Below are 72089 nucleotides of genomic sequence, written 5' to 3' on the forward strand. Positions count from 1 at the left end.
AAAATTCTGCTGATGTGGCCGTGCTCACTGATGCATCTGAGCTAAGCAGCAGCTGATTGATCAGGCTCACTCTGAGCCTGGATGAGGGGCTATATTCATGCTCCCTGAATCTTTTGCTCCAGCAGGTTTGACCTGACCTGCAGGAGGGGATCAAGCCTACAGACACTATTAAAACTTCTGACTATGTTGAACTTGTTAACATCCCATTTGTGCTGGCTAGTTTTGTGTGTGTGTGTGTGTGCTCACACACACAAAGTAAGGACATCTGGGAAGATGGAATCTTTTATTTTTATTTTTACTTTATTTTATTTTTATTTATTTGAATTAGAAACAAGATTGTTTTACATGTCAATCCCAGTTCCCTCTCCTCCTCCCCTACCACCCACCCAACTAAAACCCGACCTATCACATACCTGATGGCTAAGGATGTTAGATACTTTCTTATGTGTCTTTCAGCAATTTTAGATTCCTCTATTGAGAATCCTCTATTTATTTATGAACCCCACTTTTTAATTGGATTATTTGGTGTTTTGGAGGCTAGCTTCTTGAGTCCTTTGTATATTTTGGAGATCAGCCCTCTGTCAGATATGGGGTTGGTGAATATCTTTTCCCAGTCTGTGGGCTGCCATTTTGTCTTGCTGACTGTGTCCTTTGCCTTACAGAAGCTTCTCAGTTTCAGGAGGTCCCATTCATCAATTGTTGATCTCAAGGTCTGTGCTGCTAGTGTAGTTTTCAGGATGCGGTCTCCTGTACCAATTAATTCAAGGGTATTTCCTACTTTGTCTTCTAATTGGTTCAGTGTGGCTGGATTTATTTTGAGGTCTTTGATCCATTTGGACTTATGTTTTGTGCATAGCGATAGATATGGATCTATCTGCAGTCTTCTACATGCCAGCATCCAGTTATGCCAGCACCATTTGTTGAAGATGCTTTCTTTATTCCATCATATAAATTTAGCTCCTTTGTCAAAAATCAGGTGTTTGTAGGTGTGTGGGTTAATATCAGGGTTTTCAACTCTATTCCATTGCTCTACCTTTCTATTTTTCTGCCAATATCAAGCTGTTTTCAGGACTATAGCTCTGTTATAGAGCTTGAAGTCAGGGATGGTGATGCCTCCAGAAGTTCCTTTATTGCACAGGGTTGTTTTGGCTATCCTGGGTCTTTTGTTTTTCCATTTAAAGTTGAGAATTGTTCTTTCAAGGTCTGTGAAGAATTGTGCTGGGATTTTGATGGGGATTGCATTGAATCTGTAGATTGCTTTTGACAAGATTGCCATTTTCACTATGTTGATCCTACCTATCCAAGAACATGGGAGATCCTTCCATTTTCTGGTATCTTCTTTAATTTCTTTCTTTAGAGACTCAAAATTCTTACGGTACAGGTCTTTCACTTTTTTGGTTAGTGTTACCCCAAGGTATTTTATGTTGTTTGTAGCAATTGTAAAGTGTGATATTTCTCTGATTTCTTTCTCCACAAATGTATCATCTGTATACGGTAGGGCTACTGATTTTTTGAGTTAATCTTGTATCCTGCCACTTTGCTGAAGGTGTTTATCAGCTGTAGAAGTTCCCTGGTAGAGTTTTGGGGTCACTTATGTAGACTATCATATCGTCTGCAAATAGTGAAAGCTTAACTTCTTCCTTTCTGATTTGTATCCCCTTGATCTCCTTTTGTTGTCTCATTGCTCTAGCTAGAACTTCAAGGACAATATTGAAGAGGTATGGAGAGAGTGGACAGCCTTATCTTGTCCACATTTTAGAGGAATTGCATTGAGTTTCCTCTCCATTTATCTTGATGTTGGCTGTTGGTTTGCTGTATATTGCTTTTATTATGTTAAGGTATGTTCCTGTTATCCCTGATCTCTCCAAGACCTTTATTATGAAGGGGTGTTGGATTTTGTCAAAGGCTTTTTCAACATCTAGTGAGATGATCATATGATTTTTTTCTCAGTCTGTTTATATGGTGGGTTACATTGATGGATTTTCAAAAGTTGAACCATCCTTGCATCCCTGGAATGAAGCCTACTTGATCATGGTGGATGATTGTTCTGATGTGTTCTTAGATTCGATTTGCTAGTATTTTATTGAGTATTTTTGCATCAGTGTTCATGAGGGATATTGGTCTGTAGTTCTCTTTCTTAGTTGTGTCTTTGTGTGGCTTGGGTACCAAGGTTATTGAAGCCTCGTAAAAAGATTTTGGCAATGACCCTTCTGCTTCTATTGTGTGGAATACTTTGAGAAGAATTGGTATTAGCTGTTCCTTGAATTTCTGGTAGAATTCTGCACTGAAACCATCTGGCCCTGGGTTTTTTTCTTTTTTTTTTTTTGGTTGGGAGACTTGATGACTGCTTCTATTTTATTAGGGGTTATAGGTCTATTTAAGTTGCTTATCTGTTCTTGACTTAATTTTGGTAAGTGAAATTTATCCAGAAAATTGTCCATTTCCTTTAGATTTTCGAATTTTGAGGAATGCAGGTTTTTGAAGTATGACCTGATGATTCTCTTGATTTCCTCTGTGTCTGTTGTTATGTCCCCCTCAAGAAAATGCCTCCGTATTGTTGTCCTGTAGGCAAGTCTGTAGGGAATTTTCTTGATTGATGATTGAGGTGGGATGGCCTAGTACATTGTGAGCAGTGCTGTCCTAGGGCAGGTAGTTCTCTAAGGGGTATATAAGAAAACAAACTGAGCAAGCTAGGAGGAGCAAGCTAGGAGAAGCAAGCCAGTCTACAGCACTCCTCTATGGTCTCTGCTCCAGTTCTTGCCTCCAGATTTCTGCCTTGAGTTCCTGCTCTGACTTCCTTAGGTGATGTGGAAGTATATGCAGAATAAGCCTTTTCCTCTCCAAGTTGCTTTTGGTCATGTGTTTCATCACAGCTTTAGAAACCTCACCAAGACACTATTGAGCAAAGGATGTTATTTGTCTGAGTGAGAGTTGAGGGGTGGGGCAGAGTACAATGTGAGGCATGCTGAAAACTGGGCTCTTCATTACAATCACTCTAGTTGCTGTTGTCACAGCCCTGAGCTTCACGGTTTAGCTTTGGAGATGAGACAGCTCAGCAGAGACATGTTCACTTCCAATTGTTAGGATTCTGGAGGTTGTGCAGAAAAATCCCACTGTGCTTGGATTCTAATTAGAAACAAGCTGACCAGGGTCTGTGTTCTACTTATGATTTTGAATTTATGATCCCAATATTTACTGCGGAAAGGAAGTACAAATAAGTTATTTCGGTCTTGTTTCAATCTATCATCTGAATTCTTTAGGAATTTGCTTGTGTCTTTGAACCTTTTTATTCATGGGTTAGTAGCAGCAACTAGAAAATAGGTTATATAATTTGTCTATAGGGTTGCTGCTAACTTTAAGTATTTATCTAATTGTTTTGCTTATTTATTGTTATTATTATTATAGCATCACCTAGGTGTGTTTTGAATGGCTGGTTCACAATGGTGATTAAGATAGGCATGGTCCACATGTATTCCAATTTTATATTACAGTGAGTGAGATTCAAAAACAGCCATGAGTAATTGGAATGGAATGCCCTGTCTCATCCAGGGCAAACCCCAGCTTAGTGGAAGCAATATAGCATGAACACAAAGAAATAAACTAAATATTCCAAGTGCTCTGAAGAAACAGAGTTGAGAGCTAAAAGGGCTAGCTTGTATGTTTGAGGCTATCTAGGCACTTAACTGCACTATCTCGTCTATTAAATTTCAAGTGCTCTTCAAGCAGCCTCCAAGACTGTCATTTCCTATGTATCTCCATGTGACACCTTGAAATGTTGCTAAGCATTTGACAGGCTTTGAACAAATGCAGCTGTGACTGGCTGACAGGATGTCCCTAGTGTTTAGTCACCCATTTCCAAATGTCCTTGTTGGCCACAGTCACAATACACTTCCCAGTTGTAACCCTTTTGTTGCCCTTCTTTGTCCTCTTTATTTCTCCTTATTTTCCTAGTGTGTGGCTGATAAGGGTCGGAAAGGAAATGTCAGGGCCAATGGCGTTTCATGAATCAAGGAACAGAGATTTACATAAAAATGCCAACTCCACAAATGCAGCGTGGGGAGGGGGGAGTAGTTAGTTTTCATCAATGGTCAGCCTAGAAAAGAAGAAAGCTGGTGTGACCTACTCAATGACACATGCAAGAAGCAGGCAGACAGCCATGCTCATAATCTCAGGTCATTGTTGTTCACGCAGCCCTTGTGTTAGTTCCCAGGGTTGTTTTATTTTGTTTTAAATAAAATGATTTGCATGCCTGCATACTATAGGATCCCTCACATAGAAAATTGATGCGATACCTAAGAGGGAAGCTTGGGGGCCATGGCCTGCATCTTTCCACCTGTGAAAGGATCCTAAAGGATAAGGTTGGAAAGATGATGGAAGGTTTTTCTTAAGCGTGTTTTCAGACTCCTGGTTCTAAAATGATTATTGAGAAGTCGAGATTGCTACAATAGCTCAATGCCTCTAATCTATAACCTCGAGAATAGCCTGTGCGATGTTATTTTTTGAGGCTTGGATTTGATTTTGACCCTTCTCTAAAGCTAATCATTCTGTTATTTTCATGGGCATCAGAGACCATGAAATTCTGGGTCAAAGACAAGGCCATTTTTGTTTCTCATAGCACATTAATGAACACAAACACGGGCATATTTACATCCATGTCCTGCACTCTAGTCTTGAAAGGATGACACAGTGAAGCTCAATGCCATATACAGACAAATTTGCTATGGGAGGGACACACCCAGCTTGGGTCCAAGCAGCCAGAGCATCGCATCTCCATCTCACAGATACTTCCTAACAACTAACGCTGGGATGCTTGCTTCCTGCAGACAGACAACTGACCTGGTGAGGAATGGTCTTCCCAGCATTCTTAGCATCATCAACAGGATGTCAGAGAAAAAGAGGTCAGTAAAGGACTGTCTCCCAACAGGCTTCATGCATCAGATGGAATCACAGGAAATTGCTGCTTTCAAAGGTTTTAAAACCTTGAGCATTGGTAATTTAATACAGTTCAACTTAATATCATGTCCATGCTATTAAAACAATTTCCTTAATGCCTTTTCTTCTCCTTTTTTAAGGACATTTGAATGTACTGCATTTCCTGTCTCCATTTCTTCCCACCAAACTGTCAGGAAGAAAGATTCACATTTATGAATTAGTGAATTTTTGAAGTAATTGATATTGTGTGAAAATAATAACCACACATCCAATTTTCTGCTTCCCTGTAAGTGAAAGTGTGTGGTATTTTCTTACTATTCTGAAAAGGGAATTTTATTTCTAAGGAGTAATTCATTTAAAATAATGCAAATAAAGAAATCTTTAGTTATAGATGTGTTCATACATGTCAACATGGTTCTTTCCCAGAGAAACCCCTCCTCCTAACAAGGATTTCTTTTTGCTCCTTTTCTTTCTTTCTTTCTTTCTTTCTTTCTTTCTTTCTTTCTTTCTTTCTTTCTTTGTTCCTTCCTTCCTTCCTTCCTTCCTTTCTTTCTTGACCCCCTAGTTATCCTCTTCATCCTTCTTCTTCTCCCTCTCAAATTATCCTTCTCAACAAGTTTCCTCCTACTTCCTTGTTTTTTCTCTTTAAACTTTATTTTTCATGGTCCACTGAGTTTAATTAGGGTTGCTTGCACAAGCATGGGTAGGGTAGTTACTGAAGCATGGGTAACTTGTCAGCAGTTACACTACTGAAGAAAAATGACATCTTCTCCTTCCAGTAACTGGTAACCATTAATAGTTCCCCAAAGGACATCACAAGCCCTTCCTCTATTCATGATTAAATGTTGATAAGCCCAGTCTTGTGAAGGTAACTACAGTTCTGGGCAGTTCATGAGTGCAAGAGCCATTGTTTATAGTGTCTGGTAGCCATTGTTTGTAGCACTCTTCTCTGTCCTCTACCTCTTACATTCTTTCTGTTTCCTCTTCCACAATGTTCAACTGAGCCTTGGAAGGAGTGATACAGATGTAACATTTAGGACTGAACACTAGTAGTGACTTATTCTCAGCACAATGACCAATTATTAGTGTTTGCTTTAACCAATAACCACTGTGAAATAGAAGCTTCTTTTACCAAGTGCCAAGCAATGGATACAAACACATTGCCATTTAGCAAATGAACAACTCAACACACTATAAGCTAAAACCAATACTATTAATCAATACTATTAACGTATTAATTAATACTATTAATGGGCCTTAGGGTATATGACTAAGTTTATAATAGCAGGCATAAGTTCCTTCCCCTGGAGTGAGACTCAAAATCAATCATATAATGGTTAGTTTGAAGCATTAATCTAATTAATCTTTATCAATAAAAATCGGGAGTCAAATATATGGGGTAAGAACCCGAAAGATCAGAAAAGCAGGGACCAGCTACTAGTCGCCTCCCACCTCTATCATTCTTCATCCAAAAGGGCTGGGATCCTCTCTCTGTCCTACCTTACTACTTCCTGTCTCCTCTCTGTCTACAGTCCTCCAAACCTCTATGGTTAATTTAGGTCAGCTAGTGGCTAGCTCTGCCCTCTGACTCCAAGCAAGCTTTATTTGTCAGAACACCATCAAAGTATCATGAAACATTGGTTAACCCCATGGTAGTCATACCACTATTACACCCATGAATATGTTTGCTTGGAAGGTTGGTATTGTATTTGCAGGGATTTGAGCTGTGTAAGACTATTGATGAGTTCTTCCCCAGCATCTGATATAGCTCTGGCACCACAGATGGTAGCCTACAGAAATAGCCTTCCAGCTCAGTTCCAGCAGACCTCTCTATTCCTCAAATCAAGTGTGTGATGGCTTGAGCAGATGGTTCTTACCATCTACTTGCAGTGGACAACCAAGAACAATGGCACTCATCTTCATGCAAGGGAACTCCGTGGTCTCTGGGACCTCCATGACCAACAACTCATAGTAAGGTATCTCCTATCCATCACTGGGAGTTTTGTTCAGCAATCTATGATTTCAGGCAGGGCATCACTAACCCATTTATGGCACCTTTGTTGAAATGTGTTTAAAAATTATAATTTAAAATAAGTCCACTTTCATACAGCATTTTTCAAGTATCCTTAGTTTTGACTAACCATTCCTCCTCTCCTCCCCTCCCCTCCCCTCTCCTCCCCTCCCCTCTCCTCTCCTCTCCTCTCTCCTCCCTCCTCCCCTCCCCTCCCCTCCCCTCTCCTCTCCTCTCCTCTCCTAATCTCCTCTTAAACCTTTCCATCTGTAATATTTTCCCACGACTTTCATATCCATATATTCTATTATGTCCTCCAACATAAAGCCACTTTCCCCCCTTCTTCCTCTAGTAGTCCCTTCCTGAGCTTTCTAGCTACAGGAACTCCAAGTTCCTATAGGAACATACTGATCTAAGAATTTGATGCTAGGATCTGCATATGAAAGAGAACATGTTGTGTTTGGATTTCTGGGCTATTTATGAATGGGATTGTGTCCCTGATTTCTTACTCAGTATGTTTGCCACTGGTATACAGGAAAGCTACTGATTTTTTCTATGTTAATTTTGTATCCTGCTAGTGTTCAAAAATGTGTTACTCAGCTCTAGGCATTTTTCTGGTGCAGTCTTTAGGGTCTCTTATGTATCGAATCATGCCTTCTGCAAATAGGGCTATATTGACTACTCCCATTTCTGTTTGTGTTCATTTCTATCCTTTTCTTGTCTCATTGCTCTGGCTACAACTTCCTTGTCAATCTTTTCAAAGAGCCAACTCTCTGTTCAATTGATTCTATATATTATTCTTTTAGTCTTTATTTCATTAACTTCTGCCCTGAGTTTTATGATTCTTTTGCCAAGTATTGCATTTGGATTTGGCTTTTTCTTGTTTTCCAAGAGCCTGGCGGTGCATCCTAAGACACTTCTTTGTGATCTCTTTGGTTTTGAAGCAGACAGCTATAAGTCCTCTTCTTTGAACTGCATTAGGTGTCTTCCAGAGGCTCTTGTAAGTTGGACTGTCATTTTCATTTGATACTAAGAATTTTTTAAATTTCCTCCCTGATAACCTTAAATGCCTCACTACTCACACAGAAATATACTGTTGAGCCTATGAGTATTTGAGCAGTTTCTGTCACCTCTCATGCTGATTCCCAGTTTTATTCTGCTATGGTCTGACAAGGTGCAACTATTTCAATTATTTTGTGGCCTAGTCATCAAGTTGACAGAAGGTTCCATGAGCCACTGAAGAGAGTGAGAAGTCCAACCTTCCATACTCATCTGTTAAATCTAATTGAACTCTGGTTTCTTTGCTGAATTCTAATTTAGGAGACCTACCTAAGGATGCCAATGGGGACCTGGGAAAATGGCTCAGTCAATAAAGTGTTTGCCATGCAAAGGCAAAGATGTGAGTTTGGATCCCCAGCACCCCAGTAAAAAGAATTTGCTGTGGCCATACATGTCTGTAACACCAACACTAGAGGAGCAGAGACAAGTGGAGTCTTGGAACTCACTGGTTCAGCTAGGCTGTATTCAGTGAGAGATCATATTTCAAAAAATAAGGTGGAAAGCAATTGAGGAAGATACCTGACCTTGCTTCCACAAACATCTGCACATATGTGGCTGTGTGTACTTACACACACATTTGCATACACTCTCATGAACATATCCATACAGCACACATGCATACCCTATATAAATAAATGAATAAACAAGTAAATAAATAGAGATGAGTGAGGGACATTCAACTCTCCCATCATCATTCTATAAGGAACTCTCTGACCATCTATATCTTCTATTGTTTGTTTTATAAAATTGAAAGCACCCACATCAGGCAGGAATCTACACATCTCTACAGGCTCCCCAGATCACCAACACACTTGACAAGTGGCAGGAGTGTGGCACATGTTGCAGAGAGATTAGCCTGGAAAAATGAACTAAAGTCGAAGAGTGGTAAGGGAAACTGGGGTGCAAAATGTTAAATGTTATGCCATGCACACATGAACCGAGTTAGATATGAGCTGATCTGATGGCCTTAAAAAGAAAGAGAGAGAAGCCAGAGGTATGAATGTGGCACCCATCCGAAAATGGAAGAAAGAGTTGATGCTACTAGGAAAGCTGTGCTGTTATAAGATCAAGAGAGCTTTCTTCCATCCCTGCCTGGACAATATGAAACTGCTTAAACATGACTTCTAAATGAACAGAAGCCAGAGGAAAGCAATATGTAAGCACGAGGAGCCATTCAGCTTGAAACAGCAAGTAGGAAGCGCAGAATTGTCCAGTTGTTGTGCCAATTGAGAGAACCAGTGTTGGTTTTCCCTTAGAAATCAGGTGATTTCTAAATCAAAGTCATAAGTGACCTTCATTTCAACCCCATATTCCAAATTTTATTCAATATGGAGACTTGGCAAAAAAAAAAATGTAACAACTACAGTCACCACCCGCTTCCTCTTGCACACACGCTAATTTACCCTATGACATTTATTTTATATTTAGGTTTGCAAGTCTATCACTTTAAAGGTTGACTATTTTCTCTAAGGCTGTTACTTAAAAGATTTGTTTAGTAGAGAATTCTCATTTGAAATAAATTTCTACCTTGAAGCATAGCATATAAGTAAGTCAGAGAGCATAGCTCTCCCGTCTGTTTGGGGTGAAGGCTTGATTGTGAGTCTGGAGTGACTCCCCCTTCCCTAATTTTTCTGCAGTCCTGGAGAATTTACATTCACTCATAGTGTGGTGAATAAACGGATAGCACCAGTATAGTGTGCTGGATTCTTAACCATTAGTTTTCTAAAAAAGAAAAAAAGAACAAGATTCCTAGATAATTTGATGCTCTTGACAATTTAGATAGCCCCAGTGGTTTTCAGAGTACATAAGTAACCTGGAAAACTTGTTAAAGCACCAATTATTGGCTACATCAATAGGTCAGTGGTGAAGTCTGAGCTCCTAAAGGATGCTGATACTTGTGCTCCTTAGACTCCTATACATCAAGTAGCAATAAGTTAGAGCAAAGAATGTCCAACATTAACAGGCATCAGAATCATCTGAAAGTTTTGTTCAAATGTACTACACTCCATCTCAAAAATTTGATCCAGTGGCTGGGACCTGAGAATCTGTATTGCTAACAAGTTCCAAAGTAAGGCCAATACAACTTCCCCAGAGAATGTGGTGTTAGAACTGGAGAAACTGGCTTATAATTAGGATAAAGCTGCCACTAGGTGTGTAGGGAAACATTTATTTTATTATTATTATTAGTAGTAGTAGTAGTAGTAGTAGTAGTAGTAGTAGTAATTTTTTGGTTTTTCGAGACAGGGTTTATCTGTGTACTCATCATGTAAAAATATAAGAAGAATAGTCTCTTACCTTAGAATCTAGCCCAAAGTAGAGAAAAACAAACAGCATAATGATAAATGCTAAAATGGAGGCCACATTCGAGGACCTGAGAGGAGTCACTGCCTTACCTCAGGTGGGCTGGGTGAAGGAAAGAGGCAGAGAGGGAATTTCCTAGTTGTGTTAAAACTGCAGTAGAATTTAAAGGTGCTCTGATTGCCAAAATGGCCTATTGTCCAGGCAAGAATCCATAGTTTGTGGTTCTGTTAATAGCCATGGGCTCTCAATGTAATCACAGTTATTTTGTAATTTCAAATAATCTGAGGTAGGTAGGATAGGGAGAGTTGGGAGTTTAGGGGCTTGACAGTAGAGAATGGGAAAAGAAGATGAGCTCTGGAATAACTATTCTACGCAGAGATCTGGACCTCAATCCAGAAATCCATGGCTGTCTTCAGCTCTTTGCTTCTGATGCAGTCCGGCAGCTGCTGTCCCATTAGAGGAAGAAATCTCCACATTCCTGGTCTTAGAGGACTGAGTTCTTAGCCCATCGTTGAGAGATGTGCCTTTTTTCTATGGACCCACAGATGTAAATGGACAGATGGTTTTTTGATATAATGAGTTGGGACCCAAAACACCTTGGTTTAAACAGAAAAAGAAGAATGGGCTCAATCCAATTAACTAAAATAAACTTAGAGGAAATTCCATAACAGAAGCATCCCAGAGGTTCTAGAGGTCTTATAAGGTTTAGCAGATTCCTGCATTTAATTTTGTAATAGCTTTCTCCTCTGAAGGTTTTATCTAAGTGTGTTCCTTTTTTGTGGAAACAAGGTAGCAACCCCTTCAGCAACTCTGGGCCTTGATCTCATCCTAAGTATGACCCATGGAAGAAGTTGATTGTCTGTTACACTGTTCCAACACAGTCCACAAAGATGAACTGCATTGTCTTCCTGGGTTTAAGTACAATTTTGGAATATGCAACTGTCCAGATCTAGGTCACATGCTCACTCATAGACTGACTCCCCAACCCACAGACTGAGATAGGAAATGACATCATGGTGTTCTTGTTAGAAAAAGAGTGAGAATATACTGGCCAATCAAAATGCAACAGGAACAGAACAGGGCTTTTCCAAGCCCCAGAATCCACAGTTCCAGCTTCGGAGTATCATATTTTCTCAAAGAAAAAGAGCTAATTTGCCTTTCAATGTGGGCTAGGCATACATCCAAAATCAGAATCAGGGTCGCCTGAAGGAAAGACAGAGAGAGTCCTCTGCTCTTAGTGTACTCTGACACAGATTCTTTAAGTAACTGTTTCATGGACCATGCTTGGGTTTCATGTATATGGAAGATGCTTTCAAGAAGTGTAAAGAGCAAAATTCTGAGGAGAATTTTTTCCTTAAACAGCATTGAAGGAGATTAAACCAACAAGTGTTTGTAAAGTGTGTGTGTGTGTGTGTGTGTGTGTGTGTGTGTGTGTGTGTGTGTGTGTGTGTGTGTGCGCGCTACTAAAGCACTCTGGTCCACTACGATTCTTATTCTCCCCTCCCCAGCTTTTGTAGGGAAGGTGCAATACAGGAAGGAAATTCTGGCAGTTATTTAAGAATAAAAAAGAAAAGCATCTTGAGACACCGAGCCGCTTACCATCCTCTCTTATGGTGACATGCTTTATTGTATGTGATACGATTCTCAGTCACCAGATATTCCCAATATTCCCTCCTCTACCTTCTAGTCTCGGCACATTGTTGTTCTGGAATTCATAAGGTATCACTAAAAAGGACTGTACCCCTCAAGGAAGACACGAGGAATGGAAGGCTTGATGGTATAAAAATGACCGAGTACAGATGAAGGAATCTCCTCCAAATATCGAAGTGGTCTTCCACATCCCTGCCCAAATATCGCAGTGGTCCTCCACATCCCTGCCCAAATATCACAGTGGTCCTCCCCATCCCTGCCCAAATATCACAGTGGTCCTCCCCATCCCTTCCCAAATATCACAGTGGTCCTCCACATCCCCGCCCAAATATTGCAGTGGCCCTCCCCATCCCTGCTGCCTTCTTGGCCTCTGCACTCACATTAACATTCATTCTTTTTTGGAGAGGGGGAATTGAGACAGGGTTTCTCTGTGGCTTTGGAGGCTGTCCTAGAACTATCTCTTGTAGACCAGGCTGGTCTCAAACTCACAGAGATCCACCTGCCTCTGCCTCCCAAGTGCTGGGATTAAAGGCATGCACCACCACCTCCTGGTTTAGCATTCATTCTTCACCAATGTCGCCAGCGAGAGACAATTTGTCTCTCTCGTCCCATAAGAATCTCTGTTGGCCTTGTCCCCATTGTTGCCTCTACTGGGATTTTCCCACAGTTATCTCCGGTGTTCAGCAAGCTAGTTCTCCATATCTCTCTGTGAGCCAGGTTTCTGTATCACACATGCATGTCTAGTATAAATCAAGAATGAGTTATCAGTGGCTTCTTAAATGTTATTTCAGATAAGGAGAAAAAAGACTTAGTTGGTAGGATCATTGTTTGAAGTTATCCTAATAAGTCACAGCCAAAGAAAGGACAGAAGTCCAAAGTCACAATCTAGCCAGAAGGCACTAGTTGGCCTGGAGTTAGTCATCTGTTTGGGAAGGATGCTTTCAAGTCTTCACCAGCTTCTTGCTGGAGTATGACCTTTGGAGGCTAATCTTGACACAGGCCACTATCCAGTGAAATTATGGCTGGCAGACACCAGCAATCTTGCTCCAGGTTGAAATCCAAAGTTACAGGTGCAAAATGCTACACCAATCACTAACTAAACTGTCTTTTAGTTTCCTAAAATAGAAAATGGATTATCTGTCCCCTGGCAGGCGAATGTTTCTAATGTGTTCAGTTACCCACTGTTTCTCCATTTGCCTTTGTTATTGCCTGCAAATCCATTTATCCTCAAAGGTCACTTTGAAATGTCATTGCATTCCCTTTGGTGTGTCTTCCCCTACCTAATGGGGCTGACTGTTTCCTGGGGCTGGCTCCTCTTGAGCATGGTGTTGGGGTGTCTTCAGACAGCCTCATCCCTTACACCCAAAGTCAAACATAACATTATAACAACACCCATCTCCCCATGTATCACTTAGAAGTGATGGTGGATCTTAAATCATTTGCTGTGTGTCAATATCAATGTCTCAGAAGATGAAATGGAGGCATTTTGTTCATTTGGGCTGAAATGGATAAGTAAAGTATGAGCAGCTACTCTAAAAGTGGACACCAGGCAACTGGAGTTCCAGCCTTAACTTAGCTCCCACTTCTTATTTTTCTGCACATCCCTGCCCACTCTCACTTGCTTGCCTTTGTTGATCAAGCAGCCTTGTAAAGTCTCCCTAGATGTAACTGCAGCTAAAAACTTGGATTTTAAAGCCAGGTGACCTTGTTACAAAGTCAGATCCTAACTTTAGCTAGCTTGGATTCTAGTTACCATTGTCTATACATACCTTTGTCATACTCTATCTTAAGCACCCTCATTCCTTAATTTTCAGATGCCACATGACTTGGCTGACTGATTTTTACATGGGTGAACATGTTCCTATGCTAGTTCTAAGTGTAAGTGGCCTCCTGTGCCACACTTGTGGGTGTCCTCTCTGCCATCATGGGAGAACATGCCTCAGCTAGACTACCAGTCCAATGAGGATTAAAAAGGCATGGAATGGAGCTACCCACATGTGAAACTAACTTAGTGTAGCCAACCTCCCGGAAATTCATAGACCTCTGTGACCAGTTGTATGCCTTTAAGACTCTGTGGTCATTTGGCAATATTAAAATATCCCTGGTTTTCTAACTTGAAAGTAAGGATCCCAAATTGTAGCCATTTAGAAATTGTATTACTACATTATTTATCCTGATTGTGTATGTGGGGGCGCGTGCCCATATATCCTGGCACAAGTGTGGTATTCGGAGAACAGCTTTCAAGAGTCAGTTCTGTTCTTCTACTGTATGGGCTCTTGTGATCAAAGCAAGGTCATCAGCTTGGAAGGAAATGCCCTTAGCTGCTTCACTGTCTCACCAATCCATATTGCATCCTTTTTGGAGGGGTTTGGGAGAGAAATAAGATACTGGTTGTGAAGTGCTGAGCCCAAGACCAAATCACTACTTATCATTTCTGTGTGCTGGAAGTTTGGGTCACTACCATCATCATGTGTGTTTTAGCTTTCCCATCTGCTATGCAGAGAGATGAGGTTGAACAGGGTGTGGTGTGTGTGTGTGTGTGTGTGTGTGTGTGTGAAGTACCATGTGAATTTGAGGCTGTCGTTTCCTCGTTTCCACCATTTTCAGGCAAAGCAACAAGAATGAGTTAGTCTGAAGGACATTCTGCAGTGGCTGATGAAGAAGAGAAGCTGGGGGGGGGGGGGGCTGCTGTTTCTTCAGAAGCTCAAACAAGGCGCCTCTCTCAACAGATTAGCTGGGGAAGACAAAAGGCTTCCTTCCAGGAATTGATGATAAAGATGCTAGGAACCAAAAGCAAGAAAAGACATTTGTTAGGATCCTGGGTCCAAGAGAAACCGGTTCAGTCCTGGAATAAATCCCCTGTGCCCACATTTTACTGCCATTTTAATGTAGTCCTTGTGATTCATCTCATACTTTTTATCATTCCTAGAGTTCCCTGGGAGGGCTGTGGGCTATCGCCACGACATTGTCAGAATACGCTGTGTGCGATCCTCCTGCCACGAGGGAAGAAGGCTGTGTTCCCAAAAAGCTTTCATTAAGGTTTCTCTCCAGGAGTGAAGACAAAGGACACATCCAAACAGGTGCCAAGGCAGGGCTCTGATTCAGCTTTGTTTGTCCGGAGCCAGGCGGAAGCCAGGTGTTATCAGAGCTTTACAGATGCTCACCTATGAGAAAGTCCAGGCTTTTTAAAGGGCAGAAATGGAACTGCTTTAATATGAGGCCAGGGGAGAATTGTAGAAATACCCTAGCCACTCTTGGGTGCTGCCAAAAGCAGAGCTCTACTCATGTGCAAATATTCCCCTGGCATCTTCCTCCCCGAACCATACAACCAAGAGACCCCAAAGTTAAGCCCAGGCTTGCAAAGGACACTGACTGCAAAGGGCATCTTTAATTAAATGTCATTCCAGTCACTTTGGTGTGAGTGAGGTTGCACAGAACTTTTGTACTTATTTATTTACTTGGGATGAGCATGTGAGTGACACACATGTCACAGCACATATGTTGAAGTCAGAGAGAGCTGGTTCTCTCCCACGCCATGGATTCCAAGGATTTCGACTTTCAGAGCATCAGATTTGGCAGCAAACACATTCACCTGCTGAGTCATCTCGCCAGCCCACCTTTATAAACAACAGGGAAAATGGAAACCTATTTCTCTAGAGAAAGAAGAATTTTCAGGTTTTTATCTTTTTTTCAATGGATCTATAACCTTCTTTTCAAAAGGCAGGAACTAATGACTCAGAGGGACCCTAGCTGAATTTAAGCAATTTGCTTAATTAGCTGAGTTTAATTCATTTAATGAGAATATTTTGTCTTTATGTAAGCAATCTTTTTTTTTTCTGTTGTTATTTCTAAGGAAAGCTGTTGATAGGGAAATCTGTCACCCCATTGTTTTTCACACCAACCAGCCAAATTTCAAACCTTCTCAAATGTGTTCATTCTTCTGGGCCAATCCCAGCCTCTAACCCTCTACAATCCTTAAAGATTCTCTTCAGGGACAGAAACCGGCCTTTCGATGCTGTGAGTTTAAATGGAAATGTTTGTCACTCATCTATCCTTCAGTGCTTTCTGGAAATAGATACAAGCCCATAAGGTTGACTCCCAACACAAATTGCTCCAAGGACCAATGGGCTCAGGGCCGTCTCCACTCTGCCTGTGCACGCAGCTTCTGCCCTCTGTCCTCTGTCCAGTCCTTCCCGGTGTAAATAAGGTTGGCGCCGCTTCCAGAGATCCCAAGGGTAGAATCCTACTGGTGCCAGGTACTCATTACAGAAAGCAGCGTCTGTTACCCACCTCGGGAGCAGAAGGCAAGCATAATGATAGCAGCTCTCCAAGCCAGTGGCCTCCCAGACCTAGTTACTTATTTTTAATTAAGATGGCAATGCGACACCTTTTCATCTCCTTCAGGAATCGCCGTATTCCAATTTGAAAGGGACTGGAGAACATGGCTGTGTGAACCCAGATCTTTGCTTCTAAAGATAGGAGGCCATGTCTGAGTTCCTGTTTTCCGGGTGGTGGTATCTGAGGAGACACGAAGCAGGTGTTTTCCAGGAGGTGGCAGTGCTCTCTAAGGCAGGCTGTGCCTGCCTTCTCTATCACCCTAAGAATATTGTAATTGAGACATAGCATTATAATGCATTCCAGACCACACAGCTGTGAGTGTCACCTCCCAATGTTTCTTACTAGTCTCAAAGTCACTGCAACCAGGGTAGGGAGATTGAAGCCTGGGGGACACAAGGCAAATGTGGGAGGGGACTCAAGGAGACTAATCAGGGGCACTTAGCTTTATTGTGAATGGAGTTTCAATACTGAAAAGCCAGGGACTCCCCCCTCCCCCCCCCCCCCCGCCCATTTCTGTTTACAGTTCTTCACAGGTTCACCTCTGAAGACCAATAAAAGGAAACTGAAGGACTCTTATATTGTCTGCATCTTAATTCTGGGTTTACAAGAAATATTTCATTACTTTAATTCAGACCAGGCGTCCTTCCTTTTTAAATGAAACGTCTCCTTGTCCAGGGTGAAGAGATGGTGAGCATGTCTCTCCCTGAGATGGTGGAAGGAGAAGGATGGGAGGAGAAAGAGCTTTGCCTGTGAGGCAACCCACCCTGTGGTTACCGATGCCTGCTGGGGACATCCCAGGACCAATCCAGACAGAAAATGAGGAAGAGTGGAGAGGACTCTTCCCAGCTTTGGTCTATTGGTGGAGGTCCTCTTTTTCACGGCACAATGATAAGAATGAATGAGCCTGATAAGACCAGAGCAAGGGGCATTGAGATGACTGTTCAGTGTCTCCACGTGGCTTCTCCTGGAAGGGGTAGGCATGGGGGAGTGTTCACAGCTAGGGAGGTTGAATTCCTCTTTTCAAATTTCTTGTGTTTGTTTGCTTATAGCTCTTTGAACCCTGTCAGAGCCCCGATAGGACACTGAGAACGATGAGGCCAGCCAGATGAACTGCTTGGTAAATCCGTACGGGACATTGATATTTAAAGAAAAAGAGCTCAGCCTTAACTGGACCTTGTCCAGAGACTGCATTCTTCTAGTTGCTTTCTGTCTTCCCTGACCGTCCCCCCCACACACACTGGAACCTTGTTCTGTGTTCTCTGTAGAGATCTCCTACTGGAAAACTTTCCCTACAGCATACCCATACCTAGTTCTAAGAATAATTCAACTGACAATGCAGAGAGTACCATTTGTATGCCATGCCCATAGCCCTTGAAATGCACCTACATTTTCATGGCCATCTATTATTTTATTTTACATGCACTCTTTTACTCGTGTATGCACACACATATATGTATATATATGTGGGTCCATGTGAAAGGCCAAGGTTGATGCTGGGAGTTTTCCTTGAGTGCCCACCACCTTATTCACTGAGGCAGGGTCTCTCAACTGAGCTCAGTGCTGACCTCTATGGCTAGTCTGGCTAGCCATCTGGCTCCAGAGGGCACATCTCAAGATTTCAAGGCCTACAAGTAGGCTACTACACCCTCCAGGCAAGTGTTTTTTAAAGTCAGGAAACAACACAAATTAACATGTAATTAAAAGGAGAAATTTGTTTTGAGGGCTGGGTGATGGCTCTTTCAACAGTCTTCCATTGAGAGGCCCATCTTCCTTTGCAGGAATCAGACTGCATCCTGGGTAAGCAGGAAGGAGCACTCAGTTCAAGGGGCATGAGTTTGCCAATTATAGACATGACTGTTGAATGCAGTTAGTGATTGCTCAAAGAAGACCATCAACAATCAAGTAAGGGAGATGGGAGCAGTTACCCAGACAGGCAGACATTCAGTGTGGAGCTGCCAGGGAAAACAGGGGGACCATGAAGACTCGTTTGGGTAGCACATAAAACAGAATGTTCAGACCACTTAAAAGAATGATGACCAGCTTCTGGTGACGTGCTTGGAGCCTCCTGAGGCTTGGGTCCTGGAAACGGGCAACCCATCCTGGCAGAACAGCCTATCCAGGGTCTGCCGATGTCCCAGTATTAGTCCTGCCTCCACCCACCAGAAGTGGAGAGCCATCAGAGTATTGGACCTGCTTGCACCCACCCTGGACCTGCACCCACCAGGAGAGGAAGAAACTCCACCTGCACCCACTGGAAGAAGGGATGGGAAGAAGACAATATAAAAACACATTCAATATCAGAAAATCCAACATGACACCACCAGAGTCTAGGGATTCTACACCAGCAAGATCTAAACAAGACAAACTTACCAAAAGGCAGAGAGTGAACATGCAAATTAAAATCAGAAGTGAAAGGGGGGACATAATAATGGACACTGAGGAAATCCAGAGAATCATCAAGTCATACTTTGAAAACCTGGACTCCACAAAATTCAAAAATCTAAAGGAAATGGACAATTTTCTGGATAGATCTCACTTACCAAAATTAAATCAAGAACAGATAAGCAATTGAAATAGACCTATAACCCCTAATGAGATAGAAGCCATCATCAAAAGTCTCCCAACCAAAAAAAAGTCCAGGGCCAGATGGTTTCAGTGAAGAATTCTACCAGAAATTCAAGGAACAGCTAATACCAATTCTTCTCAATGTATTCCACACAATAGAAGCATAAGGGTCATTACCAAAATCTTTTTATGAGGCTTCAATAACCTTGGTCCCAAAGACACAACTAATAAAGAGAACTACAGACCAATATCCCTCATGAACATTAATGCAAAAATACTTAGTAAAATACTGGCGAATCAAATGCAAGAACACATCAGAAAAATCACCCACCATGATCAAGTAGGCTTCATCCCAGGGATGCAGGAATGGTTCAATGTATGAAAATCCATTAATGTAATCCACCATATAAACAAACTGAAAAAGAAAAACTCACATGGTCATCTCACTAGATATTGAAAAAGCCTTTGACAAAATCCAACACCCCTTCATGATAAAGGTCTTGGAGAGATCAGGGATAACAGGAACATACCTAGACATAATAAAAGCAATATACAGCAAACCAACAGACAACATCAAACTAGCTGGAGAGAAACTCAATGTGATTCCTCTAAAATCAGAAAGAATACAAGGCTGCCAACTCTCTCCATACCTATTCAATATTGTACTTGAAGTTCTAGCTAGAGCAATAATACTACAAAAAGGAGATCAAGGGGATACAAATTGGAAAAGAAAAAGTCAGACTTTCACTATTTGCAGATGATATGATAGTTTACAAAAGTGACCTGGAAAAATTCTACCAGGGAACTCCTACAGCTGATAAACACCTTCAGCAAAGTGGCAGGATACAAGATTAACTCAAAAAATCAGTAGCCCTACTATATACAGAAAATAAGTGGGCTGAGAAAGAAATCAGAGAATCATCACCCTTTACAATTGCTACAAACAACATAAAATACTTTGGGGCAATGCTAACAAAAAAGTGAAACACCTGTACCATAAGAATCTTGAGTCTCTAAAGAAAGAAATTAAAGAAGATACCAGAAAATGGAAGGATCTCCCATGTTCTTGGATAGGTAGGATCAACATAGTAAAAATGGCAATCTTGTCAAAAGCAATCTACAGATTTAATGCAATCCTCATCAAAATACTAGCACAATTCTTCACAGACCTTGAAAGAACAATACTCAACTTTCTATGGAAAAACAAAAGGTCCAGGATAGCCAAAACAACCCTATGTGCATAAAGGAACTTCTGGAGGCATCACCATCCCTGACTTCAAGCTCAATTATAGAGCTATAGTCCTGAAAACAGTTTGGTATTGGCACAAAAATAGACAGGTAGAACAATGGAATCAAATTGAAAACCCTGATATAGACTCACACACCTACAAACATCTGATTTTTGACAAAGAAGCTAAAGTTATACAATGGGAAAAAGAAAGCATCTTCAACAAATGGTGCTGGCATTACTGGATGCTGGCATGTAGAAGACTGCAGATAGATCCATGTCTATTGCCATGCACAAAACTTAAGTCCAAATAGATCAAAGACCTCAACATAAATCCAGCCACACTGAACCTCTTAGAATAGAAAGAAGGAGGTACCCTTGAATGAAATGGTACAGGAGACTGCTTCCTGAACACAACACCAGTAGCACAGACACTGAGATCGACAATTAATAAATGGGACCTCCTGAAACTGAGAAGCTTCTGTAAGGCAAAGGACACAGTCAACAAGACAAAACACCAGCCCACAGAATGGGAAAAGATATTCACCAACCCCACATCTGACAGAGGGCTGATCTCCAAAATAAACAATGAACTCAAGAAGCTAGTCATCAAAGCACCAAATAATCCAATTAAAAAGTGGGGTTCATAAATAAATAGAGGAGTCTCAAAAGAGGAATCTAAAATGGCTGAAAGACACATAAGAAAGTGTCCAACATCCTTAGCCATCAGGGAAATGCAAATCAAAACAACTCTGAGATACCATCTTACTCCTGTCAGAATGGCTAAAATGAAAAACACTATGACAGTTTATCCTGGAGAGGATGTGGAGAAAAGGTTATCAGTATGTTGGTTCCTCAGGAAAATGGGAATCAGTCTACCACAAGAGCCAGAAATTCTACTCTTAGGCATATACCCAAATGATGCACATTCATACATCAAGGACATCTGTTCAACTATGTTCATAGCAGCATTATTTGTAATAGCCAGAACCTGGAAGAAACCTAGAAAGATGTCCCTCAACTGAAGAATGGATAAAGAAAATGTGGTACATTTACACAATGGAGTACTACTCACCCCCCAAAAAAACATGGAATCTTGAAATTCGTAGGCAAATGGATGGAACTAGAAGAAACCATCCTGAGTGAGGTAACCAGTCACAAAAAGACAAGCATGGTATGTACTCACTCATATAAGGATATTAGACATAGAGGAAAGGATTACCAGCCTACAATCCACATCGCCAGAGAAGCTAGTAAACAAGGAGGACCCTAAGAGAGACATACATGGTCCCCTGGAGAAGGGGAAAGGGACAAGATCTCCTGAGCTAATTGGGAGCATGGGGGAGGGGAGAGGGAGTTAGGAGGAGGGGAAGGGGACAGGAAGACATGAGGGAGCAGGAAGATTGAATCAGGGGGAGAATAGAGGAGAGCAAGAAAAGAGATACCATAATAGAGAAAGACATTATAGTTTTAAAGAGAAATCTGACACTAGTGAAATGTCCAGAGTTCTACAAGGATGACACCAACTAAGAATCTAAGCAATAGTGGAGAGGCTACTTTACATGCCTTCCCCCTATAATAAGATTGATGACTACATTATATGCCATTCTAGAGCCTTCATCCAGTAGCTGATGGAAGCAGAAGCAGACACCCACGGCCAAACACTGAGCTGAACTCCTGGAATCCAGTTGCAGAGAGGGGGAGTGATGAGAAAAGGGGTCAAGATCATACTGGAGAGACCCACAGAAATAGCTGACCTGAACAAGGGAGAGTTCATGGCCACATAGGACTGTTCCAGACCCCCTCAACAAGGATGTCAGTTTGGAGGTCTGGGCAATCAATGGGGTCTCTGGTAGTGGGTCAGTATTTATCCCTAGTACACGAATGGACTTTGGGAGCCCACTCCACACAGAGGAATACTCTCTCAGCCTAGACACACAGGGAAGGGTCTAGGCCCTGCTCCAAATGATATGACAGACTTTGAAGATCCCCCATGGAAGGCCTCATCCACCTAGGGAGCAGAAATGGGATAAGATGGGGAGTTGGTGTGGACCAGGGGAGTAGGGGTGGAAGGGAACTGGTATTGACATGTAAAACAAACTTGTTTCTAATTTAAATTTTAAAAAGAAAAGGAAAAGAAAAGAATGATGACCAGAAGGAATGCAATACAAAGTATGGAAGAAAATGATGGGGAAATCCATGTACATTGTGGAGAGGTAACAAGGCCCTGTGAGCAAGGTAAATTGATGGATGATAGATCACAGGGAAAGCATGCTTGCTCTCAGCCTATATGGTACCAGGAGTCCTGAAACAACACACAAGCAAAGAAGTAGGACAAGGAACTGCATTAATGTGACACAGCTATGTATCCCAGTATGAAGGACGCACGGTCCATCTTCAGAAACTTCTTGTTTTATTCATCTGCATTGGGCACTTCTGTTTACCTCTTAGAAAGTTTATAAATCCCCCTGCAATTAAATTAGCCTCCAAAAATGGCTTCATAGTTGAGTCCTAAATCAAGAAATCAAACATGTGCCTGATGCTCAAATATCCCAGGTAGTTCCTATTTGACCATCTGGCAGCCATGTGATATCATTAGCTATATTTAAACTCATAAATATCAGCCAGGAAGATTGAGGAGGTGCCAGGATAGTACAAATTATTCATGGAAAATGGTGTCCCCATTGTCCAGAAAGAGCACAAACCTAAAGAGCATCTCACTCAAAGTCAATTAGTGAGTGTGACAATGTCCCTCCTCTCCATCACAGACAGAAGTCTCAAGTTTGGGAATCCCAGATAATAGATCTTTAACACATGCAAGCCTGAAGCTTTTAAATGCTTGGATATTGAGAGAGTTCTGTTTTCAGAACAGCACAGGATGATTGCTGGAGGGATACTGAATACTTTTAGATCAAGTGTACCACTCATCCTGGTCTCTATGCTTCCTGATGGAAATCTGCGTACTGTATTAACTTCCAGATCTGTAGAGAGTTTCCCTGTTGCTTTCTAAGCTTAGAAGCACAGGACTATGGGCAGCACCTGAATTTATCTAGACCCAAAATGTAGTACTTCAGCAATGGGGCAAAGTGCAATGAATCATCATAAACTTGGGTTATTATGTTACAGGTAAAAGAAGCTAACAAGATAGGACAGGAGGATTTTCTACACACACATAATGTACACATAGAAACACACAGAGTGCTCAGATACACAAGCTGCTCAGACACAGATACAAGTATACATGAATACACACACACACACACACACACACACACACACACACACACACACACACACAACCACCACATAAATCATATAGAATAAGTAGAGGACAAAAGAATGAGGTAACCCAGAGCTCCCTCTGTTCTTCTAACAGCATTGGAGGGAGTCTCACAGCAGAAGACCCACTAACATGGTTCATCAAATTTATTGACCTCCTAAAGTTAGGACAATGAATGCCACAATACCCTTTGGATTTTTGTTGTTGTTGTTTTAAAGAAGTCTCACTATGTAGATCAAGATGGCCTTGAACCCATAATTCTCCTACCTCAGTCTCCTTTGTATTGGGACTACAAGTGTGTGCCACCAAACCTGGCTACTTCCAGGAATTTCTTGAAGACTTTTAACTGAAAGACCAACCATGACTCTTTCTTGCCATCAAAATCATATCTTGGAAAATATTAGTTGTAATTTAAGAAAAATAGCACGGGAGAGAAGGATGCTATATGACAGGGTTCAAGCAGAGGGTTTTTATTACGGAAAGGGATCATAAAAAGGGGAAATGGGAGTGGGGAGACCAGCCTCTGGAGACAGGAGCAGCAGAAGAGAGGAGAAAGGAAAGAGGGAAAGACAGTAAAAGAGGAGAGGGGAAAACAGACAGAAAGGAGGAGAAAGAGAGAAGGATGGGAGGTGGACAGGGCCCCTTTAAAATGCAATATAGTGAATGTGCACAGGCAGTGCTCTTAGTGGCTGCAGCTGAGGGTATATTCTGTCAGAACCCCAAGAACAGATGACTGAATACTAATACTAGTATATCCCAAATCTGTATAACATTCTACTCTACTAGAGAGCCTCATGTTCAGACACTGCTCCTCATCTATAAAGTCAAGGGTTAGTGGGGCTATCAGTGTGGGTAGGATGTACATCACCCCACCAAGGAAGTGTAAGAACAAGTAAAAGTTAACCCTACTTTCCTACTTCTGTAGGACCTTGCCATCTCATAGGTAGATGGGTCCTTTGTTACCAAGGGTGCCTGAGTATGGTAGGACAACTCTCTTGTCAACGTGCTAGAGTTGGTGAGTTAAGTCACATCAATCTGGATGTGAGGAAGTGTAGCCAGTCCATTATCACATTTACCTTCCCAAACGATCCTACCTAGAAGAATTATGGTATGCCACTTTCTTCTTTCCTGTCTTATATTTGTGGGTCGGCCTTGTGCAGGTCATCAGAGCTAGTGAATGTTCATCGTGACCTCGGCCATGTCATATTCAAAAGACAGTGTCTCATAGCACTTCTCTCCAGCCTCAAGCTCTTACAATCTTCCATCATTTCCTTCACGATCTTCCATGGGTCTTCAAGGGAAGGTGATAGAGATATCCCATTTATGGCTGGATACTCAGCAGTCATTTGTTCTAAACATTTTGACTAGTTATGAGTTTTTTATTAACCGTCACTCACTGTAAATAGATGACTTGCTGGGCAAGGTGTATACAGTGCTGATCTAAAGGTGTAAATTGAAATATTTACTAGTTTGACTACGTATCCATTTTACTACAACATCCCCAGACATAGGTTTTTTTCAGATTTGTAGTAGCACATACATATTTCTCCCTACAGAGCAAGTCTAAAAATTAATCATAAAGTGGATGGTTACCTCAAAACAGTCATGCCACTATTACACCAGGGAGAACACTAGGGCAGATTCACCAGTAATGTAGGACACAGGATCCATAGCTGGGATGCTTTTTCTTATCTGGGAGCCCACATAGCTCCTTTTAGCATGATGAACAATAGCCAGCTTAGTTACAGGTGAACTCCATCTCAATCTCTCTCTTCTAGACATCTGGTAGGCAGTGTTCACTCCCTTAAACAGCTAAGACCAGTCTCATTTCTTCCCTCACATGACATCTTACCAAATACTAGAACACAGCAACTCTGTGGCTTCTAGATATCACTCATCAGACACTTCCAGTTTTATTTCTGCAAAAAATGTATTTCTAGGTAACCCATCTAGCCATGGCCTGTATTTTCACATCTCTCTGTCAGTAGTTTCTAGCAACAAGTAGGTATGACATGAATAGACATTCTTGAGTTCATGTCTGTTTGACCTTCAAAGTATAGTTTCTATAGCTGACATCCCCCTGTGGCCTGGGAACTGCAGAACACTGAAAAAAATAACCTTCTCCAGACTCCATGCCTCGTACCCTGAACCTGTGTACCTTACTCACAAATGCAACAGGAATGACAAAACCTTCATTAGGAGCCGAGTCATTGAACAATCAGCTTGTAAAATCCCCAGGTTTTTGTTACTAACTATTGTCAAGTCATGTTTCTTTCAAGCTATTATTACCAATTCAATGTTAATCTAGTTAAAGAGTTTTATTAATCCTGTTACATAAAATCTTATCGCTTAGGGCACTAAGTCTATTGAAGCTTTTCAGCATCCTTGCTCTGTCCTCTAGCACAGTAGCTATTCCTTTCAGTTGAGGTGTCAGTGTGAGAAAGTGATCAGTATGCTGCCTCCATCATTAGCAAACTTGGTGACTGAGAGGTGAAAATCCCCTTCAGGGTGGGAGAGTTCCTGCATACTCCCAGAGCATGTTCCATTTATTACTGTGGTGAACATTCAGAACATTGGGAGAACCATGTCTACTCTCTTTTGTGACCCACAAAGGCTTTGCCTCTGGGATGTGGTTTTACAAGGTGACGTGGATCCTAAAGGTTTGCTTCTTGCCTAAAACTAATTGGCTCAAAGTTTCCTTGACACAAGTAAATCGATCAAAATTCCTTATCCTGGACAACATAATGGGATGCTGGAGACCAGTTCAGTCTTTTGAGTGGAAGAGGGGTTAATATTCACAGTGTTCAAGAATGCTGGATTTATGATTCTTCTCTCCCAAGACCTGGGGAATAGAGAAGAAACCATGAAAGAGATACAGAGATGAAATGGGAAGAGTGTGTGGACAGAAATGACCTTAGTCCTTTGTGGCATCTGCATTGTTTGCAACACAGCTTCTATTTTATAATAAGTCACCTTGGTGGGAATGATCATGACCTGAAGACAAAAGCCCAAATTAATTCAAGTACTTTCTAATTTTCATAACCCCTTATTTCATCAAAGCCACCTTCAACCAAGGTGAATCCCTACTCCATCTGTTTATTAGTTTGTGTTTTACTCTCCTCCACCCAGAGGCCTCTGTTTTGAGCCAGGTGTTTGTAGAACTTGAAGCCAGGATAGAGATTCAACAATGCAGTTTTTGTTTTGCTTTTTAGGAGACACATGTTCAAGAAGAAGCTGTTGAAGAAGAAAAAAAAAGGAAAGCAAGAGAAATCTGAATAAATAGACAGTTTTGGGTGTTCTCAAAAGTTGGTCTAAGGTACAGGAGGCTCCAGAGATAAGCTATACCATAGATTTGTTTTAGAATGAAGACAGGGGAATGGAATTTTGTGCCTCAGTTTTATGGCCAGGGCAGAAAGGAAGCCCTGACAAGGCATTTCACGTTACCCTAGAGAAAGGGTGAGGCTTTAAATTGTGAGCTACCAGTGTGACTAGCAGCTAGGGGAGGACTTTGCAATCAGGTAAAAGGTTGTGAAAAGGGTACCAAAATGGTCTACACAAGAGTTATTTACTATAATTATAACTATGCCTTCCTCATCGTAACATGCTCTTTCAAGGACAGAGCCTAGCAAACTTCTCAAAACACAGAGGACCTGACAAAAACCAGTTGTCCTTTTCTGGCTTTAGTGATTACATCAAACCTTTTGTTGCTCTGTAAAATATGCTGAAGATGAGAGGAATCTACATAAGATATCAGTAAGTTATGGCATCTGCCATGCTTCTCACCTTGTACTGGGGACCTACTGATTCTGCTGCCAGTATCCACTTCTTCTTCTTCTTCTTCCCTGAAGATAGTAAACTTGGTTTCCCACTGGGAAAAGCCTTGGCCTCTGGCACAGATGCTGCTCTGCTCCAGAATGGAGTTCTATCTCTTCCAACTGCCCAGGCTTACACACCTACAAGGACTGCCTTTGAAGTGAGCCTACAATTCGATTTGGGGCAATAAATGCAAGAAGACTCTTCCTATGGGATTCAGTGGAAAATGCTTCTTTGGTCTTCCTAAAGACTGGGAAAGATTCCCATTTCCTATGCCCTCTCCCTTCTCCACCCTCTCTCTCTTCTGACTGGTATTGGTGATATCAGAGCTATGAAGCCATTTCTGGAACCTGAAACTGATACCAGCCCTGGAGGAAAGATATGACAGCTCAAGTAGACAAAAGGCCCTCATAGCCATGTTACCCCTCAGAATATGGCGAATCTCTGCCTTCAGCCGTATCTGAAGTCATAGTCTCTTGAATCCATCTGTGTGTGAACCAAAAAAAGTACACTATTTGCCTTAGCCATTTCAAATAAGGCTTTGTTTTTTGAAACATAAACTATCCTAAGTGATAGACTACCGGGAGTGGGAGGAGGAATGGATTACAGTCTGGGAATGTCACCACCCACTTGTTTTTGGCAAACTTTCATGTGCAAACCTTCCCTAGAGTCCTGTCATTTGTTCACATTCAAAAACAGGAACAGACGATCCAGCATCCATGATAACCACTTGAGCAGCATCCTGACCTGGCTTTTAGGGCCTTGTCTTCCACTGGGTGTGTCTGACTTAAGAATTTGGTATCTGGAACATTGGTCACTGAAGTCCTATTAGCTTCATTTGGATGACCTCCAATTGTCAGTACAGCTTTGCAAAACTTCTCTTGACATGAACAGAAAATGATGGTGTGTGTGTGTGTGTGTGTGTGTGTGTGTGTGTGTGTGTGTGTGTGTGTTTTCTAAAGTTTATATTAAAAACATCTTTTTGAAACTGCATTTATATCCTTCTGAACTCCTTTGGAAATGAAGCACCTAAAATAGCTTAGGAGCTAGTCATGTCCTTTTATGATTCTCACCAACACACACACACACACACACACACACACACACACACACACACACACACACTTTGTCTAAGAACTGATCTAAGTAGGGGCTGAGTGCAAGAACCCATCCCAGGCCATACAAGGGTACCAGAATACATTGAATCGATTTATCATCATCTTCCTTTTTTTCCCACAATTCTCCCAGGTCTCTCTTCTAGGAGGGCCATGGAATTTACCCACTCATGGGGGTTGTTGTGCCCCTGGATGGAGTTTTTAGAAATAATAATCTTGGTTATTATGGTGGTGAGCTCTCCTTTGTGTCTTTTCCTCATTTCCAGTGCCTAATGCCATCTTTGACCAGATGGAGAATGCAATTAAAATAAATATAATGTAATATAAAAATAAAACAGAACATATTGCTTTTGCAGGGCAATCTGGGCTCAAGATTTTCTGCAGTGGAAATTACTGGCTAAATAAACCTATCTCCTCATTGACACAAAGCTTAGAAGAGACACAGGTTACAGCAAAAAAGAGAAGAAAATGCGATTATTTCCTAAATCAAGGCAAGAGAAGTTTTGCCCAGATGGAAAATTATTGAAGTAGAAAAGGTTTTCCTTTCTATCTTTATAACAACACTATCAGAAAAGTCAATATTACAATGCAGGTGCTACAGGGAGTGAAAAAATGGATGTGTAGTCACTGTCTCGAAGAAGCTTCCACTTTAGTTGGCAGGATCCATGCTGGTGAAAAGGAACCTGGATCTGCACACCAGGCGACCTTGAATAAAGAGACATCACAACTGTATTTTGACTAAGGCCCTGTGCTCCTGTGTTGCCACATCTGAAATGCATTTTCCCCAGCCATATATTTCCAATATGGAGTGGCTAGAAATAGCCTCCTAACACTTAATCATTACAGGTATTGTCTCAGTAAAGAGATTTTTAAAATACAAGCAACACACAGATTCAGATGTGTGAAAATGAGGATTTGTTGGAAACATTTGTGCTCTTCTCTTAGAACTTGACAGCTCCGTACTTTTGGAAGATAAGAAACAGAGACATGAAGCTCAGTAAGAGCCTGTAGAGTCCCAACCAGGCTTCCTGTGGTTGTGGGTCATTGGTTTCTACCTCTTTTCAGGCAACAAATTTCTCATTCCCCAAATGGAGATTCCCAAGTAAATGATTATCACCCTCGGTCCAACATCCCAGCAGAGTCCTCAGATTGGGCCAGCTATCCATCTCTGACCAGTAAAGGGACCATTAGTTATTGTGATTACAGTATCAAGAGTTCACCCTTTTGAATAGGTGAAACATTCTCAGAAAAGGCATATCAAACCTGACATGGTGGTGCACACCTTTAATCCCAGCACTCAGGAGCCGGAAGCAGGCGAACCTTTGTGAGTTCCAGTCCATCCTGGTCTACATAGCAAGCTCCTGGACAGCCAGAACTGCATAGCTAGACCCTGTCACAGAGAGAGAGAGAGAGAGAGAGAGAGAGAGAGAGAGAGAGAGAACTTGTTCCAATAATTAATTCATGATATTCCTATTTGCTGAATTTTTAAATTTATGATCATTTCTGTGATTGCAAATCATAAACTGTACCTTTATCCTTTTCTTCAAGATTTATCTGTTTTCCTTTTCCAAAACTTGAAGACATGGCTGAGAGATGTATGTCAGAAAGCATGTATTCTGGGGTGGGAGTTTGGGGGAGGATGTCTACTGCTAATCTTTATTCTTTTTTACTCTTTTCTCTAACACCATACCAAAATCAGCAGGGATATGGCTTTACCTGGGGACTTTCTAATTCTGCATAAACAAGGAAGTTTGGAAAAGGTGGAAAGCCGTCATATACCTGTTGCATGCTAAGAGGAATATCTGCAGTGTCATTTGAAAGTGGAATAATTAATCATTCCATGAAGAAACCTGATGCAAAGTCACACTGCAATCTGGCTGAGGAATTCCTAATGATACACCCTGATCACAGTCTTTTATTTTTGCTCCCGTTGAACATTTTGAGTGCTAATATGAGGAATTAGGATAATCTTTCTCATAAACATTTAGTATGTGAAAATCATTTTGTGAAATGTGAAGATAACTATTTAATTCTTGAATTCATCTCATGGGTCAAGTATCATTACTATTTTGCAGGTGGAAAAATTAAAGCCTAGGGAAGTTATGTGGCCAGCCATACACACACGGCTAGGGAGCCTATGAATACAATCCCCCAGCTCTGTCCACTACTCAAAATTTGCCCTCATATTGATACTCCCATTCAATTCAGATATATAGTACCTGGTTTGATGGCTGCAGCTCACAGAAAGAATGGCAGAAGCACACAGGTTCATGTTCTTATCTATGGACTGGGTAGATCTCCATTACCTTTGCGAAGCCGTTTTCCTCCAGGCCGATGATGTGGTACCATGCAGAAGAGTTTCTGGCTGGAGGCTTCATGCCAAAGTACCAAAGCAAGTGAGAGATATTACATACAGCAAACCGGATATGTTTGCCTCTCTCTACATTCTGCCATTAATCACTAGAGAACCAACAAAATAAAGTAAGATCTTGTTTCCCTTGACTTCCAATCCCTAAAGACAGCTTGGAAATGTCAATAAAAGTTTGGGTGACACAGAAGGGAAAGTTGGCTCTATTTTTAATGGCTGGTATTTTGGCTCACAATTGACTCATCCTCGCCCTCCCACTGCCAGCTCCTACCTCCTGCATGCCCCATTCTACCCCGTTTCTGCAGCCAGAAGCTCGTGGTGGGGTCACCTTATGAGCAGATCCCAGAGTCTTCCACCCCACCCCACCCCAGTCAAAGCATCCTGGTGTCAGACAAAGAAGATAGGGCTCAAGGCTGTAATTGTGGGTCTCGTTTATTCTGTCACCCAGGTAGCAGCTGCAGAATACATGCCGTCTCTGGCCTTCAGTTGCCCTATCTATATTACGACAGGGCTGCAGAAAAATAGCCACTAGACCGTTTTCAGCTTTAATGCTCATCTGCTGGAGTGCGAAGAGATACCACTTCTCAAGGCTTACCCAGCCTTCTCACCCAAGCCTTTCCATGGCTTCCTGGCAGAGAGAACACTAAAGAGGGTTTTTGCGTGCCCCAGTCTTTCCTGCTTTCTAAGGCTAACAGATGCGAGGTTAATACAGAGCGAGAGCTGCAAAGTCAGGGAGAATACAGCCACCGAGACCTGCTTCCCACGCGCTTTGCACATTCCGATGTGACATTTGGTGACTTATTCTAAATGTTTTACTCACTTCCCCTCTAAAAAGGCGTGTACTTTAAGGGTCCCCTTCTCGTAGTGAATACTTGAGTGAACAGGGCCCACATGCTCCACAGTTCCAGGACTTTTAGATCCTGCAGGCTGGAGTGCCGGTGGGTGGGCAGTCTTCAGCTGATTCTGATATGGCCTCTGTCCTCACTACGCTGCAGGAATCAGAGGACACAACCTGGCCGGCACATGGCTCAGGAATTTTCAGCTCAGATATTTGACATTCCAGCTTCACTGCTTCACTGCTTATTGGCCGTTTGATGCTGGGCAATGTTTTGAACCCCCGTGTGCCTCATTTTCTCATCTGTAACAAGAAGGTAATACACATTTCTGCTTCATCGGGGAGTGGTTAGAGTTAAATGGCACTGGTCACATAGAATGTCTAACAGGGTGCCTTATTCATAGTAAGCCAAAACATGGTAGTTGACATCATTATTCCTCCAAATATTTGTTCACATACACACAATCATTTTTTTTAAAAAGCAGTTTTGATTGTAAAACACAAAGGCCAATATTCCTATTGCATAAACAAAACAATTATGGTTTTCCATTTCTTTGAGTTTTCAAGCAAAAATATGGGTATAAAATTCAGAGCAGAGCCAAATTGAATTTCCAGGAAAGTAATATCTAAGAAGCTTTTAGGCAAGGGAGAGGTTTGTTGATGCAAAGGCATAAACACATCTTACCCTTGGAAACACAATGGGATCAGACAACATGGCTGGCTTCTGACCGCTTATTAGAAAACTTCCACTTGCACAAAGACAGGAGGCACTGGTCAAATTTAGCTTCATCCCATGTCTTTGCTCTCTGTTTCTCTACCTCTTTCCTCAATGAGATATCTGTATCCCCAGAAGGAACTTGGGGAAACTGGGTGATATTGTAGAATAAAGCAATGATGGAGAATGTAACTGCAACAAGTCTATCATTTTTATATTCTAGGCATGCTACCTAGGTGTGAGAAAATTTGCCTACATAGAGGGGTCACAGATACAATTGGCTTTTGGAATTAGACAGGCAACAAATTCAAAGCAAATGGACTGCCTTGGACTATAGCAACTATTGTCATTCACATCCATTGCACTATATCGTCCCCATGTACAAAAGAAGGACAAAACATAATCCTTTAGCTCAAATGTTTTAGCCTTTTATAAGTGGATGTTTGTGTAAAAAAATTAAAACACCATAAAGACCAAGTCTCCTGGGCCCTCCACTGTAATGAGGGCTTAGAACTTGCAGGTGATTGACTTGAGAGAAGGTAGAAAAGGAGAGGCAGAGGCAGACTTCAGTGCCCAGGGCTTCTAACATGTACAAAAGACTTCCACATTCAGGCTTTCTAAAGAAAACTTGATACTAAAGCAGCTCATCTCCACAACCAAGGACACCGGTAATAAAACCATAGTAGGCCTCTGTTGTCAGCATGAAACAGGCAGTGAGAGGATCCCAGAGAGGAGGGAAACACCAGAGAATTGCTCAGCTAGATGAATAAGACAGTTCCTTCACAATGTAAGAAGATGGATCTCAAGTGGAAGTGTCGTCTTAATCCTGAGTTAAAAGGGTCTAGGATAGAGCTCTAAGTTGCCAACCTGTCTGTAAGGCTATCAGCAAAGAAAGACTTCTAAAAGGTGATGTCTCCAAATCTCTGTAGGGCTATTGATCCTCAGTGGGTTAGGCTGGCATTTTTCATGACAGGATTTAACAAGGTCCAGGAAAAGAGTAGGAGAGTAGGTGCTGTGGGTCTGAGACCTAAATGGAAAGCACAGGAAGGAGGCTAAGCTAGGAAATCCTGGAGCTTAGACACACCTAGAAAGAACTCAAAGGGCATTTGAACATTTAAGCCAAGAACCCTAAAAAGCCACACTTAGGGAGCAAATATCTCACCCTAGAGAAAGGACCACACCACAAGAATAAGATCACAACTAAAATATATGTGTTTTAAGTCAACTCATCATCAATCAACAGCCAATTGATTAATAATCCTGATGGAATCTTACCCTTTTTCTAGCTCCTTAACTGTTTCCTAGAACAAAGTTCAATACACTTGTGAGATGATATAACTCTGGTTTGATATCCTATCTTTCACAAGGCTCACCATTTGAAAGAAAATTAATAGACATTAGAAAAGAAAGGAAAACGTGACTCAAGATAAAGGGGAAATGCTAATTAGGGCAGACAATAGAGACAAGGATGTGAAAGCAGCTATCATAACCATGCTCGGGGTCATAAAAGAAAATGTGGCCATAATGACTGGGCTGTTGGAAAGTATCAGCAGAAAGGTGAAAACTGTAAAAAGAAAGAATGAAATTCTGCAAGTAAAAAGTGCAACAGGAAATGAGACAGGCTGAACAGCACATTGAAAACTGTAGCAGAAAGATTGACTATCAAGACAGGTCAAGAGATAAGAACCTGGAAAAGAGGACAAAGATGAAGTTTATAGTTTAGAAGGCATCATGTAGTCCATAGGATATGTGTAAATGGAGAATCAACAACAAAGGAAAGAGAATGAGGAAGGAAAAAATGCACATGAAGAACGACCTCAATTTGAATAAATATATGAATAAGTAAGTCTAAGAAACTAAGAAAGACAAACACCATGTGATCTAGTTTATAAGTGGGGGCTCTTTCAAAAGCTTAGAAGCTGAGTCCAAACCATGACTACCAAGAGTACTGTAATTATACCCTGGTTTTCTATGATGCAATATGTGAATTTAATAACAACACATTACAGAACTCAACATACAAGAGAGGAATTTGAATTTACTCACCATGAAGAAATTATGAAACTTTAAGGGTAGTGGATCTGTTAATTACCCTGGGCTGATAACTAGTCAGTATATACCTAAGACCAAGATACCACATTGTACCTCCTAAGTATGTATAATTATTAGATCAATAAAATAAATAAGTATATAGATACATAGCAAATGACTGAGACCAAAGAGAAGAAAAAAATATTTTAAAAGACCAAAGGAAGAAAAGACATAGGGAAATGGTGTATATGTTGCTAGAAACAACTTGGGGGTTGGGCCTGGGCCCTATCCCAAAGGATACGATAGACTCTGATGACACCCTATGGAAGGCCTCACCCTCCAGGGGGAGCAGAAAGGATATGTGATAGGTAGGGTTTTAGTCGGGGCGTGATAGGGGAGGATGGGAGGGACAGGGAACTGGGATTGTCATGTAAAACAATCTTGTTTCTAATTCAAATAAAAAAAAACCCTGCAGGAAAAAAAAAAAGGCGATGTGAAGTTATGTTCAAAGTGCTGAAAACAAGTAGAATAATACTCTCCACCAAGTCTGTACACTGTGAAAATGTAATTTTAAAAAATGGGGTTAAAATGCAATTTTTAGATAAGTGAAATTGGGAGAACTCCAATATATGGACCTTCGAAGAAATTATAAAGAATTCATTTTTTCAATCTGAATGAAACAATAGCAGCTAAAAATCTATATCTACAGAAAGAAGGGAAAAATATAAAATTATATATAGTATCAATTATAAAATATATGTTCACTTCTTTGTTGTAAGCAGAACACTCAAAATAGAAGCAAACTTTTAAACACATACGGAAACAATAGCAGGATAAATGTGGTAAAAACAGAATTATATTGTTATGGTACTCACAAATCTTATGTGAAGAGGAAGAATACTAATTTAAATAGGTTATGATGGGCTAAGGATACATGTTTTCACCTCTGGATAAGTAGTTTCCACCATCCAAGTTGAGATGGTGAATTAAATGCACTGGTACCACATAATCACTCATTAAGACACAAATCATTTCCTGTCTGGTTTTTAAGGCTTTACCCATATTGATACCTATTTGTAGCTATTATTATAAGCTAGCATCCACATACGAGAGGAAACATGCTGTTTTTATCTTCCTGAGTTCGGGTTGTCTCACTTAAGTGGGGGGGAGGGGCATCGAAAAAATTCATATGGCATGAAAGCAGAGAGGAGAGTAGGAGACAGGTTCTGGCAGGGTGGAGGACTTAGGGGATAGGAAAGATGAGTGGGGAGGAGAATCGTGAAGACACAGTTTCGGGAAAATGCTATAATGATTTTTACTACCCGCATGCTAATTTTAAAAATAAATAATTTTTTTCAAAATGCAAATTATTGGTCTGCTCTTGGACTTATTAAATCAGTAGCTCTGGGTAAGAGATCCACCAGCTTTGACTTAAGATGTCTTGAGATGGCTTCAGAATCACTTGCTTAGAGCATTAATGAACCAAAAACTGATGAAGACATATTTTAAAATGGCAGTAATCAGGAAGCTAAGAGACACAAATACTCAACCCACGTTAAGGTCGCAGCATAGTTCTAATATGAAAATCTATCAAAAGACAATTACAGGTCAATATCTCAAAAATCCTCAACTGAATATTAGCAAGATGAATTCAGTGAAGCATAAAAGAGTATATTATGGTTTAGCCCAGGAATATTGAAAAAAAGCAATCAATGTAATAGCACATTATCAAGAAAGAGAATAAATATAATCATTTTAAGACTCAGGAAAACATTTGACAAAATTCAACATTCATTTGCGATAAGAATTTTCAGTAAGCTAAAAATACATAGGAATTTGTCTCAACACAGTAAGTAAGATCTACAAAAACTCAGTTTCTATAATGATCAGCAGTGATGGCTGGCTCTCTCTATCTGGTGTTATGAGCATTGCAGTTTCCCACCACTTACACTTAAATTGTATTGGGCATCTTAAAACAAGAAAAAGAAATGAGAAGCACAAAGACTGCAAAAGGAAGAAAGTCAAAAGTAATTTTATTCATGTATGCACGTGATTGTGTAAGATTCTCAATGTATTTTATATACTAACAGAAAATAAAACTAAAAAATTAAGTAGCTGTGTCACTGCTTCAAAACCTATCAAGAATGCAAAAATAAATATAACTGAAATTATACTAGAGAGTAAATGAAATTTGTTTGAAGACATAGACAAATACATTAAGTTTACACCATGCTAAAAAAAATGCTATTAATAAGATGTCTCTTCACAAATTTCTAAGGATGCTACATGAAGTCGTTTATAATCCCAACTGACTTTTCTTTGTGAAAATCAACATCTTATAAAATGACAGAAAGCCCATAGGTCTTGGGATAAAGCAATTTTAAGAAAGCTGGAACATTGGGATTGCTCCCAAAACATACTCACATTAGTTTATTTTATGGACTTCAAATTCATAATTTAAAAAGAACTCCTACAAAGTCACAACTTAAAGATGACTAAATTTTAAAATAGATTTAAAACAGGCATTACATGAAAGGAAATACATGGAGAACAAGAATACATGGCCAACAAGAAGGTGGGAAAGAGATTAATACTCTTACTCAGAAGGGAAAGGCAGCAAGGAAATGTCCAGTGTGTGTGTGTGTGTGTGTGTGTGTGTGTGTGTGTGTGTGTGTGTGTGTGTAAGTTGACAAAATTCACCCCACTCTACTTCAGACTTAGATCTCATTATGGGTGTATTTTGCAAAAGATGTATACACAACTTGCCTTCTTACTGTTTTGTTACTATGTGGTTATTTGCTCTTGGGAGTCAATTTGTCTTTAAGTTGTTGATCATATGGTCATTTGTCTTTCATTCACTCTCTTGGTCGTTCATCACTGTTTTGGGTTCTGGAGGACCAGGGAGCATGGCAGAGTGGTGGAAAGTAGTGTGTTCAGTTCAATTCAGGCAATTACAGCGTGGATAAAGGAGAAATTCGTAGGACACCAACAGAGCAGGGTTGATTAGATACAGCTGAGATAGAGGGAGACCCACAGGGGGAGAAATAAGAATGTACTTCCAGGCTCCCACTGCAGAGACAGAAAGGCCTGGAAATCTGTGTCACTCATCTTAAGGGTCATGCTGACACTCTTATAACAAAAGACAGGTTAATAAGAAAAGGGATAGCAGACTTATTTAATCAAAGCTTTACAACCGCAGAGCCTTGAGAGTTGAAGCTTCAGCAATCCTGAGAAAACTGGCAATTTTTATGTTTAGGTTCAATGGTCAGTGTGTGGAAACATGAGTGCACAAAGAGAATATGATTTAAGGGTATCAGGCTAAGAGGGATATCTAGGAAGTCCTGTCCCTTGGGGGTTTTTCTTGGGCTTTGGTCCAGCATTTCTTCCTCCTGGGTATGGAGTAGGGCTCTCTGGAACAAGAGTCTTCAAGAAAAGAGAGTAACTTCTCCAGGTTCATAGTTTGCCTTGGGAAGGAAGAGTGCTGTTTTCTAGGCCTTGGAGAAGCAGAATTCTGGTTCCTGTGGCAGACAGGAAAAGGGGGCCGGAGTCAGGCAGGGAGAGAAAGCCAGAGGGACCGTGCTGCCTACTCCCTCGAAAGTATTGAGGCTGGGCTGTGCCCTGACCTGATTACTCCCTCCATATTGTGTAGAACTGCTTTCTTGGTTCTCAGATTTTGGTTTGCTCTGAGAGGCTCCACTTCACAAGTAGCTTTGATTCCTGTTTAAGAATGGAGGATGACTCTGCACCTTGCTGGACACATGATCACCATTGGCGCCATTTGTGTGGCACCACCCTTGAGATGCAGGCTGACAATTAGCATATTCCTGGAAGTAAAAGACTGCCATCCTATACATTTATTAAGACTATAAGAGCACCTAGGCATATTAAAACCGTATCAAGAAAACAAGGCTTGAGAACTTATCAGACATAGCAGAACAGAGAACGGGTGCAATTCCCCAAGCTGGTCCCTTAAAGAGAGACACATCTAACCCTGCAATCCTGACAGCCCCTAACTGTCCTGTAATTGACCTCTCGTATGTACATCAAAGACCAAGAGGCAGAGAATTTCCAACTCGTCCAGGGGCTTGCTGTCAGCCTGTCTTCCTATTTGCACGTCTGGGCCTGCGGTCCATCCATCTGACCACTTGTCTGGATCGGGTCCTTCCCTTTCACTTCTGTAGCTGGAGTCCACACTGGAACTGAGCTCAAACCTGTCGCCTTCCACGGCCTGACTCTACATCAGTAAACCTCTAGCTGGTTCACTGCCTTACCCTCCCAACTCCTAGCTTTTCTCTCAGCTTCCGTGTTTGGCCTATAAGGCTTCTTTGAAAGCTCCTGTCTTTCTAACCATGTGTAGCATGCTCTTGCCTGCCATATAGTCATATATACACACAAACTCACATGCATGCGTACACACACACACACACACACACACACACACACACACACACACACAAATGCACTGTGTGATCTTAGAGTTAATATCAGTAATTAAGATGGAAATAAATGAATGTGTGTCTGCCCCAGCCAGTACTATCAAGAAGGAGGTCTCTTTGTCAAATTGCTGCTAATAAAACCATGGAACCTTGTGAATTCTCTATTGTACAGTAAACTCTGACATTGAGGAAAGACATTAACATGTTGTCTATGTTTTTGACATTGCATGCTCATGGCACTCAACATGACAAAGAGCCATCTACCAGGGTCTGCTGTTGTGCTCCTATACTGTCTTAAGTGAGGAACTGAAAGATAATGTCCATTAACCAGGGAAAGACATACAAGAGGGCATATGTCAGGGCAGGAAAGGAGTGCAGGTGATGGCAGAATGAAGATGATGTCTTCTTTTGTGCATAAAAGGACTCAAAGCACTTAAATAAACCCAGAAATGGAGTTCAAATAGGCACTGGAGAATAATATTCAGATCACCAAATCTAACTTTCCTTCTGTTCTATAGGAGAAACTGGGTTTGCTTCCTGTCTACTTTTCCTCTTTTCAATCTCATCCACAAAGTCAGCTCATTTCCTTTGACCCCTACCTTAAATTTCAAAGTGTCCAACTGTGACTTGGTTTGTATTTTGAAACTGGCCTGTCTTAATCACAAACTCCATCATGCCTACTTATGGAGGAATGAAGGAGCCTGTGAGTTTGTGATCAGGCTGAGCTTAATTCTAATCCATTCTCTGCCATTTGGAAACCATCCTGTCTTCTACCAGTGTTGGGGGATACTATGAAGGAGAGAACCCAAATTGTATAAATGCTTAATATATAGTCTCCATCAGTAGCCTGGATTTCAGATGATGAAGGGAGGGAATGTCACCAGCTAAAGAGTACTACGTAAAATCATGAAGAAAACAGCACACCTTGGACTCTGCTTCTCTCCTTGCTCTGTTTAAAGTCCAAGCCTTCTCTTTGTATTACCAAATCTGCTCTCAGGAGAGGATGTGACATCAGTGCATAGAGTCTCTCTGCTCATGAGTTTACTTCATCTCCATTGCTGCCTGGGGACTTCACATTCCAAACCTTCTGGGTAACAACAGAAGAATGGAGGGTTCCAGTCACAGGCTTTGTGAGCTTGTTAGGAGGCAACTGGCACATGGAAGGGCCCTTCCTGGGGCTGATGAAATCCTACCCACAGAAGCACTAGTCTTCCTTTTTCTAGAATGCTGAGTCTCCAGCCAAAAGCCAAGAACACCGTTTCACTAAATCCAATGTGCACGTGTTCTCTGTCATCAGCACTCACTTCTTTCCCCCTTCCTTGTAACAGACCTCCTCCTCCCCCAAGCAATGTGGCTTTATTTTGGATTTTAATTGCTTTATTATTAGTAATAGTAATTCTCCATAAGAGACAAATTGGGGGAAGGGGAGTATTTGTCTTTTATTTACTATTCTTTAGGTTAAATGACCACAGGTTAATTAAATTGAAAAGTGTCCCTCCAGGGATGCACAGGGTCCCTGGTGGTCCAAGAAGGTAATAAAACCATGGTGAAACTGAAAGCATTATTGCATGCTGCTTTAGTCTCAGCAGCAGCAGTGTACAAATACAAATTTAGTTAATTATTGGGTGATTCCGAACAGGTTTTCTGGGAATTTAATTATCAAAATGGTCTGTATGGTACTACTATTGCTGTGGGGCAAATAACTTGGAGTTATCCAAGGGCCAGTGGCCTCACGTCCTGAGTAAGCACATCCACCCAGAAAGGGAACGTGGAACAAAGAATTCTGCTGTGCTTTTCTCAAAGAAAATGTCTATCACAGCAACAACCTCTCTTAGAAGTGTGTGAGCTTGTGTCCATTTTCTTTACTCCTTCACCTCTTTCCCATTAATTCACTAATTTTGTAGGTCGCTATCAGAGTCTTAAATACTCCCAAACAATAGGGTAGGCATCCTCAACATCTGAGCAGCAATGCAATCAATAAAGACTTTGGAGGGAGGAAAGAAGAATGGGAGGTGGTAATAGCAATTAGTCACTGAAAGCAACCTAACCCATTTTTAATTTAATTTGGAGTGCCATTATTTCAGGCTTCCAAATTCTAAGGTCATTTTAATCATGCAGATCCCATGTCTTATTGAATTGTGGCAGAGAATTACGTGTGTGTGTGTGTGTGTGTGTGTGTGTGTGTGTGTGTGTGTGTGTGTCTGTATGGGTGACCCTGAGTTTGCAAGGACATCCTGGGCAAACAGCCAAGGTGCTGTGCACTCAATAATAATAGTAATCTATACTTGAAGTTATCGTAATGGCTATTAGTCACTGGTGATCCCGATAAGAGGAGTACCACCTCTTCAGACCTTGTAGCCATTTGAATTAACACTTCAGTGAATGAGAAACATCATCAAATAAATGGTCTTTCTTGTATGGTACTAAATATGCTGTAAGACAGACAACAGAGTACAGCTATGAAGTAATGAAATATACAATGAAGAGGAGGACAGAAAATGATGAGGGTCTAGGAAAAGGAATGAAAAGAGCCATTTTGCAATGAAAGAGAAACATCTTTGCAGGACAGCTGACTTAGGGTGCATGATGAACAAGAACCTATTTTGCTTCCCATGAAAAAGGAGGAAGTTAGAGATCTACCTGGTGTAAACAGGTAAATGGACGTTTAGTCTTCATCCTGCGTTGACTTTCCTAGTATCTACAATGTTTTAAATTCACATGGCATGCCAAGAACTTCCCAAGCCTTCGAATCATTTAATTTTTACCGCAACTCCTGAAATACACATCTCCCTCATTTTATAGATGAAAAAAGTAGGGCTTTAAAAGGAAATGTGTGATCAGTTCTCAGATACACAAACACAGAAAAGGAATTTTTAACCTAGTGTTTTTAAGCGTTTCACTTTCCATCCCGCAGCCCCAGATATTTTCAACAACTGTGGAGATACTTTGTGGGTGACGCTGATTGTTTGTTTTAGCAAAGAATTCAGAGGGTGGATGGTTAGGAATGTAGAGGGTTAGTGTCTTGGCCTAGCATACACATGGCCCTTGGTTCAAGCCCCAGCCCTGAGCAAAACAGAAACAAAGCAAAAGCACTGGTCAGGCATAGTGACACATACCTGCAATCCTTGCACTTAGGAAGCTGACACAAGAGATTGCCTCAAGTCCAAGGCTAGCCTGGGTTACAGAGCATGACTCTCTTCTCAAAACACAAACACACACACACACACACACACACACACACACACAAAGAGAGCAAACACAGCCTTCCACGTTACACTTTTCATGACTTAAGCAGCTTCCGTGGGTCTCAGAAAAGACTGCTGTGCCATCACTCGCCTTCTTCTCTTCAGTGCACTCCAAACATTTAAGTTAGTTTTAAAGGCTTGCCTAGTTCCAGTGGGTCCCTCACCTGGGGACAAATGGGATCTCTCCAAAGGTTTTAACATGGAGTTGCAGGATGGAGATGCTCAGCTAGTGGGCACCATGTCTACACTGCCTGTTATCAAGATTCTAGGAATATGCTGAATCTGTCTTGTTCTGTGACATTGAAAGCCCCTTATCTGTCTTTCCTAGAAAACCTCTAGCCCTCCTAGAAAAGTATAACTTGTCATTTGTCATTCTGGTCACTATCTCATGTTGTCGAATAGTCAAGATTAAGAAAACAACTAGAAATACTAATTGGTAGAAAGACATGTGCAAAGTGATTTTTTTTAACTACTTCAAAAACATTAATTCTCCAGTCTGCCTCCTAGGGGCTGAGGACACAATATGATCAATAATTCAAATGCCCCAGTAAAATGGGAACACATTATAGACCCCAAAGAACACAAAGGTTAATTTATTTGGAAAAATCACCTCTTGCCATCTGCTCAGGTGGGAAAGAAATTGTTAAGCCTTATGAGAAAATAGTTAATCTCCTTCCCAGATCTCAACATTGCAGTTGTGTATGGGAAAGGATACATTTGAGTCATGCTTCTTACATATCTTAACACATGTGTCTTCTTTGTTTACCTATAATAGAAGCCTTGGGGACACAGGAGTTTTGGAAGGCCAGATGATAACAAGCACATTTTACAGGACAGACAGACTTTCTGGAAGCCTGTTTGTTTATTTATTTACTGTTTGTGATTTGCAAAACTGGGAAATTTGAGTTATGTAGTGTTAATTATGAAATTGGTTAATGGAGAAGCCTAGACGTTCAACCCATTCACCATTGCAGCTACAACTCTTTATCTCCACCAGAAATTGGTTTTCAGAGGACTCTCTCCCATCTTTCATCCAATCTATAAATACTATGTGTTTTCTCAAATTATTTCCAATAATTCAAATAAAAGGATACTAAATTTGAGTCATGACTTGTTAATGTTAGATCTGAAACATGATCTTAGCTTCATTAAGAAGCATTTGCTGCAAAAAATCTCTCTTCTTTAAATCTATGTTAGAATGATATAGAATATGGCAGACAATTTTTTCTTTTCATGATTACCCAAAATTCATCTGGTATAGACTCTTAGTAATAGAATCAAATTTTCCTTAGGGGAAGCATACTTCCCCTATGTATATAGACTCAGGTAGGGGTTATACATGGAACTGCTCCCCCTTTGCTAGGTAAATATAAAAAACAACACCAGTCCTTCCAGTATGCTTGGGCAGGATGCTCACCAAATACTCCTAGCCTCAATATACCTCCAAACATAGCAAATGAAGAATCTAAAACAGTCTACCTCTTTTAATGTCCTTAGCTCTGTTCCTTGCTTTTTCCTTTATTTCTCTGCATCAAACCTGCTGTTTCCCTCCCAGCCATACATCCCTCTGTTGTTTGTAATTCTCAAAGTCAAATCCAGCCCTGATTCTTGCAGTCTAAGACTCTGACTTTCTGTTTTAAAGAGACTAAGATGAACTGGAAGCAGAGTGTTAAGATTAGGGTTTGTGGGGAGCAGCCATGTGATTCGAGGGACTAAATAGCTCAGGCATTGATTGCATTTCTCCTTTGTGTTTTAAGAAGCATCCAAGGGGAGAAAATAAACAGCCATGGAATCTCTCAATTAGTCACCCAGTCTCTTGAAGAGGATTCAATGTTTAACCCTCTCTAATACTGGCCTTTTTGTGTTCTGTGACCTAGATGGCAGTCTCAATAACCCTGATAATTGTATTATTTAAAAATAAGTAATGTTTACCACTTACAGCCAAAAATGAAACCTATATCATTTTTCCTACTGGAAATCTATTTGATAAAATGAAATGAATTTTGACTTCTGTTATCAGACAATGTCAGTTCCTTAGCTTTGCAGACCCCAAATCTGTTTCCAAATTAGATATTTTATTAGCTTTAATGTATTTTCTAACTTGATTCAGACTCAAGGCTGCATTTTGTTATTTGGATTCATTCATAATTTACTCTTGAAGAAATTATTGTATGAATCACAGCTGGGGAAGATCATTTCTGTCTGAGTTGTTCTAAGAATTGAGATCACAACAGCAAGTTAACACAGGCTTTCTCATTTGCTCAACAGGTAACTACTTGAGTCAAGGAAGGGACAGGAAGAAAGGCAATTTATATTTATTGAATATAAACTTTGCCAAGCATTATCCTAGGAATTTATCATTCATATTTTAAGAGAAATAAATTAAGGTTTGGGGATGCTAAATATTTTTATTTACTATACATTTTTTGAAAATTATCTTTATACTAAAACCTGGGCTAGGCCCTGGAAATACAAAGATGACTACACTGTTACAACAAATAGCAGAACTATGAGTTAAAGCAAAGCACATTTATTCTTAAAGCTCAGACTATAATTAATATGCCTCAATGCATCCACTATCCCAAGTTTCACCTCTCTTGTCATGAAGACAAGACTGAGAATTCCAACAGAATCTTTCTCCAGTGTTTTATAAAGAACCAAACAAAGCAGTGGTTTCTTTATCTACACAATTGTTATTAGTTACCTTTAAGTTAATGGAATTTAAAAATAAAATAATAGAATTTTGAAGGGAAAATAAATAGATTTATACTTGTTTTTTTTAATTTGTTAATAGGAGATTCATAATACAATATCATTGTATTGACTAGCTTTTTGTCACTGTAACAAAATACTTGAGATAAACAACTTAATAGGGGGGCAGAGACTTTAGTCCATAGTTGCTTTTCCTCATTGTTGAAGTCCTGTAGAAAGATGGGACATGATGGTAGAGAGAGCATGGCGAATCAAAACCATTCACATCATGTTGGCTAGGAAGGATAGAGAGAGCAGGAAAGAGAATATGCCTTTAAAGGACATACCCTCAGTGATCTGTGTCCCTCAGTGAAACCAGCCTATCACAGCTTCTTCCATCTCCCGGTAGTCCACTTGGCAATGAGTCTATTAATACATCAATCTATTGTTGCGTTTAGAGCCTTTGTGATCCAATCATCTCTGAACATTTCTACACGGGGACCAACCCTTCAACACAGAAGTCTTTGGGGAATATTCCAGATCCAAACCACCATAATAATCATCTAAAGGGAGGAATATTTATATACTTTTTCAATAATCTGTTCATTTAAAAAGATAGACATAAAGCACATTTGCTTGGCTGGAGGAATGTGACAGTGGTATTATAAAGAAGGATACCAAGATAAAATAAAGCAGGGGACATAGTAGAAAGAATGAAAGAAACAAGGAAGGAAAGAAATAAGGAGCAAGAAAGGAAGAAGAAGCATTAGTTAACTGTTGTTAATTAAAATCTTTAGAATTTCAGAAGTTTACAACACAAAAGTCTATTTGTCACACATCTGTAGGCCATTTCAGAATTGGCTTATCTAGACTGAGAACTTTCTTACAAGCTACAGATGAGTCCAGGAGGGTTCCATATTTCTCATTCTTCGTGTCCAAGAAGGTATGCTTCTATAGTGAACAGGCGCTCAAAGAGATGACCCCAACTATGCTAATGGCCTGGTATCAATGTCCTACTGGCCAAAGCAGGCTGTATGGCCAAGCCCAAAATCAAAGAATGTCTACCCACCAGGAGACTCTAGCGTAAGTATAGATATACAATATATAATATTACCACAGGAAAGTTAAATATTTGTCATCAATAGCTCCTTCTACAATAACAGTAGATCCATAGATATGCGTGTCATTTGTGCATATGCATATAACAAAATATATGCATACAATTGTAAAATTAAGGAGGAAGAACATAAGTGAATAGTGACAATAAATTATAAAGTAAGAACTATGATTCATCAGTCTTTCATATCTAAATTCCTAAAGAAAATAAGAACAAACAACAGTGGGAAATAGAAGGGAATCATAAGCAAGCAGAAAGCTGGAGTGGTACCATGAATAATTTTAATTAGCTACTTCTATATTCATTATAGAGAACAAGAATACAAAAAGAATGTATTTCCCTCTTTATCTGAAACTCATTGGTATATAGAGTTTTTTTTTTTAAAAAAAAAAAAAAGATAAATGAAACTCATCAAGTAGAGTCATAATGTGTTTCTCCTCTAAGTAACATTGCAGCATGGTCAATAATGTCAAAGGGCTACACTCTAAAGTGGAATGAAACCCAGTCCCACTCTGTGCTATGTGTGATACATTTTTTCTTTCTTAATATTTTTAAAATTTTAATTAGAATATAATTACACAATTCCTCCCTTGCATTGCCTCCCTCTAACCCTTCTCATGTTCCCTCTTACTCCCTCTTAAAGTTATGGCCTCTTTTTCTTTGATTATTTTTGTTATACATATTTTTATATGTGCATAAACATACAAATACAACCTCCTTCATTTTATAGTGTTGCTGATATGTATATGATTTCAGGACTGGTTGCTTGTTATTATATGACAAATTAGGAGTTCATCTCAGGGAAAGCCTAGTTCTCCCTCTCCCTGCAATCATTGTTTGCCTATAGTTCTTTGTCTGGGGTGGGGCCCTTTGAGATCTCCACTTTCCATGCTAGCAAACTTATTGGTGTTGTCATTATTTGGGTCTTCTTAAGGCAGCCATGTTACTGAAATGTCATGGGTTAACTTCCGTGTCATGTCTAGGAGACACATTCTCACAGCAAACGCCCCAGTCCTCTGGCTCTTAATATCTTTCCAGCCTTCCAGCCCTCTTCTTCAGTGTTCTCTGAGCCTTGGGTGAAGGAGTTGTGTTCTAGGCGTATCACTTGGCACCAGGCACCCCACAATCATTAGTTTTTGTATGCCCAGTTGTAGTTTTCCATAATGGTCTTAGGTTGCTGCAAAAAGAAGCTTCTTTGATGGGGGTGGCAGTGAGTGCTACACTTATCTGTGGGTATAAAGCTAAGTATTTAGAATGCAATTAGGAATTATGCAGATAAGATCCATAAACTCACTATCCCTGGGTAGTTGTTTCCATTACAAGCTATGATTCCCTCCTGTGTAGTGGGCCTTAAGTCTAAATTTGACAGCTGTTGGTCTTCTCTCAGGATATGAGCGCTGCTATCATACTTTCAGATGTATCCTTCCATGCCTCTTATTGTTGTGTGTCATAGGCATCATATCTGGGTAGTACTATTGCTTGCTTCCCCTTTTGGGAGCTTGCATAGCACTTTCTGGAACCATGAAAGACAGTCCTCAGGAAGGAGGCTCACAGGTCAGATCCAGGTCAAAGCTTCTGAAATCTGTGTCTGAAGCGCATGGTGTCTTCAACAGTAAAGACTTACCTTCAAACTCTATTATACTGGGTGAGGCAAACCAGACCAGAAAGACAAATATTGCATGTTCTCTTGTCTGAGGTTCCTAGCTCCAAATCTCCCAGTGTGAGTATATGACCTGGAGTAAACAAAGAAGCCGGGGACGTGAAAACAGAACCATAGTAGGAGGGGATCTGTCTAGAGGTGACTAACAAGATACTGGTGATATGAGGAAGGAAATGGGAAAACTTGGGAGGAGGATTTAATTGGAAGTGGTGGGGGGTGACAGAAGTCAACACAGGACAGGAAGGGTGAAGGGATGGATAACACTAAGGATATTTGGGAAAACCTTAAAAAACATACTATTTTATATTTACCTAAAATAACAATGCAACACACATAAATGTACACACACACACACACACACACACACACACACACACACACACACGCACACACACACATATATATATCTGAAGTAAAGTTATGGCACTTGCTGGTCTCCAGAGCAAGTGCCAGGATAGGCTCCAAAGCTACACAGAGAAACCCTGTCTCAAAAAACCAAAAAGAAAAAGAAAAAAAAAAGTTATGGCACTTGGGAAGACAGTGCTTTCCCCAAGAGCCATAGACCATTTGACAGAAACAAGACCTGGCATGAGGCACCTCTTTTCACCTTGCTGCTCAGGGAAGTCTAAGAGCTCCCAAAATGATATAGGCTGTTACTGTTGCCTTTGTGCTGTGCTTCTTAATACATTAAAGTCATCCCTTTGATATTAGAATTATAGGTAACATAGCAGAAGAAAAGCCACACCAGGAGTTTGCATGGGGGCTGTTTATGGAAATATTTGAATAACGAAAATAGTGGTTTGGAACACATCTAGACAAAAGACTTTCATTTATCCATAGACAAGTCAGCAAAGTGTTAGGGAAAGAACTTAGCAAAGCAATGTGGAAGTGATCTCTAAACACACTGGGAACTTTGCAAACAAGAAAGAAAAGGACAGGAAACCCAAACAACAAAAACAAAAACATGGGCAAAGAACATGAATAGGCAACTGGCAGATGGGAGAATTGAAACAGCTACCAAGTACACAAAAGATACACCTACTCATTAGTAATCAGAGGATGGTGTTAGTTTTTTACAAAATGAGATACCATCTTGGCAAAATGCACCCACTGATGGATATAAATCAGGAAGTGCTAACGGGGATATAGGGAAGTTTTCATCTTCACTGGTGGTGAATTATAAATTGGTGAAAACATCCTGTAGAGTGTTTAGTGAAATGGAATATGAGTACACCCTTATGACTCAGAAATTCTCCAAGGGCTATGTTCCAGAGACTTCTCAGACCCGCCAGGAAACATAGCCAGAGAGGATTATAACAACATTATCAAGGTACCACACTTGGGAAGCATCTAAGTATCCACTAGGGAATCTGGGGAGCCTTTGATATCCACTAGGGCGGTGACTATGTGAAATGTGCTACATGGGAAAGTCAGAAACACTATATTAATGCAAGTCTCAGAAGCAGTACATTAAATATCACTGAGAAAAATGTATAGTTCTTAGAAGTATGAATGTGGATAAAATGTAAGAAAAAGGATGAAGCTACTGTCTTCATAGCTCTCCCTGTCTCTGTCTCTCTCTGTGTGTCTCTGTCTCTGTCTCTGTGTGTGTGTGTGTGTGTGTGTGTGTGTGTGTCTGTGTGTGTGTGTGTATGTGTGTGTGTGTCTGTGTCAGTGTTAAGTATCACCAGTCTCCACTTTTTTTTAAGACAGAGTTTCTCATGGAGCCTGAAGCTAACTACTTCAGCTAGTGCAGCTAGCCAGCAGACTTCTAGAACTTTCCTAGCCTTTCCCCACAATGATTTGGTTAATGACATCGAGGCCAATGCCAGGTTTTATCTGAGTTCTGGGAATTTGAATTCAGGTGTTATTTTCCCAGCAAATGCTGTTACGCACTGAGACATTTCCCAAATCCCTATCTTCAAAAGTTTATGAAACACATAAAACACCAGTATACATTTTTCTATACACACTAAATAAATGCACTGGAGGTGAATTGAAAATATCTATGAAACGTTATTGATGGAACTGCCAGAGAGTATTGATGGGAGTGACCAATGGAGAAATACGTTTTTAATGTGAAATATTCCCATAGCCTCATGGCTCCCAGATGCTGGTACAGTTTTACAAAGTTGTGACACCTTTGTGAGGTAGAGTCTTGCTTTGGAAGTGGGTTGGTCACTGGAAGTAGTCTTGAAGTCTTATAGCCCACCCACTTCCTAGCTACTGTGTCCAGACTAAGGACGCAATGTTACAAGCTGCCTTACAAGCTGCCTTCACCGCGTCCTCCCTCTTACTCCCCCACCCCCAACCCCTCCATGATGAGCCAAATCGAAAACTACGAGCCCAAACAATTCTCCCTTAAGTTGCTTTCATCAGGCACTATGTCATATCAATGAGAAAAATTACTAATACAGTAACTGAAAACAAAACAAACAAAAACCAACAGAGCCTTCTAAAGAAACAGAGTTCCTTGAACCATGGCTACTAGGTGTGTATACTGATAAACAATTGTTTGTGTCTCTCAAACAATTCCTTTAACAGTTTTGAAAAGTGCTGTGATTAGAAACTTTGTTTACAAGTTCCCAAAGAAGCCCACCAGCAGCCCACACACAAGAATTGAGGAAAACAAGGCCGTTTATAGATTTGTCTTGGCTTGTGGTTCATTTATATGCAGCAGTAGGACACTGCTGATGCAGAAGGATATTCTAGTGGTGTGAACAAGTCTGCTGCAGATGAGTGACTGAACAATGGCGTTTGTGTAAGTGAAATTGTTTTCCCTTTGTTCTCATTCAGTGGCCATGATGTGAGGATTAAAACACTCTATCAAATAGCTACATTTCTGGCCAAGTAGCTGATTGCCAGGAAATGAGCAGCCTAAAAACATTCTTACACAAGTCCGGCAGCTCCAGACCTCTCTCCATCTCCTTTTTAAAGTAATAGAGCCACTGAGAAGGGCACGAACCTTCAGCAAGCAGTAAGTTCAGGCAGGGCATCAGAGGTGGCACCTCAACTAATTTTAAAGAGTCATTTTCCTACTCATTAGAGGCAATGGGCTTACACGTGCCTCCTTATTTTAAAGCTGTCACTATGCTGCTTGTTAATAAAGATAAATAGGACTGGCTGTGCAAAGTCATGCTGTGAAGTGGTGGTCCTCCAAGCAGAGATACAGTAGAGGCAATATCGAATGCTCTGGAGTTTGGGGTTCACACTCTAGCTCTCACTCTCCTGCTTGCTCTCTCCAGCGTTAGAGACTTAACCCAGGGTCCCATAAGAGCTACGTAAGTGTTCTACTTTTGAGGTGTCCCCTAAGCCTCTGCTCTAACACAGAGCTCAAGGAGAGTTTTACATCTAGGCTGTTTATTGCGCTAGTGCCAGCTCTTTGCCACTAGACGTATATTTAGCATATTGGAAGGAAAACCGCAAACAAGGATTTTACATGGGACTTAATCTGATAATTACATGGATATCTGAAAGCCAGACGGGAAAGGATCATGAAAACGATATAATTAAATAACTTAGAGAAGGCAGGAAAACTAAAAGAGAGAACCTGAGAAGCCGTGCTACATTTTATCAAAGAAGGGATACAAAGAGAAAGGTGATAAGGAATCACATTCCCTTTCAAAAGACTTATGGGAGTTAATCCCTACCTCCCTTAACCCAGTGCTCAGGTTCAGGTAGGATCAGATTCGCATTGAAAAAAGAACAGCAAGAAGTAATTTTGGCCCACTCCCAGGTCAAGCTTTCCAATTCCAGGGGCTTGGGAATGGAGATAAGCCGTGAGAAATTTGGACTCCCTAAGAATACTGTTCTATGAACATCAATTATTTTCAGTTAACCCGTGTCAATGTAGCATTCCTACTTGCCAAACCCCTTCTAAGCTATTTCAAAGGCTACGAAAATGATGCTTTCAGAGATCCAGCAGGCATCATTTCCTAGAGGTCCCAGATGGTGAGGTTGAGGGGTTAAGTGAGTCACCTCAGGCCACATACTTCCTTTTGAGGTACCAGGTGCCAACATAGGATTATCTCTCCACGTCGGACTCTTTGCACAGCAAATACACCTTCCGGAGGTAAAATACATCATATGGCACCTGCTGTTCATATAATAGGAAGACCTCTCCTGAGGAGTCTAGGCCTCCCGAAACCCACTCTTAAGAGATGCCCAGAACACATTTCTGTAGGACTCCCCTGGAGAGTGTGGGTTCTCTTCATGTTTATTTAGCAGCAAGGCCCAGAGGATTGTGAAGCAGTACCAGTAGCTAGATGGAGAACATCACAAGCAAACACACTCATTCTTGAAAAGGTCACTTACCATTTAAGAAACTGAGGAAACGTCTTCCTATGTGGAAAAGGCAGTGTGATGGGAACTGGAAGAGTACAGAATTTCAAGTTAGGCTCATTTTGACCCTTGACACCCCTACCCCCGCTCACTCATTAGCCAAGTGAATTTGAATCTTGTTTGCCTTGTCTGTAAAGGAGAAGAGAAAGGGTTTATTGGATAGAGTCTGTACGTTATAAGCTGAATTGTGCTCTGACCTTTCCCCCAAAGGCCCAAACCCCCAGAACCTTAGAGCATGGTCTAAATTGGAAATAAGATGTTTACATACATTAAGATTCGTTCATTGGGTGGGTTATATTTTAATGTATCTGGTGTCCTAATAAAAAGGAGAAATTAGGCTGTGGATATGGTTCAGGGATAGAGTGCTTAGCTAGCAGGCACAGGGACCTAAGTTCAATCTCCCACACCACAGTAAATTAAGCAAATATATAAGGAGAGTACTGGGCCCAGGAATGGGTAGAAGATGAAATAGAGATGTGGAAGAATGTGTCTTGTGGAAACAGAAGTTAAAGGGATGGCTCTACCAGTCACAGGATGTCAAAGATTGCTGGCAAGCCACCAGAAGCTGGAAGGAGGCGTGCATGCCAGGGGCCTTCCCCAAGAGTTTCAAAAAGAATGTGGCCTTGGCATTTTCTTGACTGTAGACTTCCAGTTTTCATAAGTGTAGGCCAATCCATTTGTTCTTAGCCATCTAGTTTCAATACTTGGCTACAGTAAGCCCGGGAAATCGATGTGCCGTCAGTAATAGATGGCATGGCCTATATGAAGCTCGCATCAGCCCCTCAATGGATACACAGCATTTTTCAGTGACAGAGTTATACCCTAGGATGCAGACAACACCCATTCGCTTTCTCTCTGGAACTTCACTCTATTACACTGCTGAGCATTTGGGTCTTTGCTCATGCTGGAGTAGGCAGTATCAGAATTTATCAGGTTCCCCAGGGACATCTCTGGGTTAAGACTGAGGGCTGACTGACACATGAACTGCCATTTACTAGGAAAAGGTGAGATGCTCTTCTTCAAGGGGTACTAGGGCACAGTGTCAGATCTGGCCTAATCCCTAATTTTGGGCCCTTCCTGTCCCCCAGCTGGGACTTCTCCATCTCTCTTTCGGGATCAGGCATGGCCCAGGTTCAAGGGTATCAGAGTCCCTAAAAGATATTGTGGGGAGGTTCTGATCTGAGAAGCTGTTTGAAGCAGGGACTGGGGATGGCTCTGGAGCCAGATGGGGTGTTGTTCCTTAAGTCTCCTTTTCCTTCTTTGAGAAATGAGCGTGAGCATAACCATATCACACTTACAAGCTTGTCGAGGGGATTTGTGGTACTAATCTAGCCAAAGCTGGAGCTTGTATATAAAGTCATGGATAGCTTCCCATGTCTCTTTCTTTCACTGTGGTTGTAGATCTGGTCCCCACCTGTTCTCAGGCACTGGTAACAGGCTTCCTAAGCGGAGGCCCAAACCATTGTCTTGATAGCTTGCCTAATAGTTTTTCTAGAACAGGGACCTGATGAGACTTTTGCTGCCTCCTCTGCTATTGTCAGGGAGGGAAACTGTGTCTGTGGCCCTACTTTCTTCCCAAAGATACACCTGATGCTGTTTAGCTGCCAGAATGTGAAAAGCTTTGAACTCTCCACCCTAGAGTTCACCTTCTCATGGTGTTCTTTTTCTCCCCTCTCTCCTTTCCCTCCCCCTTCCATGGTATATGTATGTCCATGTGTGCACATGCATGTGTAGTACTTGGTACGTGCACATGCGTGAGTGTAGAAGCTGGGGCCAAGGTCGATTTCTTCCTCTATCACACTTTACTTTATTTGTTGAGACAGAATCTCCCACTGAGCCTGAAGCTCACTGGTTTGGCAAGATTAGCTAACCACACACTAAAGCTGCTCTGAGGCCACCCCCACACTTGCTAGGATTACAAGTATATGCCCACAGGCTAGGGATTTTTACATGCTCCATAAGAATCTAAACCCGGGTCTTCATGCCTGCACCGGCCCACACTTTACCACCTAAGCTATCCCCTCAGCCCTTCCTAGTGTTGTCTTTGACCTCTGCAGTGACTTCTCCAGTGATGGCAGGTGGTAGTGAAGGGACCAGCTCCCCATTTTGGCAGCCATAACAGCCGAACACGTATTTGTCTAACCTTGTCTTAGTTACTAAGGTCAGATGCCTGCCCCTTTTGGCAGCCATGACAGTAACACGTGCTTTTCTGACCTTGCCTTGGTCACCAGAGGTTAGGTGCCTGCCTCGTGGCAAGGAACCAATCAGAAGTTAGCTGGTGGCACTATGCTTTACGGCTCTGGGTGTGCTTTATGGACAAGTGCACAGCAATAACACACAGAGCATAGCAACCACCCTGGGAGGGCCTATGGGCCATAGCAACCAGTTGGCCAATCAACACAGGGCAAGCTCTCCAAGCCTGGAGGCACACCAATCCTGAGCCTGTTCGTACCCCTAGACACTCCTCTTACCCCTTACGCTGCCTTACAAGATCTCTATGTAGCCCTTTTGAGCTGTCTTTGCTAGCCATCCGCCATGGCAGGTGGGTGAAAGACCCGAGCTAACATGGGGTTAGCTCCTTAAACAACAATAAAGCCTCATGAAGTTTGCAGCAAGCTTTTGAATCTGCCTGGTGATTGGGGTGACCGTGGTCATGGGCTGAGACCCCAGAGGCCTGAGTTTTCTGAGGGTCTAACAGTAGGACTGTTACCTGCCACAGTCTTCTCTAACAGATGTGCTTTCTATGACCTGATGAACCTAGGACATGTGTAAGGAAGGCTCTGACACTTCTTTTTTTGCCCCAGCTTTCTCCAGTGCCAGGAGCTTCTAACTATGGGACTGAAAGACTTAAAAATTAGCAAAGAAATATAGCCCAGAAACTGACCAAGGCTACTACTATGACTTTGTGCCTGGAATTTACCAGCCACCAGCAATTACTCCCTTACAAGGCCATAAGATAACTGGGTACCAAGAATTCCCAGATGGCCACCCTCCCCGAGGGGCTCATGAAGGAAACAGATTGCCCCACTGGCCAATGTGTCAAACATTAACAATTAAGGGTCCCTGTGAAACAAAGAGATAGCTACCATTAGTTAGCACATCCAGAGGTCTGCAGGTTTTACAGCTGGTGGGGTCAGGAGGCTATCTGATTCCCAGGCCTCCCCTCAAGACAAAGGGCCTCCTAGGAACCCATGACTCAGGTCACATATTCAATGGACAGAGAGTCAAGGCCCCTCCCTAAGCTTATGGTTTTTGCCTTTAAAAACGCCTGTGCCTGGGGGACAGGGATGCTCTCTAGCCTGCATTCTGAGAGAGCCCGTTTGTACAAACGTCCACCTTTCATTAAAGCCTCTTGCTGTTTGCATCAAGTTTCTGCCTCCTCATGGTGAGTGGGGTGGCCACAGTCCTGGGAAAAGATTCTGGAGGCCTGAGCTTCTGGGGGGGGGTCTTACAGGGACAACTTCCTGTCTTGACTTCACCAAAATGGGTTTCCTCATTTTTTACCTCAAAATTGTCAAAACACTAAAAACATGTGGGGCTACACATTATTTAATAATGACAAACCCATAACCCATTTTGTGTTGTACTAGAACCCATAATATGATCTTATTTTATCCTGAACCAAACAGGAAATTAACAATGGGAAGCAAGTTTCCATTCTTTCCCATTAGTTATCTCAGTTTGCATTAGCCGTTCTCTTCACAGCTTCAATGAGTGCTGTTCAGAAAAAAAAAAAAAAATCATCAACAATGCACCATAAAAACAGACAAACAAAACCTCAACTATTTTTTATTCCCATTTCCCCTCACAAACTCTGCTTATATTGTATCATTTACTTTTCTCGTTGCTCTATCAAAATATTTCACCAAAGCAGCTTAAGGAAGGAAGGGCTTATTTGTTTCTGTTATGACTGGGAAGGCATGTATATCAGCAGCCAGGAAGCAAAGAGAGAGAGATGGACATGAATGGTTGCATTTTGTTGCCTCCCTTCTTTTTTCCCCTTTCTTATTCAGTCTGAGACTACAGCCCACATGGTGGTGCCATCCACATTAAAGGTGAGTCTTCCTTCTCCAGCTCACCTCTGTGGAGATGTGTCTCCTAGGTGACTCCAATTCTAGTCAAGATGACAATACATCACATATACAATTTGACAGGACAAGTGAAATACCAGAAGTGTAGGGAGGAAGGCTGCTCAGCTAATATTAGTTAAATACTAATTGTATTTCAGTATCTGCAAACGTCTTGTACAAATAACACGATAGAGTCCTCATAATAAATTTGCAAATTAGGTATTAAATTGTATCCTTTCTTTTTACAGATGAAGAAACTATGGAGCAAAAAGAGGGGCAATTATTTGATAGAGATAAAAAATCTACACACAGTATGATTTAGGCCAAGTCCAACACCAGCCCTTGAACAATAAGAAATAAAACTCTTATATGGTTTCTTCCCCTTTTCCAGTCAATTTTGGTTCCTACAGCATGGTGGAGTTACCAAAGCACAATCCTTCCAACAGTACTGTGTGACATTTGCTTGTGAGAGCCACAGCCAGTCAACACTACCCTCATTGTCCCCAGCATAATGCAGAATCACTGTGGCCTTGGGCATGAGGCTAGAAGAGCTTTGTTTCAATTCCTTTAACCAACCTTGAGAGGCTGGGACAAGGGGAACATTAGAACTTCCCCTCCCCCACCCCAGACCAGTAGCCAGCCCAAGGAGTGAGCCGAAGGTGATAGCTCACTTCTGAAGGGGACAGGCCCTGAGAGGTCTAGGAACTTCGATGAAAATTTTAAGAAAGTAGGTAGAAACGAATGGTAAAAACTCCACCATCCCCCACCCCAATCAAAGAAAATGGCTTTGGGAAGCTGAGCCCCAACCCCTGTTCCTGTTTATGCCTTGTAAATCTACCCTAGGTAACCTGCAGGGGATTGGAGTGGTTGCATTTCTCCCTGGCAATAAATGGAATTCCATCTACAGACCAATTAGAACACACCCAGATCTGCCAGGAAAGAGTTTCACTCCTTTGGCTTTATTGGTTTCATAAAACAAAGTGTAAGTAATCAGCAAGCTAACCTCCCTGGCCAAGAGGCAAGCATCTTCAGAAAGGAGGAGCCGGCTATGCAGGCTCCTGGCTGCCATCCTTCCCTTCTCTAGCATGCGGTCCTGTTCAGCCCTCTGTAGCCTCAGGAACACATCAGCTCACGATGCAGACCTCAGATTTGGTCTCTGTGCTCCTGAATGTGTGACCCGTGTCCTTGGAGAACTCAAATTGCTTCTCTGAGCCTCAGAGTCTTTGACTGTCAGTTCCGGGGATGCCCCCTTTATTACTAACTTGGATGTACATAATTTAAAATCTTAAAGGAAGCCAAAACTTAGATATATGAAGGATTGCCTTCACTCCTTCCCCACTCCCTACATTACACTCCTGGGTTGGTTTTAAGCCTAAACATAAATTATCTTTACTGTTACTGACTCTATTGCAAGGTGGGGAAGAGGGAGGAGAGGAGAAGAGGAGAGAAGAGAGAGAGAGGGAGAGAGAGAGAGAGAGAGAGAGAGAGAGAGAGAGAGAGAGAGAGAGAGAGAGAGAATGTGTTCTTAGCAGCCTTTTCGTTCTTTGTCACTTCTCAAGGTTTCTGGGAAAGGAGCAAATAGAACAGAATGTCCTTAGCCAGCCCCTTTCCCCTCCCCCGGGCTAGTGAGGGACACTTCTAACTACCGCCCCCCTTCTTCTTGCCTCCCCCATCTTCATCAAGGATGTGAAAGCTGAGGCCCAGTGAGAGAGTTCAGGATCTGCCTGACCTTAGGCAGGCAGGGACAGTGCCTGGTTCATGAGCTTTTCTGCAGTCCTCAGGGGTTTTTATGAACGGTCCTCAGCGCCCTCCCGGCCAGTCAGCCTACAGGGCAGATGTACCTCACCAACCCTCCTCCCGCAGCAGCAGCAGCAACAACACCCACCCCACCCCCCAATACTTGTCTTTATCCCACATTGTATTCATTGCCCCCAAACAATTACTGATAGTAATTAGCCATCCGGAATAACACGGACAGTATAGTTTGCTCAGCTGTACTGCGAGGGCGCATGAGCAAAGCTCACTGTGCCTGAACACAGTCACAGCGACAGGACCCCGGTGGCTGCTTCCTTCCAACCTGCAGAAACAGCCCGTTTATTAAGCTTGAGTTCCCTTTGGGACACAGTTCAAAAGAATGGCGAGAAAACTTGGGCTTAAGAAGACTGCCACTTCGTTAGGAATTTTTGGCAAAGCGACTGCGTGATTGGGTATTTTACCACAAGCCGGTTCTCCTGTATGCACTTATTGGGTTGTAAGGCTTCCCAGGGCCTTGATGCTGTCAATATTGTAGGGGGGGAAAAAAAAAGAGGCAAAGTAGGGGATGCCAAAGGATGAGGAGAGTTACCATTCTTTAAACCACGGGAGGGGTTGGAAAGCTGACTTACCAAAATAGCAGTACAAAAAAAAATTTTTTTTGAAAAACAAATTCACCACCAAACAGTTTCTCCTGCTCCATTTATTTCAACTAGTGTGGTATTAATAGAACTCCTAACAGCAGGGAGTAGGGAAATAAATGTATTCTCACTCGCAAGGGAATGACTAAATGACTCACAAATGCAAAAATAAATAAATGGCTCCCTGTGAAAATCTGAAACTATATTATCCCAACCGAAACAACGAAGCTTTTTAACTGTAACCTAACATGCTAAATCCAATCAGTTTTATTTGAGGCCGTAGATAGATCGAGCGATCAATCTCCATTATCCCCGGTTCTTTTTCATCTTCATAGTGCTATTTTTCTTCCTCCAAGACATTTCAGTTCATTTCCTCAAGCCTTCCTCAGTTTAATGGCTGATTTTCCCACCAGAAAAAAAAAAAAAATCCCACTTCCTCTAGAGGGAACAAAGGAAAATCGAGCCATGAAGAAAGTTTCAGAAGGATGTGTTTTGAGACTACTCAGTGAAGGGAAACAACTCAGAGTGAGAAAAAAGATAACAGGTAGATAGATAAGTGCTGTACCCCCGCTTCTTTCAAATGCTCTGCTAAATGCTAACAGGTGCTGCCTCCTGACACTATAAAAAGATCAACTTTTTGTCTCCTTTATAATTTGTGAACAGGTAGGCCCCGAGGACCTGAATGAGGTCATGCCAATTAACTCACCGGCTCCTGCAATCAGAGTGATAATGACATCCTTAGCAACCGTGCTATCACTATGGTGCCACCCCCTGCTGCGAAAACCCTCTTCATCTGTGTGGGTTGGAGGTTGCCTGGCCAAAGCTGTGATCTCAAACCCTGCAGGCTAAGGATTACACTTAACCTCTCACCCCCACCCCAGTAACATCCAGACACTCTCTTCCCTGGCACAAAAGAGGAGCTAGGGGGAAAAAGTAGAAAAAAGAAAACAAAACTTCACCATCCCCAAAAACTGAGGACTAGGGCTTTCCCCAGACTCCATAGATAACATGAACTGGCTCTTTAGAATTCTCTCTTATCAACAGGGATTCATGAACTCCTCTGTCTTTAAACCTCATCCAGCCTGGCTGTAGTGTACATACATACCCCTTGCTTAAAATCCCCCCATAACTGGCCTGCCTTTACCAATGGATGTTCACAATAACAATAACACAAGCTAAATGAGAGAGAAGTCTTTTCTATGTGGAGTTCTCATGGCTATAGACTTCCTTGAAACACCACAACAGGACATTTAGGTAAGTATTAAAAAGAAAGGCAGAGGGGGCTGGAGAGATGGCTCAGAGGTTAAGAGCACTGACTGCTTTTCCAGAGGACCTGGGTTCAATTCCTGGCACCCACATGGCAGCTTATAACTCTCTGTAACTCCAGTTCCAGGGAATCTGATACCTTCACACCGATGCTCATAAAATAAAATTAAATAAATTATTTTTAAAAAGAAAGGCAGAGAGGGAGAAAGGGAAAAGAGGAAGGAAGGAAAGAAGACAGGAGCAACCAGCCTAAGAAACCTAGAGACCAAGGAGCAGCTAAAAGTTCCCAGGAAAGCATAGAGCATAAATTTCCACCTGACCTACCCCTAAAGGTACCTGTAGCTTCAGGTACCTACTGTCAACTGTGACCTGAAAATATTAAGTGGAAAGTTCTGGAAATAAGCAATGGGTAATATTTGCATTACGTTTGTGATGAAGTTTCACACTGACTTGCCCCTTCCTTCCTGAATGACACCATGGTCCAGCATACCTAAAGGTGTGTGTGCTGTATACCCATTAGTCCCCTGGGAGCTGTCTCAGGTATCAGGATGACTGTCCTGTGTAACACAGGGCTTGTGTTCAAGAACTTTTTATTTCATTTAATAATGGCTTCAACTCATGTGGCTGGCAATTCTACTTCGGGTCACTAATTATTCTGTTACCATTAATTCCTATCATTAATTTCTTGTTCTGATTAATTTATGAATTAGAATTTAGAGTAGATGTATAAAAACTTATATACTACATATTCAGTGTGTACACTTACATGGAGTGGTTACACACACACACATACAGGAAAGACATAGTATATATAGGTCTTCGTACTACATAGGGTTGCACCTACTTGGTGTTTTGGAATATTCCCTTTTGACAAGAGGGAGCTCTTGCACATCTCAGGGTTTTTCTTTGGGGATCTCCTGTATGGGAGACTCTACCAAAAATTTCAATGAAAATGTTTTACTTTGTGGTTTCTCATAACCTCCTTCCTTTTCCAACAGAGATTTTGCCCATTCTAAAATAACAGTGCTAGTACAAAGAGGGGTCTCTACAAATGTGTACAGACATGTGAAGAGAGACGAAGGAAGGGAAGGAGGAAGGGGGAAGGGGATAAAAGGAAGGGAGGGAGGAAGAAGCAAGAAAGGGAGGGAGAGAAGAAGGAAAGAAAGAAAAACGGAGGGAGAGGAGAGGAAGAGAGAGGAAGGGAGAGGCAGAAAGTGGGAGAGGGGGAGGAAGAAAAAAAGAGAGAAGTATGAAGAAAGAAGGGGGAGAGACTGGGAATAAAGGCTGAAGGAGATGAGGAGAGAGGGGAAGAATACGCCAGCCAGCCAGTCACATTTCTGATTAGCTATCAAAGGGCACCTACACTTTCTGTTTACTTCCAATTGTGTTTCAGATAATGCTGTTCCTGGTTAGGCAGATGAAGGGGATGAAGACAGATGGGTTTGAAGACAGAGGGAATGAGAAAAGGAAGGAGGAAGGGGACATAGAGGGAGGGCAGAAGGAGTTAGTTGCAGGGGATGGAAGCTGCCTGTTGGAGGAGCGTGTGTGGTATGGAGCAGTGTGCAGTAGACAGAGCAGAAGTAAGACTGTATTCTCAGTCTGTGTCCTCACACACACATAGATGGCAGTGTGGAAGATCCTATGACTTCAGAAATGATTGGCAGAGCCAACATTATCTGTAATGTCAGCAGTTACCATATGTTTCTCAATGGAGGATATCAATTCTCTGTTTTCCTAATTGATTCCAGTAACATAGATACCCTGAATGCTGTATACCACTCACTGATTGCTGGACAAACATTATTGAAGTGTCAATATTTGCTCTTTTTCCTAGAACATCATTGTCAAACGCTGCAATTCATTTGGGGACACAACTCTTATATTTAATGCATGGAGAGTGTTGATACAAACTAATTCTTCTTTTTATTATTCTTCCTGCTTGCTCTGGTCACAAGCCTGGCTTCTCCTACCAGCCATTGTTGTTGTCCAGAAATGTTTCTCTTGGTTCCTGCAACCAACAGCTACCACATGGTACAATGTCTACCTGTTCTCATGAGCCTGAAAAGACAAAATCTAGAATGTCAATGGCCACTGACAGTCAAGGTCCTTATTTCTCTTCTTCAGTATATAACATATGGCAGCTTACTTTGCTGTCTCATCGTTTGGTCTCCAGTCTCATTTAACTTGACTAAAACATTCATTGAAAAAAAAAAAAAAAAAGAAAACATTCATTGAAACTCCTATCAACCATCACATGGCTTTATTACTGCAATAACCACATACAATACACATTGGGACAATCTTGTTCTCATGGCAAGCAAGTATGCAATCCCTTTCTCAATGTGTTTATTTTGCTTTAAAGAGAAGGGACTCTGTCTTGTCACAGCCAGGGACCATAGACTAGGACATTCCCCCATGGCTCATCTGGATTTGTAGCTACCTGTTTTGCAGGTGCACAAACGTGTGACCCTAGTGCTTGGTTTCTTCTGGGGAAACTACTCCAATTTTATTTCTTTGAAGTGTGTGTCCTGCTGCCACATTAAATTACCAGGTTATTATTATTCTGGACCTGGGTAGTCCCATTTTTCAGGTTATTTTCCTGTCTTGACTTGGAATCAGACCAGATCACTGCTGTATGCATGGGTCTTAGAAAACACGAACTTCACAGTCTTCAGTCTTGATGATTTCAGACCTTCTGTTGTTCTCCACTCAATACCTATGTTGAAGGCATTATAACTGCTTCACTCTTTCGTGGCGATCAGAGTGTTTTTACCAATTAAAAGCAACCTGTGATGTTTCTCAGATGTGATGTGACGTGCCAGCTGGTCACATTTCTGATTAGCTATCACGGGGCCACCTACACTTTCTGTTTACTTCCAATTGTGTTTCAGATAATGCTGTTCCCGGTTAGGCAGATGACCACTGTAACTTCTGGTAATGAAATGGCTATGGAGCCCATCCTGTGCTGGGAAGAGAGCCAGAGCCCAGAACTTTGTGAGAAGCAGTGTTATGGTCTGGGACAGAGAGATGCAGCCCAGGCACTGGTTGGATCATTACAGCAGAGATCAGCCTGAATCTTGATGGACTGCCCTTGTTTATACTTAAGACTTATACCATTTTTGAAGAAGACAGCCTTCTGTGAAAGTGACTGCAGAAGGCAAAGGTACTTGTTATTTTCCAACTGTTGGGCTTCCACAAAGGCAACATTACTTTCTTTCACCATGGACAGTAATGGCTGGACCAAAACCTTATAGAGCCAGCATGGATAAGCAAAAACTGGAGCCTTTGGGCAAGTGCTGTGGTTGGAATCTGAAATCTCCCAGCACAAGCTCATGTTTTGAATGTTTGTTCCTCAGCTGGTACCACTGTTTCAGGAGTTTATGGAAAATTGGGGGAGGGCTTCTTTGAAAGTTATCCCTGTCTTTTTCTCAGCTTCTGAGTCCAGAGATGTGAATGGACCACCAAGGACCCTCACAACCGTGACTAAGTGGAGCTTCCAAGATGAGCTAAAACCCTAGAAACTGTGAGCCAAAATAATCCCCCCTCTTTTAGCCATTTCTATTTTGGTCCCAGAAAAGCAATTATCACTGTGAATTTTTTTTTCAACAATGGTACATAAGAACTCTTTAGAGGGAGGGGGAGAAAAAGAAGCTTCGTACATAATCACATTGGTTCAAACTTCCATTTCTTTCAACAGTCCAGGGGAAAGTTGAAACCCAGGTCTAAGTGGCTTCCTTCTACCATTGTAAGCATGCTATCCAGTATGTCACTTGCCCTCACAGCTATGAAGAGCTTCCAGGTAGAAACCCACTGCGGCTGAGTTTGCTGATGCTGAGGAAGTTGCATACTACCCCAGTTTCACTATCACCAGACACCAGGCCAGGTTCAGTCAAGGAGGATATTCCAGGGCCAGAGGACAGGATGGTTCTGGGTAATTCTGTCTGCCTCAGCTAGCAGTTTCCATTAATGGCTGTGTGTCCTCTGTGGCTCTAGCTGCCTTCCCGAAGTCCCTTGCTGGATTCTGTAACACTGCCTTTCCCTAGGCTTCTCCGGGCCTAAGTAGGGCAGCAGCTTCTGCTCTGGTTAATTTCTGAGTTGCATCACCCCTTCCTGTGTGGCTTCTCCTCTCTTCCACCCCATGCACTGTGAATTCTGCTGTTAACCACCCTCTGCTAAGTACTTAGAGGGGATTCAATTTTCCTAAATTGACCCTATCACAGCCTATACTGTCCATTTGACAGAGATCCAGATTAAATCTTTAATCAAGTTGCAAGTCAACTCATCAAAAATTAAAATGATTAGGAGTGAAACAGCAGGAATAGCATCTCTAAGTCCTTAGCTATAGCTCACATTTGCCCCTTGAATTCTCCCCAAGACTTCTGAACTAAGCATCACAATGATCATCCTCATTTCCTAGACTTTATTGCATATTAATTGCACAAAATGACGGATCCATTCACTTTTATTTGCGAGGATTGACTGTAAAATATAACGGGTTTCGTTATGACATCTTTAGAAACATGCATAGAGGCACTTTGATTATCCTCAGCTCCTCCCACTGTTGTCTCTTATCTCATTATCTTTTTTTTAATCAATGGGGATATTGAGCTGAGAGAGTTTATGTAACTTGGCCATGGTTATACACGTAACAACTGTCAGCCAGCCCATTGCTTTGAAGCTACATTTGTTTAGAGCCCTTAGCTTACAACCCACCCCCTCTCTTCTAGTTTGCTTTTTGTTGCTGTGATAAAACATCATGACTACAAGAAACTGGGGAGGAAAGGTTTTTTATGACACCTTAAAGGTTATTGTCAATAATTGGGAGAAGCCAAGTCAAAGGTTCGAGGGGAGAACCTGGAGGCAGGAACTGAAGCAGAGACTGCAGAAGAGCATGGCTTACTGTTGTTTTCCATGGCTTGCTCAACTTATTCCTTTATACCACACAGGACCACCTACCCAGGGGGAAACTACCCACAGTGGATGGATGCCCTACAGACTTGCCTATTGCAATCCCATGGAGGCCATCACTCAATTAAGGTGCCCTCTTCCACATGACTCTAGCTTGTGTCAAGTTGACAAAACAACAACAGCCAAAGCAAAACAAAAACATAACCAGCACACCTGTGTCATACGACTCTGAAGACTGTGATGACATCCCACAACTGTGCTGAGAAGGCATAGAAACTGCAGAGAGCAGCCAGTCAGGACTCCAGGCAGTGTGTTTTGGAGTAACACTGCTCTCTCTACTCTAATTGTTAGAGGGCATCTCACCTGCATAGAGGCATTCAAATTTATATATAGATTTGGGACCTAACATCTACAGTTCAAGATACACAGGAAAGCACAAAAGCTGATTGCTGAGGAGACAACTAGCCTTCCTGGGAGGCTGTGAAGGGACGGCACACCTCCTTCTGCACACAGCCTTCTGCCTGCTACACAGGTTATGTGGCCTGGAGCTTGCAGTGTGCTCTGGGCCACTAAGCTCTGTGTCCTGTGGTGTCACAGAAGAGCCTCAGCTGGTGGAACAGGTTCTCCACACCTAAAGGCTGAGGGAGGAGTGGCAGGGAAAATTAATAAGAGCAGAAGGAAGAAGCCTCATTAATTGGGGTAGAGAAATTACTGCAAACAAAGGCAGAGTTTCTAGACCCAGTGGTATCCTTCCCACTGGTTTCCCCTCCCCTTGCTTTTTCATAAGCATTTATTTATTTATTTATTTATTTATTTGTTTATTTATTTATTTTAAAGACTGGCTTGTCAAAGCATTCCTCTCCCCCTTTCTTGGCCTTTCTCTTTCCATATGTAAACGTAGGGTGTGAGCTCTGTGGTTTGCCTTAGAGACCCAGTGATTAAAAAAAAAGTCTGTTTGAGTCTGAATCATTTTCATAGTATTGAAAGCATAAGGCAGAGCTCAGAGCTCCACAGGGGAGAGAGCTGGCAAGAGAAGGGTTAAGACTCTCACCGGGTATTAGATCTTGATTTATGGCATGGATCAAGTTCATGTTCCTCTCAGGATCCAGTTTTGAGAAAACGAAATGACAATCCGTCAAGTACACAATCTAAAATGGCCATGTAGTATATTAGCATGCTACCTGGGCCTCTGAGGACAGGCATAAGGGAGACCGTGCAAGAAGGCGTGGGAACGGCTTCAGGTCCTCCAGTCTAAGGGTGTGTCCAGAAAAAAAAAAAAAGGCATGGTCAACTATTGATTGCCCCAGGGACAGGTAGTTACTCAGTTTGTGATGGATAAAAATTGATTTTTCTAGTTTCTTCCATTTGATCCTTGCTGTCCATAGATGTCTGCAATGAGAGAGAACTCAGAATTCCAGCATCCTGGCCACTTACTTACTACTTCTTAAGCAGAACTGACATGGCTTGCTTCATTGCCCTTTGTATTGCATTTTATGTTGAGTACACACACAAAGAAATTGCTTTTGAATATAAAATAACAGGAGATTTGGTGACCTTTCCAATTAAATCCGGTTTACACCTGTGTCTGGTGGACACAGGCAAATAGTTCCATTTTGCTCTGTAAAGGGTGTGGGGTGGGTTTTCATATTTATCTTCCAACACTAATAGGAGAACCACCTCCTGTGCTAGCTCTGAGGGTCACATCTTTCTATACCCCAAAGCCTGCAGACATGGTCCTGATTCAAATGCTGCAGTCCTAAGAGCAATTGGGGATGAAGGTTTTATTTAAAAGGCGAGGGGAGCCTGTGCATGTAAACACAGCCACCTAAAATGGGAAAGGGAAGCCATCCAAAGAAAAGTCCTATCAAACAGAAGTGCCTGCAATTTTAATTATTATTAAAAAGAAAAAAGAAGAATAGCAGATGGAGAAAACAGAAGGCTCCGATGCATGGTCTGAAAGACAAAGGAAGCGGGGGATAAATGATGTCTCAAAGCCCAGCGCCTCACCTTGGCTGCAATTATCACGGGCATATTCTGCCCTGACAGGGGAGACACAGGCTTGATACAAAAGGGCTTTTTCATTCTTACTTCCTGGAGTTTGAGAATAACTGGCTTTCCAGGTGTCAATTACTCTGCTGCCTCCAAACAGAATTCTCCTCTCCCCCTCCCAGCACAAGCACTTAAGAAAGAAAACCCCACCGGGTCCTCTGCAGCTGTCCTCTTCCTCTGCTTTGCAAGGCTGGCCTTGGTGCTCTAGAGTTTGGAGGTGGGAAATAGGAAGAGATAGACAGAGGGGAAGGAGAAATTTCCTTTTCAGAATTGAGCAGCCCTCTAGCCTCACCTGGAACTAAAACATGGTCCCTTGTTACCTTTGCTCTATGAGCCTGTCAATCAAAGACCCAGACAAAGGGCCACGTGCTCCCTTAAGCCATAGCAGACCTGCTAGAGTACCTGAATGTGGACACATGAAAAGTCCCCAGGCAAGAGGGAACTCCTGACCTACAGGGAAGTAGAATATGACTTCAGGGCCTCCAGAGGGGCACTGTCTACAGAGTGTGAGCACTCCTTTCCCTGAACGCTCTCCCCAAGAGAGCCAGACACTCCATCAAAAATGATTTGTCAAACTGAAGTAAAGCCATGGATTACATTTGTGCTGTGGAACAGCCCAAGGAGACAAGCTTTCATGAAGACTGGACAAAGCCTACCCCCACCCTTTAGACTCCAATATACAGGGAAGGCTCCCATAATCGGTGACAAATACCCCAGTATGAATTAGTGTGCTTAAGATTATGTTCCTATAAGAGGATTTTAATGAAATGACATGTATAGTTTTCTTTTGCCAATGCAAGAAGTTGAAGAAACATTGGGATGAATATAAATGTGCAGAAACAGAGTGCCATTATTCTGTGACAAATGGATTTATGTAGCTATGATAGTTTACAATGATTTGGAGTAAGGGTCAATCACGGAAAGCCCCTAGGAGGAAGAGGCATGGTTTGATTTGGAAAGTCAGCTAAAATAGAAATATAAAGGTGATAGAAATCACCCAGATTCCTGCATTGCTCCCCCTTTGGAGGTTTTTCTCTGCAGGGACAATATCACCTGAGCCAGTACCTTTGACAAGCCAGTATGGAATGCACTGGAACTGCTTTGTGCACACTATCAGGATTGTCCTGTGTTCCCCCAGGCTGTCCAGCCTCAGCCTATTCTCCTCCAATCACTTCTAGAAAGAGCAGCACAGATCTAAAATTCTAACTGGATCTTCCTATGTCTTCTCATCAGTTCACACACACACACACACACACACACACACACACACACACACACACACACACACACACACACACACAGAGAGAGAGAGAGAGAGAGAGAGAGAGAGAGAGAGAGAGAGAGTTTACTGAATGCAGTTTTCAGTCCCTACTCTCTTCTTCCTCAAGCCTGAACCTCAGCCATACTCCCTCCTAGCCTTGAACAAGCACTTAGCCTCACAAATCTCCTTTGTCATATCACAAATCTGACTACAACCTAGGAAATTTTCCTTTCTATTAGAAAGCTAATCTGATCCCCAGATTAGCCCCTTCCTGCCATGTGTCAGCACTGTTCTGCACTCTGTGGTGACCAAGCTGGCAAATGAGACCCAGTCTTTGTACTTGTGGAGCACCCAGTTTGGTGAGACGAGCCAGAAGCCCAGCAAGCATGTGCATACGTGTGTGTGTGTGTGTGTGTGTGTGTGTGTGTGTGTGTGTGTGTGTGTGTGATAATTAAGCATAGAGGCAGTGACTGTGATGAAAAGAGTGAAAAGTACTCACCCGAAGGGCAGTGAGGGGCAGTGAGTACAGCAGGCCTGTATTCTGCTTCATGGAGTGGTGAGAGAATGAGAAGCCCTTTCCACATATGTCCTGGTACCTGCCTTTCCCTATCACAGGCAAACAACAAGCAAGTGATAAGAGCAAGTACACTTCTACCTTCCTGATAGGATTATAAAATCTATCCATTTCCTCATCTAACACTTGCTATTTAACCTGGTATGTAGAATACATTGCCTGAGAAGTTTTTGTTTGGTAATGAGAAATTAGAAGGAGAAAGGCTCGAGTTTAAAAATCATCACAGTGGTCAAGTTAGAGAGATGATGAGACCTGAGAGCTGAAGGTTTAGGGATGGGAACACGAGCCTGGATATTGGGAGTGTTACTGTAGAGGAAAGATCAAGAGGAGCTATGATCAACTGGAAAGGGGAGGAGCTAAAGAGAGAGGGAACTTCCCTTCATAGCTTTGCATGCAGATTTCAGGGGAACTTGGAAACCAGCAGCCACTCATTAAAACCTGAAGTGAGGTAACATTAGATAGCTCCTTGCTATTTATTACTCTGGGTGACCAGATTTAGCCAGTGAAATGAAGACAACGCTGTGTGTCACTGTCCATTCTGACCTGTGTACACATATCTCCAAACAGGATTCTCAGTACAATGTCTCCTCTTGTCCTTGGAATATCAACACCTGAGACATCTTTGGATGTCACTTATTAAAGAAGGAAGAATCTTTGTGACCTGGCCATTACCTGGTCCCTGAATGGCTCTTCTCCATCCCTGCACATCTGAAACTACCTGGAGTTGCTTCAAGATTGAGGAAGGGATAAAATTTGGGAATTTAAGAGAGAAAATAGTGGCTTGATTTCAGGGTTGGAAAAAATGATCAATTTAATCTTTATAAAGTAGAAGGTGTACATTTGTGGAAGAGTTTACAGAGGAAATAGGAAGAACTGGTCCAGAGCAGGAATGAGATGGACAGATATAGGTGTCATTTATAACATTAAGTGGGAAAGTGGTGGAGATAGATGGAGTTGACCACAGAGAGGAGAAGTAGGAAGAGCTTCTGCAAATCATGACATCTAGAAACCAGGAAGAGGAACAGATCCAAAAGAGCAGTGGAGCAGAGAAAGAACAACAACATGGCAGGCTGCAGGAGACCAGGAACTCAGCATCTCACATCCCATGGCAGGTGTTGTGGGATATTTGTATACTGTGTGAAGGTTTAATGCTGTGATTGGTGTAATAAAAGGTCGAACGGCCAGTAGCTAGGCAGGAGGTATAGGTGGGATTTACAGGGAGAGAAAGGAAGAGGAGGGGGAATCTAGGTTTGTGGGATACTTGAGGAGACATGGGGAGGAAACAAGACATACAAGGTGGAAGAGACGTAACGCTACGTGATAAGAACTAGTGAGATAAGCCTAAGCTAATGGCCAAGCTTTCATAATTAATAAGAAATCCTCATGTCCTTGTTTGGGAGCCTCCTGATAATACAGAAAAAGACTTACTACAGAAAGGGCTGAAGGAGCTGAATACTATGAGGAATGCTGGCGGTGCTGAGGTCATGACAATACACAGAGGCATGAAGAGAGAAGCCTTCCTGTTTCCTTCTGAAAGATACTGCAGTGGAAAGCTGAAAATGCTGCTCTCATTGTGTGTCTGGAGGATGAGTGTCCATGGGTCAAGATGTGAAAAGAAAGGAGGAACAGGTCTGTCCTCACAAGGACCAGATCTGCCATTCAGCCTTGGAAGATTTCCTACCCGCCTGTAGCTCTCATTCCATTTTTTTGAAACCCCCGTTCACTTTAGAAATTCATGCCTCCAGTTCTATGTACTTCTGCCCTCCAAATCTTAAGACTGTGTCATCAGCTTAGGACATGGGTGTGCTTGAGTGCTTGAAATAGACTAGACATGCTGGTCATGTCAAAGCCAAACAGAGCAGCACCATCATCACCATTGAGACAGGAATTGTAGGACACCTGGACTGGGGGACAAGCTGCTTCTCTTGAGTTGTATATTCTCAGACATCCAAACCACTGGGGTGGGAAAGGAAGATCTACTTTCTGACCCCTAACACAGAACCTGAACAATAACAGGAGCACATTCAATGTGAGCAACTCTCGCTGACAGTAATATTAATTTTCCCATGGAGGGAACATAGTCATCTCCAAAAGCATTACTATTGACTCTAAAGCCCAAGTGTCTCACCATTACAGATGAAACCCAGGACTTTCACATGCTTGAGGGGTCAGGATGGAAAGGGGGGGCAAGGTGATGCTAAGCCTGGGATTCCCATTAACAAAGAAAGACGGGGTTATCACCATACTTTAATCACTTCTCCAGGTGAGTTGGTGTCCTTCAGTTGGACCGAATGAAACCATCAAGTATAGGTGTAGCCTACAACTTACATTCCATTTTGCAGCAGGCAACCGATTGTTTCTAAGAGTTATTTCCATAAATCTTTTAATTATCCTGTGATATTAAACTGCATTGCCATTTATATTCGGTGTGATTAGGCAAACTGTAGACATGGGTTGTGGTATCTAAAATGTGCTTACCTACTTGTATAATTTTAAAGTCTGTTTTCATTTTCCATCATTTAATTATGCAGGAGCCCCGATACATAAGAAATGAGGCTGCCTGGCCCTCTCTGACCTTTCCAGGCTTAGTGATTCTTAACCACAGGAGTATGCTTGAATTACCAGAAGAATTTTGGAAAATAAAGCTCAATCCCACCCAAGACTCTGATTCAGGAAGTCTGGGGTATGTTTGGGACCCGTGTCTATGCTGAAATGCCCTGGGGAGTTCTGGTGCATGGTTCTGATTGAGAACTACTCCTATGGCCCAGTTGTCTTTCCTGGCTCCCCATCTGGACTCCACCCTCGGGTTTACAGCCTGCATGTCATTTACAAATATATGCCCTGCCTTGGAGGGCCTGGGGCAGGTGCATATGTTCTTTTTCAGCTTGGGCAAGTGAGTGGTCTGTTTCTTGCCATCCTTATTAGATTGGAGCCCTGTAGCCAGACAGCAGTGTGGTTCTTCTAAAAAGCCAGGTGAATTTGCCTTTAGGAATTGTATTTTTTTAAAAGAACCATCTATCTTTCCTTCCCTCTCTCATATGAAATTTGATGTGGGAAGCACATGCCCACAAACTTGAATTGCTGATGAGCAGAGAAGCTTGCTTTGTGGATGAGAGTTTTGTTTCCACATCACTGGACATGGAAATGTGTTCCCTGAAATCCTGCTTTCTTAGAATGGCAGCCCCCAGGTCATGGGCTCTCAGCATCCCAGAGCTGTATGCCTCACACTGGAGCTGAGTGGCCCTGGTCTCCCCTCTAGGACATATAGGAAGGACAGCAGAGATACAGCTGTGCCTCAGTTGCTCCAGGAAGAGATCAAGCATTTGCTGATGTGCCTTATAGTCCTGAGGGACACTGGGGACACAGATGCTCCCTGTGAAGGGACAGACCATGTGTCATCTTTGTGCAGCCAGAGGGTCACAGCAAATTAGCATTTGTCTTGGTCCCTTTCAGAGGGAGAGAGGATTATGTCTCCAGATCACATCTGAATTCTGAACTTAATGTCTACACACTTGATGCCAAATTATACCCTGTCTCATAAAACCAAAGATCATGTCTTTCTGTTGTTCTGTGACTTTATATGTGGCGCATCTCACCTCTCTCCCCATTACAGGATTGTTCATGGCTATCCTCCCTTCTACAGTTTGGTACCCAGAGGGCCTTCAGCAAATTCAGATCAAATGAACAAAAGAGCTTAGGAAAGTGGCCCCAAAGCACTTCCTAGTTACTGGTGCTGTGATTGTTGTTGCCTGCAAATGGTACCAACCCTTGAGCCTTGTCCTTAACTGGTGGCAAGATAAAAGGCAGTCAAGTTGATTTTCAAACATACTCCTGTTG

This window comes from Cricetulus griseus, chromosome 2 (genome assembly GCF_003668045.3).
Source record: "Cricetulus griseus strain 17A/GY chromosome 2, alternate assembly CriGri-PICRH-1.0, whole genome shotgun sequence".
Lineage (NCBI taxonomy): Eukaryota > Metazoa > Chordata > Mammalia > Rodentia > Cricetidae > Cricetulus > Cricetulus griseus.